Source organism: Panicum virgatum, chromosome 1K (genome assembly GCF_016808335.1).
Source record: "Panicum virgatum strain AP13 chromosome 1K, P.virgatum_v5, whole genome shotgun sequence".
Lineage (NCBI taxonomy): Eukaryota > Viridiplantae > Streptophyta > Magnoliopsida > Poales > Poaceae > Panicum > Panicum virgatum.
In genome coordinates, this window is record NC_053136.1 from 42035619 (window position 1) to 42106218 (window position 70600).

Consider the following 70600-nt stretch of genomic DNA (forward strand, 5'->3'; position numbering starts at 1 on the left):
TCGGACCTCGCCCGCGAGGGGCTACTATTGGGGATCGCCCCCTCCCGAAGGTGGCGTGACATGAAGGAATACCAAAGGTTCCCGAAGGTCCCCCAAGGGTATGCCGAAGCTTCAGCAAAGATGACGAAGCATCAACCCGAAGGTTCTTCGAAGATGATGAAGCATCGAAGAGTTCGTCGAGGTTCGGCGCTAGAAGATGGTGTCCTGAGTCGCTGGGATGCTTCGGGAAGCGCGGAAGCGAAAAATGATGAAGGTGAAGTCCCTCGAAGCTCGTCGAAGGTCGTCGCTAAGGGCCGTCGAACATCACGGAACCCGGAGGTCCACACTCTCGAAGGTTACGATAAGAACCTTCGGGTACGGCGAGAGACTCAAGAGTGGCGAACGATGAAGGCGGCGCCACACGAAGCTCGTCAAGGACCACTACCGAAGGTTCCCGAGGGGCAAAAAAACACGTGATCCGGATGGGAGTATCCAAGTCGGACTGTCCAACCTAGGGAAATTACCAAATACCCCTGTTGTAACCTATTAACCTTCGTGGGAACCGGAAGGGCATTTCTGGAAAGATGTAATAAGGTTGGGGGTATAAATACCCCCTCCCACCCAATGTTGTACGGGTTGGAACATTTCGTGCTGGCTATAGTGCAATTTCTATTGTGCAATTCGAGTTCTAGTGTTTTAATTTTCGTTTAAAGAGTATTTTCTCTGTCTGGCGATCGGTCCAAAGATCCCAACAAGGTTGGACGAGCTATAGAAAAGCTTTAGTTCAAAATTTTAGCTGCTCCGGTTTGGATCCGTCCAGTGAAAAAATAGCTGATGAATCAAACTAACAGACTGCCGGCAATTAACGCAAGCTCATGGTCGAGCAACTGGCTCTGGATCGCATCGGATCATTGGGCCGACGCGGCATGGGTAACTTGCCGGGTGGGTGAGCGGGTCATTGACTCATTGCCCATGGGAATGGGATGGATGTGTCGAGGGTCGTCATTGATACTAGCATCTAGCCAGGTCAAGGAGCAGTGGTGGCATACTGCACTCCCGGTCTCTCGCTCCCTCGTCTTCGGCGGCACGGGCATGGCAGCGGGATGTTGGTTGTTGGAATCTTTCCACCTGGCTACTACTCCGTTAGCTAGCTAGCCAGATCGGTTCGTTTCACTTTTATAGTTGCCTGGGCACGCGCACAGGGTGTTTGAATCCAAGTGCTAATAATGTCTACTTAAAAGTGTTAAAGTTTTAGTATTAGTCCATCCAATAAGGGGTGCTAATGGCATGGGATAAAATTTAGGTAAAACTCAAAAAACTTAAGCAAAGGTATGAATACTAATATATACTAAAGTTTAGCACTCGACTTTAGACCATTGAAACCCAACCTAAGTTTCCGGTTCCATCGGCTGACCGTATAAATAGTGTAGGGCTGGTAGAATGAATAGTATTCTGTAAGAGGAAATAAATCGAAACAAGCCGAGACAAGCTAAGACAAGACAAGCCGAACAGCCTCACGCAGGTACGGGTCACCATGCGCCCACGCCTGACGTGTCAACGGATGCAGAGATGCGTGGCTCTGGTCAGTTCAGCTTCCAGCGGCCGGCCGCCCGGCCGGGCCTCTCCTCTCCATCTCTATATAAAGCGGAGGCCCCTGGCAACGAACTCCAGCCATAGCTAAGTAGCTAGAACCTCCAGAGAATCGAATTGATAGAGATTCAAGAGGATACACAGCCTATACTGTTGTATTGAAAAAGGTGGGTCAATCTCGATCCATCATCATTCCGTATAGCTGCTGCCTAGGATTCTCTTCCAGTCCAGCAGCAGCTAGCGCGCAGTTTAATTAGTTGGGGCCGGCCGGCCGGCGATGGCGTTGAGGGAGATCGAGTCGACGCTTCCCCCCGGGTTCAGGTTCTACCCGAGCGACGAGGAGCTGGTGTGCCACTACCTCCTCAAGAAGGTGGCCAACGAGCGCATCGCCCAGGGGACGCTCGTCGAGGTCGACCTCCACGCGCGCGAGCCATGGGAGCTCCCAGGTCGGTCGTCTCGGTAGATCTAGCTAGCTAGTAGTATCTCGATTGAATTGCATGCGTGCGCTAGGTAGCTCGCTCCTTTGTACATCGATCGATCGATCATTATGGCTGCGCGCGGCCTTGTGCTGCTGCCTGCTGCTGCATCTGGATGATGAATTTGTTCTGAAGATATATATAATAAATAATGCAGAGGTGGCGAAGCTGACGGGCAGCGAGTGGTACTTCTTCAGCTTCCGCGACCGCAAGTACGCGACGGGGTCGCGCACCAACCGCGCCACCAAGACGGGCTACTGGAAGGCCACCGGCAAGGACCGCGAGGTGCGCAGCGGCGGCGCCGTCGTCGGCATGCGCAAGACGCTCGTCTTCTACCGCGGGAGGGCCCCCAACGGCGTCAAGTCCGGCTGGGTCATGCACGAGTTCCGCCTCGACACCCCGCACTCGACGCCCAGGGTACGTAGTTTCATTCATTCTCATCAGCATACCGGCCGATCGCCCAATACAGTATAATCGACTGGTTTTTTCTGAAAATTTCTCGAGCATGCCTGTCTGGCGGGTTGAGTTCCAGAGTATGTTGGAATTAGTCCCACATTAGTTGTGGGGAGGGTTGGACCAATTTAAAAAGAGGAGTCATTTACCTCTTAAACTAGTTTTTGGGTGTAGCAAAACTTCCTCCGAATATGCGCCCCGTTGTATATCTAGCTAGTACCCATTGCTGTGAATAGACGATCGCCCCCGGCCGTGAACCACGGGCGGCGAACCTACTACTGCAGCTAGGTAGCCAATACAGCCGGCCTCTCACTAGCAAGGTGCTCGAACAAGTGCACAAGACCAAGGGAAGGGAGACAGTGACACCGGCCAGCTTCTTTTTAATTAACTCGCAATTTAATCATTCATGAATTGCGTCATCGACTCAATTAGCATGCAAAACACCAACACGTGAAGAAACGTCTGCTCCATGTCTCCATCCTTAATTAGCTTGCCGGCCTCTAGCTTGCTAGGCTACCCAAACCCAACCCAAATTCTATCCTCCAACTTTTTTTTTTGGAGGGGTATTCTATCCTCCTACTATGCGCTATATATTCTCCACCCGCTCGTCCTTGATGGGCCGGGAATTCGGCCTATCTGTCCAACATGGAGTACATGGTGACCCAGGAGGAGCATCCATCCAAACGAACACGAAGGCACCGGTGGTCCGGTCACGCTGTACTGCGCGCCAGTATATAATTGCAGCCTTACTCCTTGTGCGCTAAGGATGGACGTCCTAGCACGGGCGAACGTGCAGAGAAGGTGGCCGTGCACTGGTGTGCCGACACGTACGAGGAGTGTAAGCACACGCACTAAATGACAGAGTGTGTACTTCTTTATGTAGTATGTGTAGACAGAGTGGACCAGCTACTATTATTTGACATTTTGACGGGCCGCTCCACTTGTGTTGCACAATAATTAGTGTGTACTCTTACTACTGCCAGTACTATGAGTACATTTCTTTTCTCCTCGTGGCCTATGCCCTGTTTGGATACTAGTAGCACATTTAGCGTAAAATGGAATCTTCTATGCATGGAGTACTAAACGAAGTTTATTTACAAAAAATTTTCACGGATGGATGTAACTTTGCGCGATGAATCTAATGACGGTAATTAATCGATGATTGGCTACAGTGATGCTACAGTAATCATCCTCTAATCGTGCGGTCAAAGGCTTTATTAGATTCGTCTCGCGAAGTAGCGCAGGGATTGTGAAGTTAGTTTTGCAAACTATCTTTATTTAGTACCTCTAATTATTAGTCAAAGTTTGTGCTACTCATACTACAGACTAAACCAATAAACAGGACCCTAGAGGCAGCTCCTAGAGTCCTCCTAGACTAGTAGTCCTAGCTACAGCCAGCATGCCGACACGTACGTGCTCCGTTTTGGAGGCCGTTCCGGGGTGGAACGGAGCAGGATGTTTCGAAACCGGAGTGTTCGGGTTATGATTGAAATCTGCTTTGGCCGCTGTCGAACGAACCTTAAATAAGTTGGCTAATTAAACGTGCAATGGGACTACACACCTTTTTCTTTTGAAAAATACTACAAGTCTCGAACTACTCTGAAGTCTGAACAATGGTGCGATTGCTCCGGTACATTGCAGGAAGACTGGGTGCTGTGCAGGGTGTTCGAGAAGACAAAAGGTGACGGCGGCGACGGCCAAGACGGCGACTCCGCCTTCTCGCCCCCCGTCTTCGCCGGATCGTCACGCGTCGAGCCGCCGCCGGAGCCGGACCACTCCGCATCATCAGGCGGCGGCTGCTACGGCTACCTCCCGTCGCATCAGCAGGAGGTGGCCGTGCTGCCGCAGTATAATTACTACGGCGGCGGCGCGGACCACCACTATGGCTTCCCGCGGGATGACGCGGCCGGCGCGCTGCCGGGGTTTGGGCTTGGCGGCGACGGGTACGGGTTCGGCTACTTTGACATGGGCGGCGGCGGCTTCGGGGACGTGGCGAGCCTTGGTGGCGGCATGGACTTTCCGGAGGTGTGGGACTGAATGTGCAACGACCTCGTCGTGTCTCTCTTCAGACATGATACATTGTTTACTAGGTTAATTAAATTTATTAATTGTTTACATGCACATGGGGGTTGATAATAGGTTAATTTGGGTTTGGAAATGCTGTGAGATTATTGGAAGGTTCGGTGTGCACATGAAAACCAAATGTACATTAATTGGAAAAATTGGATTTCGTTTTTTATGTAAATTAGTGCATTGCTAATTGAACCTTTGTGGATGTAATCATGTGAAATTATCAACAATCATACATCGTTGTCGACCAATAGAATACGGAGTAGTCCACAAACTCTCACTTCTTGTTTGTCACGGGACAAACAAAAATTGTCTATGGATGAGTGTTTCAATAAGTGGTATAAATAGTTACAGTGGATTTCTATCTTTGTTATCAGTTAGACGGTTACAATCATAAATCAAACAATAAACTAGTAGTTTTATTTATCTACTATATATGGAAGGAATATAAATCCCGGTTTCCAATTAACACGAATCAAACTCATAATAGTTCCACCCATATTTTCGGCATCGCATTTAGAATGACGGCAGTGGCGGAGCTCGGATAAAAATTTAGGTGGAGCACATCGCAAACATAATTTTTTAATGATATCGTGAGGACGCACATCAATAGCTAATCTATGTCAAATTTAAGCAATGATTGATGATCATACCTCTTATTTGAAGATAATTGTCCATTAATTCAACAGAGACCCATCAAACAAGAAAAAATATCTAATTTAAAGACCAAAATCCAATATTCCAAAAGCTAAGAAACCTATAAATTTGAAGAAGAATTCAGTTAACCCCGCCTCCCCGGCTACGCCCATGACCATGGCCAGCGCCTGTCATCGGCTCGCTGGCGTCGCTGGGACCATCCTCGTCCACCATCAGAGCCAGTCAGCTGAGCAGGCAGCAGCTGAGAGCAGCGCCTGGCGGTCTGGACTGGGCGTCTGGTCGCCTGGCCGCAGCCGTCGGCCGAGGAGGCGGGGCGCAGTTCTGGCACGGCGGCTGCAGCCTGCACCTGCAGGCAGCACCGCAGCTGCGCAACAGGCGAGCGCCTAGCGGAGTAGCGGGGGCCGGGTAGGAGGGCCGCTGGGTGCCTGGGCCGGACTGCTGGAGCATGGAGGCGGCGGGTGGCGGCCAGTTTGGCAGCGGCGACGGCGCAAATTGGGGATGGGGCCGGCGGCCAGTGAGCAGGGATCCCGTGAGCGTGAGGCCTGAGCAGGGTTTGGGATAGGGCACTTGGGCCGGCTCAACGCCTAATGGGCTTATTGGGCCTTTTCCTCACCTCACTCTGTCTCTCTGTGGCTACAGGCAACGGCTGCCGCCTCCGGCTGCCGCGGCACTGCTCCAGCGCTCCTTTGTGGCTCGCCGGCTCGACGGAAGAAGGGGTCTTGTTAATCTTCTCCGGCAGTAGATGGGGCAGCTCCCCCACCCTACCGCATGGGGAGCTCCACCTCTGAATGACGGTGATGGAAGGGAGCCCAATGGAACAATTGTGAGTTGTTTGTTCCATCGGAGCAGTAGCTGTCATAGCTTTGCAATGAAAAATGTTGGTGGAGGGTCACGATGCACGATCGAGCATTGTAAAACAGTAGCTAGCTTGTCCTAAACATAGGCAGAAAATAGAAAAATGAAAATCACGCACGGATAGAGAGCTTGGTCACTATTATTTCTTACAATCATCCTTGTAGAATGGTGTCCGTAACATTAATTGCATTGCCACATAAATTTTTTAACTTATGTTATAGTATTATAATAATGAGAGATAAGATAGCGGGGAAGAAACCGTGATACCAGATCTCAAGCAAGACTCAGTTTCAACGCGAAGTCCAATACACGCCAAACACTATTAAATTTGCATAGGAGAGGGTAGTGTCCTTACGATAGATGGACAACAAATATTTCATCCATCCTAAAATAAATGTTGTTTTAGCATTTAAATTTTGTCCTACAAAAAATATTATTTTAGCTTAGTCCCTCTCCAACAGCCAACTCTAAGGCTTTCTCCAACCATTCCCCACATCCAACTCCCCCCAAACGTACTATTTACTATATTTTACTACCTCCCTCCAAAAGATTCATCCCCCTATAACTCCTTCTCTCCAACCATTCCCCCCATATCTATTCCCCCTATATACTATCACTAATTAACTAACTATTTACTTAATGTTTTTGAATTTAAAAAAATCATATAATATTTGTACTGTCATAATACGAATTATCATCGTGTTACGGGGCTCAAACGAGATTAATATCGCGAACAAACAGTGTGATTAGAAATATAAGGAGAGTTGAAACTCACCCTATCCGTGGGGGGGTTTCAACTCCCCCCGTATATAGGGGGACCTGTGGGGGGAGCCGTTGGAGCGCTCGCTCCCCCAAAGCCCCCTACGTAGGGTGGGGGGCGTTATACGGTGTGCCCTTGGAGCAAGCCTAAGGGGCTGTTTGATTCCCAGCCGCATGTTGCTACTGTCACATTGCATGCGCCGCAGTTTTGTGGCAAGCGTTTTGGCCGCCACCCTCGCCACCGCACAGTGCATTCAAAAAGTTGTGGCGGCCGGCATGATGAGGCGAGCAACCAAACGCCTGCCTTTTTTCTGTGGCTGCCTAAATTTAAGTTGTGGCAAGTCTGGCGACACGTGGCTGCGAACCAAACGGCCCCTAAACCGGTTCATAGAATTTTTAAATCGATAAATAGTACCAAATTAAAGCATCCAAAGCACTAGTTACGCACGCTCTCCAACACCCCCTTCCTCTCACCCGCACGCTTTTTGAGTCATTGTGTGCTGCTGTGCGTGCGAGTCCTCGGGGCTATAATTAGCTCTATCTAATTAAAACAGTACCAAGTGCTGAGAAAAAATCATATAGAAAAATACATAGAGCCAATCAAATATTTAGTAAATATTATTTTTTGATCTTAGTGCATATTCATTGAGAATCTCGAAAACCAAATAAGTTTCATAATTTCCATCACAATAGCTAGAAGTAATTAATAAGATTATTTCTCACGCTGAGTTGGACACTATGAGTTGAAAATTCTTTTTTTAGAGTGGCTGCAAGTAGAGGTGGTAAAGGACTGTCAAATTTGATCTAGATAGTCTAAGGACTAGGATCTAAAAAAATCAGATTCTAATCCGCTAAAAAAATTCACTCTGTTCGCTATACTGGTGCTGGTGACTGGTGCTGGAGTGGTGTGAGAGAAAAATATTGTTGGCTGGCTGGTGGCTGATGCTGGAGCTATATGAGAGGAAAATACTGTTGGCTGCCTGGAGGAACCAATCAGCGAACAAAGTGATTAAAAGATCAAATTGAGCTGTGAAGTGATTGTCTATTACAACCGCGGCTCGGATTGCGAGAACGGCACTGTCTAGAAAGCCCAAAATTTATTGGCCTTTTTTCGTTAGGGGTGAAAAAGTTTTCATGAAATTTTTTTGCCTCTTTGACTACTAATTAGAGGTATTAAATGAAGTCTAATTACAAAACAACATCCACAATTATGGTAATGTGGCATATATTGTAGCTAATAAGACCTTTGACCGCATGATTAGAAGATGATTAGATGCGCTAACTGTAGCATTAGTGTAGCCAATCATGGTGGCACTTGGTTTATTAGATTTGTCTCGAAAAATTGCACTCATTCGTAAAAATATTTTACAAATAAATTTCATTTAACTCTATGCATATATTCGTCTTTTTATGAAAAAAAAATCAGAATGAAAACCAAACAGCCATTGGGCCGCACACCCTGCGTACGGGTGCCTCGTAGCTGCAGGCCCGCAGCCTTGCAGCTTGCAGTTGAGACGACTCCAGAGTTTCAGACAATCAGACCTTCGCCCATCAGTCATCAGTCATCACTCATCACATCTCCCCAAATCACAACTCGCAAGAGCCATCCATGATTGATGATGATTCCGTCCATCGCAAAAGCCGAAAAGGGCGGCGGACCAGCTTGGCCCTCGGGCAGGTGCACGCCACACGTGCCGGTGCCGGCGACGCGCGGCCCCTCGCCGCCGGACGGCGGACGCACACCCGCGGGGTCCGTACCGTACGAGGAGCCGGAGCCCACACCCGCGCCCGGCTGCTGGCTGCACGTGGGGCCTCGGGAACGCGGCCGCTGCTCAGGCTCCAAGGGCCGACACCAAGGACGGCGACCCACGCGTCCCTGCTGCCGGCGCAGGCCCGCCCTGGGTCAAGCACGCAGGCTGTCAAACGCGCTGGTCAGGCGAGCGGCAAGCGCCAGCGCCGCCGAGGAGCTAGCGGCCGGGAGCGCGAGACAGCGGCCGCGGGCGGCACAGTACTAAATAAAGTTTAATCACGCGGTTAAAAACATCATCAGATTCTTCAGATTCCTAGCACAGGAGTTCTGGAGTTAGTTTTACAAACTAATTTTGTTCGACATCGTAATTAACAGTCAGAGTTTCTCGACTTGCATAACATCTTCTTTCAAAGCAAGAACCAAACACGGCCAATCTCTAGACTTCTTGTTGTCTCGGTGGAAAGTTGGCAACCGCAATGCAGATGCACTTCGCCGATGCTCCGATGATCTAAACTCTGGATGTTTGAGCTTGTTTACACGTAAAATTTAAAATTCTAAAATTATCTTGCGGCACACATAAATGAAGTATTAAATTTAGATAAACTAAAAAACTAATTTCATAGTTTACTTGTAAATTACGAGAGGAATCTAATGAGTCTAATTAGACTATAATTAGACAATAAATTACTACAGTAAACATCTAATAATGATGGATTAATAAGAATTAATAAATTCAACTCGTAGTTTAGAGACGAGTTTTTGCAACTAGTTTTGTGACTAGTCTATGTTTAATACTTCAAATGTGCAAAAAAATTTACACGGCGCATCTAAATAAAGCCTTGGTCCTTGAACCTACTATATATGTTCCTACTTCTGCTCCTTTTTAAGTGGTTCTTCCCCATCACTCTGTTGTCCCTCCGTGTATCCTGAATCTCTTATACCGGTTTCCTATTTTCTAATGTACCGTTCAGAGTTCAGACCTACAAAAAGCCCGTCCTAGTTCGTCCAAAAAAACTTGGCATATGAAAAATGGAGTGCATTTGTAGGTGTGTGATGTAGTAATATAGTACGAGGGAATTCCCAAACCTCCATGTATCCAATAATTTCTATAGCATTAATTAGACCACCACATTGAATTAATAGTTTCTATAGCATCAATTATACTGCCACATAAGACTTTTAGCTTAGAGGAAGTTTTATAATACTTTGTCGGCCGAAGAAATGGTACTCCACGTCAACAAAATTTAAGGTGGAGGCAAGAGAATATAGGAGAGAGCAGAGCAGATTGAAACTTTCAACAAAAAAAGCAGAGCAGATTGGCTGTGAAACGCTAGCCGAGACACGGGATACGACAAAAAAGGGTTGTCCTTTTTAATTACCTCTCCCCGACCATACGAACATTAATTATTTACATCTCCATTCCAAGTACTCTAGAAGCCAACCAGACAGCCAAACTATTATATAAGTTGGCTATATTTTTAGCTTTCTATGACATGGCAACAGTATCCATTATATTAGCCATGCTCTTATATGGCACTATATATAATAATGTGTGTGAGAGAGAGAGACTGAAGACCCAGTGTCAGACATGAATTAGAAGTGAGGTGATATCTTCATAATAAATGGAGAACAAATATGATAGGTGAAGAAAAGAGAGTGAATTTAATACGAAACCGCACCAAGACATCATGTGTTGAATAATGTAGTCCCTCTACTAAAGCACGAAAAAAACTTTGCTATGTCCACCCAAGATTTTGCCCCCAACAGATATGCCACAACCTTGTCCACCCATGCAAATGCACCTAGGAAAAGCCACAACATCAAAAATCTAGGGCTACCATTGCCTCTCAGAGGCTTCAACGCGAATCAACGGTCTAGAGTCGCCGGATCATCCCGACCTCCCCCGCACGCATCGCCCTTAGCGCCCGTGGTTCGACGCAAGTACCCTTTCTTTTCCCTTCTTTTTTCTCCCTCTGTTGTTTTTCCCTCTCACTAGTGCCGGTGCCTACCAGCGCCAGCCGTCTGCGGTTCTGCGCCCCCCTCCCCCCCCCACACACACACATAGAGAGAGAGAGAGTAGGGGTGTGGCTGTGCAAGGGAGGAAGAGCCGGCCGCGAGGAGGAAGGCGAGGGGGGAGCGACCGGACATGCGGGGCTAGGGCAGTGGCGGATGCAGAGGCCCATGGCGGTGGCCATGGCCCGAGCTGTAGGCCGCCGTGGAAGGAGGCGCCGAGGGGGGAGTGACGCCAGGGCGCTCGAGGAGGGAGGAGGGAGGGAGGCGGCCGGCGCACTTGAGGAGGAAGGGAGTGGGCGCGGCCGCCGGTGCAGGGAGCGCCTCCGCCGTGGATGGCCCGGGCAGAGGAGCAGCGGATGGTGGAAGGAGCAGGGGCGATGCAGGTGGGAGCCGGGGAGGGGGCGGCACGGGTGGGGGATTGGAGAAAGTGATCGGGGTGAGAGAAAAGAAAAGAAAAAAATTGACGTGTGGGCCCCACATCCTGGTAATTGGTATCAAGGATTGGATTTCGATATGATGAGTGCGGAAGAAACTGGTATAGAGGATAGAATGACACTTGCAATTGTGTTAAAATTTAAGTTTGTTTTTTCTTTATGGATGTGGTTCTGTAATCAACATAATAATTATACATAATATCATATATTGTTTTTTGTATTTCTAAAATTCATCCGTAGTGTTAGCGCACGGGCGCACTTACTAGTTTCTAAAGGTGGTGCCTTTATGATATGACAACATAGACACTACTTATAAACACTATGGATTCCTTGTCCATGTAATCGAAAACTATAGTCTTATTTTGACCATGTAATCGATATAGTCTTATTTCGACCATGTAATCGAAAACAACATAAACTCTCTCTCTCGCCAGAGAGATTGACTTCATTTTACAGGTATAATGTCATAGAAATCTGGTTCGTCTCTTTGAGTACTCGTGTGTAAGTACCCACAGGACACACAGCTAAAGCTGGCAATAGCATAAGAGCACTACGACAAAAGAGGAAACAACCATACAAGACATTCTACACGGTCAATTGGCAATACATGGTTCCCCTAGCTAGCTACCCTCGCAACTACTAATCATTCAACAAGGTGGGGGCTCCTCTGAGATTTTCAGCTTTTCATCTATGCTTTTCTAAGTATAGTTGTAGACACTCATGCAGAACACATATATTCACTTCTAAGGACAAGCACATTCATACTATATCCCTATACCACTTTTATTTGATAGATAAGTCCGACTTATTTTGAGACTGACAAAATCAGCACAACTACCTCACCATGAATGGGCACATCACCGACCGGAAAGAATAACTAGTCGTAAATTCTTTATTTAGTCAGAGACTTTGGGTGGGCGATTTCCATCTCTTTGTTAGGCTAGAGATATGTGCCTAGGCCCATCATTAACTCCACCGGGCCAAATTATGCCAGCGATCACATTATTTTCAATATAAAATAAGATGATTTTTATCATTTTAGGCTAGGTTTGGTCTAGCTCAATTTTTAGGAGTACCAAATCCAATGTCATGGCCTAATAATATGATAAATCAAAGTCCGACCAAGAGTTTGTAATTTTCTATTTGTCGTGGATCCTTTATTGCGTTATTAGCTAGCTTAGCTTGCTCATACCTCTATGAGCTGTAGAACACTTGTAAAGTTGGTACCCAAATAATTTACCTTTCTTAACTTGTGTAAGAAACACTTACGATTCCTACAAAATCTATACACATTTCATCTAAGAGAATTCACAAGTAAATTTGATGATGCAGGAGTATAAAAAACTGCATGAAAGGAGTGCTGATTTTGCATAAGATATCTCAGGCATACATATCCATGCATATAGGAATTGGGATATCTCCCAGTGGCAATTGTGCTTGCTAATACATAGACTGTCCGACTCTACACTTGGCATATAAAGTTTCTAATACTGGTGTGCATATCTATCCAAGTGAATTTTCTACTATACATTCAGAACTAGCATACAATTTCATTTTATAAACAGGACAATCAATTTCTCCTATATACAGTCAGTCCTAGAGCGAGATGATGCAATCAGATAGTTTCACAAGTCTCATGTGGTTAATAATACCTGATACAGATCCCAATTTCTATATACTTTTTCATTTTTTAAAATAAAAGCAAAACTTATTATGGCTACACATAAGAGTCTATCCATAAGTACTTTTAGATATGTTGTCTAACCGCAAGTACAAATTTCATTTATACAATACAAAAAGTAATTGCCTATCCCCTCATAAATACAACCAACTTTTTGGCGGTTAAATACATTACACACTAGGACCACTTACTTTGATAGATATGCTTGGTATGGCTGAATTTAATGATTCAAAATATATACCACTATTTTCGTACGCTCTATACTAAGCACCAAGTACAACTATCTCCCAATTGATCATATATGCCATGCCCAGTTGATTGTATAAATATAATTATTATTAAATAGTATTTATTTTTTCTATTACTGGTCAAGTATCACACTTTTAAACCTATATTTATTTTTTTGAATAAAAATTTGGGTATTTAATTATTTTACAACTGCAAATATGTTTGCATGAACTTATGCTTTTCACCATATGGAAATAAATCATGTTTCGAATGAATTTGAACAATGGTTTTTCTATTACTGGTCAGTTCAATAAAGTACTCATTAAATGTTAGTTTTTTCAAATATCTTACTATATACTACGAAAAAATTAGAGGTACAGTCAATGCTTATTTTTATTTGGCCAATTAAATATATAAAACCAAAAGTTGTAGGTCAAAGTCAATATATAGCATCAGTAGAGAAGAAAAAATGAAGACCAAATATATACAACAACAACAACATAGCCTTTTGTCCCAAGCGAGTTGGGGTAGGCTAGAGATGAAACACAAAAGACACAAAGGTCACGATTCAGGCACGCTAATAGCTAGTCTCCAAGCGCTCTTATCCAAAGCTACCTCTTCAGAGATATTCCAATCCTTAAGGCCTCTCTTAACCGACTCGTCCCAAGTCAGTTTAGGTCTACCTCTACCCCTCTTTACCTTATCGACACGCTTTAGAACCCCACTACGCACCGGCGCCTCAGGAGGCCTCCGTTGGATATGTCCAAACCATCTCAACCGATGTTGGGTAAGTTTCTCCTCAATTGGTGCCACCCCTACCCTTTCCTGAATAATTTCGTTCCGGACTCTATCCCTTCTTGTGTGCCCGCAAAACCACCGCAACATCCGCATCTCTGCTACACTCAGTTGCTGGACATGTCGCCTTTTTGTGGGCCAACATTCAGCACCATATAACATCGCCGGACGAATCGCTGTCCTATAGAACTTGCCTTTTAGCTTTTGTGGCACCCTCCTGTCACAGAGGATGCCAGAAGCTTGACACCATTTCAACCAGCCAGCTGAGATTCTATGCCTAACATCTTCATCAATGTCGCCATCCTTTTGTAGCATCGATCCTAAATATCGAAAAGTATCCTTCTGAGCCACCACTTGCCCATCGAGACTAACATCTCCACCCTCATGCATAGTCGCGCTGAAATCGGACATCATGTACTCGGTCTTGGTCCTACTAAGCCTGAACCCTTTCGACTCTAACGTACGTCTCCGCAGCTCTAACTTCCTATTAACCCCTGCCCTATTCTCGTCAATTAGCACCACATCATCAGCAAAGAGCATACACCAAGGGATATCACCTTGTATGTCCCTTGTGACCTCATCCATCACCAAAGCAAATAAATAAGGGCTCAAAATGTGAACTTTACACATTTTTGCATAGGAGAAAGATGTTACAACAAACAAAATGTGGATTTGAATAACTAGACACCAAGTGGATTTGTGTGAACTTAACTTCCCTCTTAGACAAGAAAATGTTATCATGATTGTATATTAAAATTTTAATACTATCAGATCCTACTAGATGCTAGTAGCCACATAATTGAATTTTATATTACATAGAGCATATAGAATCAAAGTTTTCTTATCAATTTTGAGTTAACTATTGATACATTTACAGATTGGGTACCGTATGGCCTTGTTAACAAATTTTTGTAATTTTATTTAAAAAAACATGTAAAATAAAAGTACAAAATAGGTTTCTGAACCTTCCCTTCAACTTCTAATAATCGATACTGATAATTCAAAAAGGTTTCTCTTAATCTTATCTCTCATCTTATAATAAAAATACTAATAATTACAAAAGTGTTAGAATACCCTATGATGTTCTCTAATGCGGTTGAAATGTACTCAAATATTTAAATAATAAGAGAGATGGCCAAACTTTCCTAGAATGCACTTCATTTTTTACTAAATCTTGTAAGACTAAAATATCTTCATTAAGTGGTTCTAATGGATGGCTTTGGATGAATGACTATGATGATGTCTAGCAATAGAATAACTTTAGTCGTATGGGCATGCATAAGGAGGTTGTGTGTTATTTTAATTAATAAAAATGCCATAGTGCACACCATCCTATAAAACAAACATGTAGAGAGGGGGCTTGCTACAATATATATGTTCTAAACATTCAATTTCTACAAAATTACTACTAGTATGGCTTAGTATTGATTCATAACAACACTGTGAGAAAACTAGAGAGACATGGAATCACATCAAACAACATAGGCATATGCAATTAAATAACGAAATAATATTATTAGGTTAGTAACAAATTGAATGAGCACATAAAATTAAGAGTCCAGGGTTAAAAACAAACAATGTTAAATCTATATATGGAAACTTAAAGTGGTGATTCGGATCAAGCAAATAAAGACACATCAGCTCTATATAGGGTGACTTAATAACCTCATGGCGAGTTATTATTAGTTAGTTCATTAGTTTAACCAAGCAGTATACTAAATATAACAAGGAATGTATAACAATAATGATTAATGTCACTAATGTATTTAATTAGACTCATAAAATTCATCAGATCATATTACCAATTGCTGTGTTGCCTAAATATATATAGCTCTCTCTCTCTCTACCATTTTAGCATATAGACACAGATGTACCAGCAGTCAAGCACTAGTTTTTGCATGAAATCAGGAATCATCCGGTGTTAAAATGGCAGTGTTAACAGCATACCAATAATCAGTGCAGCTTGACAAGAGAGACCCTGTAGATACGCAGCTGCATGCTAACTACAGTAAACCAATGAACATCTCCTTATTTGGCCGCGTCCTTCTACACGAATTTAAGTAGGACAAGCCGGTGGGGGAAGGGGGCACAGCACACATGCCACCACTGTTCGTCCATTTGACCTCCTGGTGGTGGCGCCACTGCAGCTCAAGCAGCCGGCCGGCCGCGGCGAGCCCCCGCCGGCAGGCCGACCAGTGCCACGCGCGCTAGAGAAGAACAGCAGTGGCATCCTGTTCAACCGCGTCACGCAAGATCTAGCAAGATTTGCGCCGAGCCAATGTGGGACGGCGGATCGACGACGACGGGACACGGGAGACCGCCGGCCCGTGTCCTTGCCTCCGTTTGGTGGTGTCGGCAACAGTGCGCCGCGCCCGTGGACGAAGGGACCCGGCTCGATCCGGCCAATGCCCGCGCGCACTGCTCACAGCTGACTACATACTGGTGCCGTGTCGTGAAGCTAGCGGGCCGGGGCGGCCGGGCCGGGAGGCGGCGCGCGCACCATAAAAAGGAAGAGGATGAGGAATCTCAGAACAAGAAGAAAGAAAGGCAGGCCCGAGATGAGAAGGTGTCAAATTTGTACGTCCTCGATGGGACTTGGCATGCTCGCACACACATGGAAATGGCACGCGAGATCCTTGAAGAACACTGCAGCAGAAGAGAAGGGGAGATGGTCGATCGGACCAGTAGTCGTCGCGCTCTCTCGTCCTCTCTCTGTACTTCTGAATTGAAGGGCACGTACGCACGTGCAACAACGAATGGGTAAACTAAGCACTAGTATGCATCCATCTATAATCAGGAATCAACAGTACTGAAAAGTAAGGTAACTCAAGTCTCATTGATGATCCATTGATGATTTCCTTCCAGCGTAGCAACAGATTGAACTGAACTAGCTGCTTGACACGAAAATTAAGCGGTAGTGGTAGCTAGAAATTGAAGCTAGCAGCAGAGACTAGAGAGAGCAGGAGTGAAATAACAATGTAGCCCGGCACATGATCGGCAGAGTCTGATCGAGGAAGAAGAAGCTGAAGCATCGCAAGCAAAATAATGGCAGCAAACCATGCATGCATGCACACGGAAATCGATCGAAACCTACATAAAATATGCTCAGTCCGGCATACCAAATGGGCGCTGGTGGCGGGTGCATGTCGTTCCTCAGCACGCCGCGCCGGCGGGCGGCGGCGCCGGAGGCGGCGGGTGTCCGCTGCCGCCGGCGTGATCGGCCGGCGGCTGCGGCTTCTTGCGCTTCTTCTTCTCGTAGCTGACGCCGCGCGCGCGGGCCTGGTGCTCGCGGACCTCGCGGAGGTAGAGGCGGACGGCGCGCGCCGCGAAGGGGTTGGACTCCGGCCGGCCGCCGTTCTCCTCGAAGGCGGCTCGGAGGCGGCCCACCAGCGCGTCCAGGCTGCCCCACGCTTGGCGCAGCGGGCAGGGGCACGGCGCCGGCGGGTTCGGGTGCCCGAAGAAGGGGCACGCCGCCGTGTGCACCTTGGTCTTGCCGAACTGGTCCAGGTACCGCAGGAACTCGAGGACGTGGGCGCCGCTGCACTGCGCCAGGCTCAGCGGAGGCCGGTGGTTCCGCAGGTACTGCCCGAACGTGTTCCAGTCCCGCCGCTTCTGCGCCTCGTACCGGCTCGGCGTCTGCGGCGCGCCGCCGCCGCCCGCCGACGAGGACGCCCCCCCGCCGCTGCTCGATCCACCGGCTCCGCCGCCGCCATCACCGCCGCCGCCGCCCGGGCTCTCGGGGTTCGGCGACAGGTCCATCAATCTGGAATCCAAGAATCAGGCATGAACACAGAATGAGTGGGGTGGAGCCGCCGGTGATTACATGCACCTTTTGGGGGATCTATCTGGGGTGCTCTGCTCTCGGCTTAATTTTCTTTGTCCATGTGCGTGTGAAAGCGATGCATCATATCTTCGATGTATATTTACAAGAAACATTCTTCTTTTTTTTCTCAGAGCGAGGTGTGCAAGAGAAGAAACAAACAGGTGGTATTTGCATACGCTGTTACTCAAATTATACATGTGGGGAATGGATTCGATTTAATTTTCTTGGAGAGAGCCAGCAGTCACATGCTACCTTTCGTGGCGATGCCGGCTGATCTCGGTGGAGGGCCCGTCGGAGCGGTTGGAGGAGACTCCAGCAGGTCTCTAGCTGGAGCTGAAGCTGACTAGAGAATCCGCGGAGAGCAGTAGCAAAGAGAGGAGATAAGGAAAAAGATTTAAAAAGAGAGAGCTAGCACAACACAAGTTACAGACGCTTGCTCTTGTTTTGCCGCTTACCCTTCTCAAGCTAGCTACCTGGAGTGGCAGTGGTGGTCTTCGGTTGTTGCTGACTGCCGTTGCTCGTCGTCTCATAGGCGGCCCATTGATCCGAGGAGCTTCATCAGGAGTGGGGAGAGAAGGTGTGGGCTACTATTTTTAGGAGGGCCGGGGGGTGGTGGTGGATAGATTGTTTGGCCTAAAAAGGGGAGATCTGCGGAGCAACCGGGAGAGATGGAACAGAGGGGAGGAACAGCAACAGCTGGCGCGGCACTGTTAGGGCTTTTAAGTGTAAAGGGAGGACAGGGACACTGTGAGGTGAGAGGTGACATGACTAAAGGTAAAATATTAAGTATAAAAAAAGGTAAAAATATTTTCATTTTTTCTCCTATCTCTCTCTCCCGGAGCGGTAGCCTAGCGGTGGTAGGGGTGGGTGAAAGCGAGCGGCAGCTCTCCGGCCATGCTCGCCCTCGCCGCCTCCGTTTGTATAGGCCCAGCGGCGCCGGCCGGGGTCCTTGCCCCCGCCGCCGGCCGTCGGATGCGCGCCGGATGGCCGGTGTCCCGCCGGAGAAGAGTCCAAGCAAGGCGGGGGCGCGCTCCATGATGCCCCCGTAAAGAGGGTGGGGCCCGGTGGTGTCCGTACGAACGGCGACGGCCCGGGCCCACACGCCGGGGCAGGCCCCGGAGCCCTCTTTAATGAATGCCGCTGCTAACTTGTCCTTGTGAAACGACAAACGGAAAACTCTGCCCGAGGGGCGTACCCGAAATGTGCTCCGGAATAAAAACCCATGGCATCATTCGGTAAAGGAAAATTTCTTGCTCTCAGGTGTTGATTCCTCTGGTGCCTTTTTTTTGTTTTTCGTACTGCTGCAAGAGAGTATATCAGAGAAATTTGCGCCCATTAAATTACTGAAGAGTAACTCTGATCTGCAAAAGCAAGAATGATTTGAGCCCAAGCAAGGATCAGGCGGGATCATCATGCATGCCTAGTGGTTTGTTTTTAACTATAATTTTCAAGTGCAACTAGGTGAAAATAACAGCAAACCTTGAACTTAAAAGAAGAGCATGTGACTTGCAATTTGACGCAACTACACGTATACTAGATGCTTGCATGTATTAAAATATAATGATTGTGAAAATCCACATATATATATATATATATATGTATTTTATCTTTTGAAAAAAGACAATGCTTGATGGACGGGGTGCATTAATATACACACTAGCTGCACTTCTTAGTTAAGTCGCTAGCATATATAGTAACTGTTCCTATTAAAATAGTTGTACACTTTAATGCATATGGAACAGAATATTCGACAAGCACAAAATAGTATGGGAAGAAAACATCATTGGCCCATGTGTTTAGTGTTTAGGGTGGCAAGATTATTGCAACAAATTCTTCTCAATAAGTGTTCAATGCTTAATCTTGCAATCTTGGTGACAGCTCGGTTTTGGATGATATATCTAAATATTGCTAGAATACGTTCTTCCATTATCTAGGGGAGAACTAAAACTTAAGAGTGTGCTAATAATTTCATTAGAAGAGTGTTTCTTGTACTCTTGCAATCAATGACAGGACATAAATAAGTAATAAGGGTTTTAACATGTTCACAATAAATTTGATTATGGTGGTTTAACTTATATGGGACAAAATGAAAAATAGTGCCCGCAAAATAAATATATGGCAAAAGGGAGCTTTTAGAACCTAGTTTGGTAAATATCTATGGGAATTTTAGTAATATTTTTGCCCATAAATATTATTAATACATCGATCACTTTCGAACTAGACAATTTTTTTCTTTTATGAAGTTTGTAGCATTATCATATATACAACCGCAAAAGATACCACTATTTTGAACTATTTTGTTCCTTCTATCTTGTCGAGTTGATTTGACCATAGATCCAAAGACATCCATTCCATATGGACCCTAGTCATCATGTCCTACCAAGTATCTTAGCAAAAAGGGAAAGGTTTCCTCCGATTTTCCATTCTTGGTACCATTATGATATATATGTGTGGTTGCAAATAAACCCTGCCTACCATTGGCTGACGCACAGGACACTTCGTGAGAGTTTAGGGTACAGCAGTTGGGTGGATCAGTGGATTTGGTTGCTAATTCTTGTTTGAAAAGTCCTCTTGTCTGTATTATTTTTGACCTTTTAGTTGCTTCAAGAGCTATGCGTTTTTCTATCAGCATGTGGGCGCTGGGCCCCGGCGGGGAGTGGTGTCACTGTTATTGCTTGTTGGGAAGTTGCAGCAACCAGTACAAGCTAGCAACATGCATGCATCTGCTAAATTGCTGGTTGCATCGATGCGTGATGATGCTTCAAAATAATAGGATCCAATGTTTAATATGGAGCATCACTGCATCAGTGTGTACTATATTTGGCATTTCATGTCAAAATGGTAGGAAAAAAATGATGAAACAAAAAAAAACAAAAGGCTCCACCATCAACATGTACTATCTGTGACCTAAAAGCAGGACCATACAAAACTCGAACTTCTCACTCTAAAAGTTTTGTCGTAATTCAATGAATTACTGGGAGTTTTTCAATGGTAAAAGTTAGTTTGGACAAGCTGTGGAGGATCAGTGCAGATCCGTATTCCCAGAGCTCTGGGACTCTGGAGTCTGGATGGCGCGCGGATGCTTTGTTAAAAAGAGCACGGACCAGCCGGGTCTACATCTTGATCAGTCTATGTTCTGTACTTTGGTACTGGGCTGCGCAATACTGTATCTCTGAAATGTACTGGAAATAACGCCAACCTGCTAAATATGTTTGGTCATAAAGTTGCGTCTTACCTTTTATTTGCTCTTTTTTTAGATCATGGATCGCCCCTGGTTTGATCCTGCGTCGTGTTATCTTTTTCTCGTAAGCATATGTGCAGTGGTAGCATTAGGTGTGCACTCATGTACTCTTTCACTGTGAGCACTTGTACCAAAAGATTATATATATGAAATTAAAGATACTTCGTCCTTTTTTTGTTGACTACAAGGATTTTGCGAGATATATTCAGAAATAGGACAGTAAACCTGTATGTAGTCCTCGTACAGCTAGCTAATTAAGGCCTAAGAAAGCTCTTCACAAAAATTCAGACTGAAACAGCAATCAATAATCAGCGATTACTGCCATGAATTGCATTGTTCTAATCTGTTGCTCCTTCCATCGTTATGCTGTTTCAACGCCATCGACCGTCGTTATTTCTATAACATGCTCGATCCTGTTTTTTTCTTGTTAATTTTCGGCTTGAGCATGGGCCACAGATCCGTACATGTACACCAAACTGATGACTTGCGAAGCAACTGAAGATGTGGACCACCACAAGTTGACATGTTAATCTGACAATTGTTTCCCTCTCTTCGTACTCATGCATATATATACACGAGTACATTCTGACAGTGAAATTTTGTTCGAAGCGCAGCTAATCTGAGTATAGTGTAAATTAGGTTTAATGGATTGGACCAATGAAAAAGAAATAAATTTTGATTACCGTGAAGGATTTCTTTGGAGCAATTTGGCTTGATCATAATGGTCCATTATGTATTCCCTATATTTTTATTTACATGTCATATTAGGTTCGTCACAAGTCAAACTTGATCAGCTTTGACCAAATTTATAGAAAAAATAATAACTTCTACAACACCAAATTTATTTCATTAAATCCACCGTGGAATGTTGATAGTATATATATTGGGTTGTATAGTTGTTGCTATATTTCTTTATAATCTTGGTTAAAATTAGCCAAATTTGACTTAGGACAAAGACAAACCTAATATGACATGTAAAAAACGAAAGATCTAGTTATGATAAAACGGAGTGAATATAATAAGGCATATTTCATTTTGCTATGATAAAACTTTGACCAAGGATTACTCTCTGCTCGCATTTCGTTATGTGATAGTAACGAAAGTAGATATATTCATAAGACAAAAAAATGAATACAAATCTATTGACTTCAATATTTCAATAAAGTATTGTTGTTGGTCAAAAACTTATTCTAACAAAACGAAGTAAGCTTTGTAGTTTCAAATGGAGGGGCATAAGTACCACATCTAGCTAGGAATCTTCCTAGGACAAGTGTTGCATATTTTGAACAGAAGAAAGAATACAATCAGTGAGTAGTCATCACCTTTGGAGTTTGCTACTTGAACACGCAAGACAAACTTCATTATTGGTGCCTATAGCATGAGCACTATTGTCGGGCCACCCCATGTGCCACTTGACCAAAATTTCACGAGGCACTGAAAAAAAATTATATCTACCCATCCATGTTCATGACATCACTAGCTAGTAAAAGATTCCTCACCAAAGTTGCAGAAAGGACAGAGGACGCGATTAGTTTAGCTGTTCAAATACTTGTAAAACAAATTAAATAACAGTTCTCCCACACGCACAGTGCCTCTATGTACGCTATATCATGTGTTTCTATTAAAAAGAAAAACGGTAGGAAATATGTAGGAGTATATATATGTGGTTAATTATGCAACAAAAGGAAACCTGATTCTTCATAAGTTTTGTTTATAGTTGAGACTTCATGTTTCTCGAATAAATCCATGCTTATTTTAAGTTTAGATATCTTTAAAAAATTGAATTGAAAATGAGTTCATGTCAACTTAGCTTGAATTATACTTTTTACCTTGAGTTTTTGGATACACGTTTCTTGGATATGGGTGGAAAGGGAATAGAGCTGATTGAATTGGATTTTCTTTTAGATAATGAAAACGAGTTCCGGCCTCTACAAAGTGTATAAGCTAAAAGATTATTACAAAACGGAGTTGTCCATTGGCTAATTGGGGGAAAATAAAAAAAAGAATCTAAATCAATGCTGAGGTTATGCTTTCACCCCGATTGGCTAATTTCAAGACCTGGTACATTAACCTTTTTTATGATGGTGGACCACGGGGTATGTGTCTATGGAATTTCCCAAAATAAAATGAGAATCACAACAATAATCCAATGCTATTAGCTGTGTACAGGAAACAGTACAGGTTTGAAGGGTACATCTGATGGTGGGTACTGCTAGCTATATAAAAAATCCACATGAATACTTAAAAGTCGTTGGGCAGATGTTCCAGAGAATAACTGTTACAATGTTTATTAGATCAGTCTCAATGGAAGTTTTTTAGAGGATTTCATGACAGTAAATATCATCAATTTTGCTGACATGACAAGAAGAGAGAATGATGTGGTTTCATGAGATGTGAGGAGAGTTTTTATCACCATAAAACTCATCTTGCACAATTATCTAATTCCCAGTTTAATAACTATACGTATAAAACTCTCACAGACTGATCTTATTAAAAAAAAAGAACTGTCACAATGAAGTGATGAACTCCTTGGAACGCAACGGATCGAGCACCCAATGCCTGCATGCATGTGCGGCTTGGAATTTGGAATTATATTCTTGTCTGCCTGCATTTACAAAGACCGAGCCAATCACAGATTATGTAAGTGCTTACCATTTGTCGGCGGGCTTCTTGGAACTGATCGAGAACAACTGCTAGCGGCAAAGCCTTAATTAAACTATGGCGGCGTACGGACCTTGACCCGGGCCTTTATCGAGGGCAGCATGCATGCAGCTGCTCCCTGGACCCTGGCTCCCTGCTGAATGCTGATGCGATACCACTGAAGCCCTGAGAGGTCTGAGCTCATCACAAGATGTGATCGTGATGAGCTCTCCGACTCCAAGATAACACCGTCGGCCACTAGCCCAGTAGGAGTTCGTCACGAGAGGCTCGATCTGTGTGGCACACATGACATGGACGAACCGCGCAGAGCTGCTAACGACACATCATCTACAGTACATGCTGCCTTGCTGCAAGAGTTGAAGCTGCTGCTGCCTGCTGCTGGGACGATGATGTATACCTAGCCCACGCCACAGGGATCCGTACAGATTTTTTCTTTTAAGAAAAAGGATCGAGCTTTGTTTGTTTATTGAGCTGGCTTATGGTGGCATGTCCGTCTCCGTGGCAGATGCTGCTCCGGTTCTGTTGCAGGCTTGCAAGCTGATTTTTTATGTGGTACAAAACCGGAACTCTGTGCTGGTGTGTAGTGTACTAGTGGTAGTGGGTACATACCAAGCACTCAAGCGACAAGCACGGCTCACTATCACTGCACTCAAGCAGCTCTCTCACTGTCAGCGTCTCTCTACTCCGATCCTAACCGACTGCCTGTGCTACCCTTAACTTCGTGGGGTTCAGCCGTTCAGAGGTTTGCTTCTGTTATGGCTGGATGATTAATCATGACGCGATTAATTGGAATGCCTGGAGATAGATCGACCTGCCAGTCGTCGAAGTGGCCCCGAGAGAGAAATGAAAGCGACGGAAGACAGGGACTCGTGATTAATGAACAATGCGAACTCTCAAAGAAATATGAGTAAATTTCTTGTATGCCATTGGGAAATATAACTTATCCTCTATGTGTCATTGAAAATTAGCACATTCCCTCTATGCCATCGTTTTTAATTTTCAATCCCCTCTATATCATTGTCGTTAAAAAACACTAACGGACCAGTTAAACTAAATGGTAAAAGATAATAATACCCCTCCCTGCCTGGCTCCTATTCTTTGCCCTCTCTCTACCGCTGACGCGTGGGACCCACACAGCAGATTCATCTTCAACTTCACCCAGAGGCCCGAGCTGCTCCTCCGCCGCCCCGCGCCCCATACAGCCCGCACGACGGCGGCCCCGGCAGTAGCGCGGTGGAGGGCGCGGCCCGCTCGGCGCGCGGCGGTTGGCACGAGGGCGGCATGGGTGTGGCGGGGGCATGGGTGCGGCGGAGGACGCGGCGCGCACGGCGGCCCGCTAGATGGCGGCCGCAGGAGGGGCGCGGCGCGTGCGGCGGCCCGCTAGATGGCGGCCGCAGGAGGGGCGCGGCGCGTGCGGCGGCCGGGGCAGGGGCACGGCGGAGGGCGAGGCCGGCGGTGAAGGACACGGCGCACACGGCGGCCGTGGCAGGGGCACGGCGGAGGGCGCGGCCGGCGGCGGAGGACGCGGCGCACGCGGTGGCCGGGGTAGGGTGCAGCCGGCGGCGGATGATGCGACACGCAGGGCGGCCCGTGCTACGGTGGTCGTGCCAGGGGCAGCACGGGCCTCCGGGGTGGAGGTTGAAGATAAATCTACCATGTGGGTCCTACACATCAGTGGTAGAGAGGGCAAGGAATTGGAGCTAGGGGCATTATTGTCTTTTTACCTTTCAATTTAACAGCTCCGTTAGTATTTTTTTACGGCAATGGCATAGAGGGGATTGAAAAATAAAAACGGTGGCATTGAGATGATGTGTTAATTTTCAATGGCACATAGGAGTTTGGTTACATTTTTCGATGGCATATAGGGATTTTACTCAAGAAATATAGTAATCTGGGCCTATTTCCTGCCGGCAAACGGCTACCGGGGGATCGTTGATGAGCCAAGTTGCTAACCAAATCCTTTTTAGACCACCCTTAAACGAGGGGTTTAACTACCCTAATGCAAGCTCCCTAATAAAGAAGTCCGAAGCAACTTCAGATCAGAATAGTGTTGCAGCTAGAGCATTCCATTTTCCAATAATCTACATAGCTAGCTCCCCTGCACCTCAAACCAGTTTTCCATAGCTGCTCCAATAATCTCTTGAAGTTCCTTTCAACGGAGTTAAGTGCGTGCATCTATCGCACGCAGCTGGCCTCGTGACATTTCCACATCGATCTGGCGGTGTGCGATCCTGATCTCAGCAAGACAGCAACAGCTCTCTTGTCAGCGAACTGTTGTTGGTCTCGGAAGAAACTGACACTTTCCGGAGCAGGAGATTGACGGGATAGATGGACTACCTTGTAGGAGTAGCACATGGACTCCCTCGACATCTCACGATCGATGCCCAGGCGAGACGTTGCTAGCTCCCTGATCTGAGCGGTGCGGCCAGACTGATCGGAGCCTCGAACGCCCGGCGCGATGGATCGCGAGGAGAGTCAGGTCAGGCGACCCAAATAATTCCGGCCTCCCCAGGACCAGGAGACAGTGCCAGAGGGCTTATCCCCAACCTCGAAGATGACACGAGGAGACGCGCATGATGGGGACGGGACGGGATAGATGCAACGCCGCCGGTAACAAGGCCCACGCAGCGAGTGGGCCGAGCAGGCGAGCAGTGTGGCTACTGCCGCCGATGGAGGCTGGGCGCGGCGGCACCACCAGCAGAGATCGATCCGCATGGACGTCGGCGTCAAGACGACGGGGCGGCGGCGAGACGCACTGACGCACCCACATCTGGGAGTTCTGGACCAGGTGCGGTTGCCCATGCGGTGGCGCGCGTCTTTCAGGTCAGGTCAGCTCGCTCGCCGTCGCAGGAGCAGCTTGAAGAAGCCCCCCCCCCCCCCCCCCCCCCCCAAGCCCGGAGGCCCGCCCCCATGGCGACTGTCCCCGCGGCGGCGGTCGCGGACGGGGACGGGGCCGGGCCGGCGCTGGGTGAGGGTACTGTCGGCAAGGCCTGTCACGGTCCGATTGGTTTAGGTAAGTCGTTTCGCTGCGACTGCGAGAAGACCAGGACCAGGACCAGCACCAGCACCAGCTCGCGGGCCAGCCAACGGAATTCGCATGTAAAACTACTTGGCGCTTTTGGACCAACCCACAACGTGCAAGTCCGAGCTTGTCTGGATCAGTATAGTTCCAATACATACATTTGTGCTGTCAAAGGAGGGTAGCCTTCAATTTGAAGCTAAGCGCCATGCCATCAGATATTCAGGTCAAAGCTAGACTGTAGACTCGGTGCTCAGTTTGTTGCCTCCAACCAACCAAGCTGTTCTTCACGCTTATTCCCTATCATTACATCAATGTGCTGGTCATTCAGGCAAAAAAAAATGCTGCTCAGGCCAGGATGGGCTGTACGATGATTCTTTCTTCCATGGCTCTGTGACACTGTCCAAGACTTGTTGCAAACTGTTATGATGCTGCGCACCACGGCCCATGCCATGTGGGTCGCCACATTGGAGGATCAGTTCCTTGACCAAAACGAGAGTTGTAGGGCCTGGTTGGCAGACCTTTGGCTCTTTCAAAAACAGCTCCGACTTTGGCTCTTCTGGTAAAGCGGTTTTTTGATGAAAATGGAGCCGTCTTGAAAAAACGTTTGGCAAAACGACTTCATCTTGCTGTTTAAATACATAGAAAATATGAAATGACTACAATGCCCTTCTTTTTTATTTTTCATTCTTCTTATTTATTTATTTATTTATTTTCTTCCCTTCTCTCCCCTTATCCTTTCTTCCTTCTCCCGTTGCTCCACATCCTCCGCCTGCATCCCTCCTCACTCGGGGCCCGCCGCTGCCTCCGCCTTGGGCCGCCGCTGCTCGGCCTCCCGCCGCGCCGTCCGCCCTCACCGGGCCTCGCCCCTGTGGCGGCCAGCGGCCGCTGTGCCCGCCTGCAGTCTGCGCCCGGGGGCAGGGCTGGGGAAAGGGCGTTGAGAGCCGCGCGGAGCTGGACGGAGCCACCATTTCCTGGCTCCGTCTCCCCCAATCCGCTCCAGTGAGCGTGATTTCAGGGGCTCCAACCTTGAAGCCGCCCCCAAAACTCCCGTTTGGGAGGGCTCTAGCAGGAGCCGGTTTTGGAGCCGGAGCCGAGCCCTCCCAAAGAGGGCCGTAATCTCTTACTTGAAGCTGAGTTCTGCACTTTTCACAAAAGGTGATCCTTGGATTATAGATTTTATCTGGCATATCCATGACTATGGCCAGTTCACTAAGTTCTGTGATCCTATTGGTGAACAAACCTTTGTGCTCTCAGTACATTGTGGTCTCAATAGTTGGCCAAATGGGGCAAGCTCAGCACGGAAAATCACAGCCCAACCATGGCTGGCATGGCATGATCAAACGGGCCATGCCTGGGCAGCCACCCTAGCACGTAGTGCCGGCCCGAGCATGACTCATTTAAATTTATGGTCTGATTGGTCCTTTTAAATAGAAAACTCTTACTTTAAGTTTTCCATTTCTCTTGGCATAGTCGGCTGTCGTTACAGCCTCTACGCGAGCTCTTCCCTCCACTGGCGGCTGCTCCGTTCCCCGTGCGCCCTCTCTCTGTTGGCGACTGTTTTGGCCTCCGACACACGCTCCCCCACCGCCTCTTGCCGCTCTGAACTCCCACACATCCTTTCCCCTCCTTCGTACGCCGCTCTGACCTTCCGCGCGCCCTCTCCCCATCGTTGGCCGTCGAGCAAGCCTCACGCACGCCTCCACCAGCCACCGTGCCAGCCTCTCCGCTTCACCGTCTGCCGCCCTGGCCTCCCGCACGCCATTGGGACTTCCGTCGGTTGTCCGCCCGATCTCCGTTCTTGCCCACCGCTCAATCTTTCTTAAACCCTCAACTGTAAATCCTAAGCTAACATGGGTCGTCGTGCTCATCGGCTCGGCCCGGCCCGGCAAGATGATCTTATCCTCGTGGCGTGCCTGGGCCGATGGTGTGGCACATCACGGCCCGGCACGGCCCGTTACCGTGGTCGTACCGTAACGGACTTGTGCCATGCTGGGCTATGCGGCCCGTTTGGCCATCTATAAATATGAACACGTCTTCATAGCGTGTTGAGTTGGTATTGTAGGTATTGGTCAAAATTGAAGTTTGACTTGGACCAAAACTAAAACATCCTACACTTGTGGAATGAAAGGAATTGTACTACTAACGTCTAACGTGGAGATCTAATTCCAACATACGCCGTATCAGTAAAACTGATATTCCGAGGGCTACTAAGCTCGATTTCAGATGCCGTGCTCGGCGATCCACCGAGCAGCGCCAGAATCTCCTCGGAGTTCTGGCGCCCCCATGGGTGCTGGGCCATCCTGCTCAGCCTGGCGAGCTCCTCCGCGACCTGCCTCATCGACGGCCTCCTGTCGCCGGCCATCTCCAGGCACTGCCTGGCGAGCTCCGCGACCTGCTCGAGCAGCTCGAGCCCGTGCTCGCCCTTCACCTGCTCGTCCAGTATCTCCTCGAGCCGGCCCTCGCCCAGCACCAGGAGGAATTGCGACGAGAGGTACTTCTCCTCCTCCAGCTCCTCCAGGTTGAGCGCCTTCCGGCACGTCAGGAGCTCCAGCAGGACGACGCCGAAGCTGTAGACGTCGCTCCTGTCCGTGAGCCTGCACGTCCTCATGTACTCGGGGTCCAGGTACCCACAGGTCCCCTGCACGAGCGTCACGAGCTGCGCCGCGTCCGTGGGCGCCACCGTCGAGGCCCCGAAGTCGGAGACCTTGGCGGTGAAGTCCTCGTCGAGGAGGATGTTGGAGGTCTTGACGTCGCCGTGGATGATGGGCGGCGACGCCCACGAGTGCAGGTACGCGAGCGCCTCGGCGGTCTGGTGCGCGATCTGGAGGCGGAGCGTGAACGGGATGCGCGGCCCGCCGGCGCCGCCGACGCCGCCGCGGCGGCCGTGGATGAGGCGGTACAGGGTGCCGTTGGGGATGTACTTGTACACCAGCATGGGGACCTCCACCTCGAGGCAGCAGCCGTAGAGCTTGACGACGTTGCGGTGGTTGATCTGGGAGAGGATGAGCATCTCCTTGCCGAACTCCTTCTTCTGGCGCTCGCTGGCGAGGCGGCACCGCTTGATCGCCACGGCCTCGCCGTCCCTGGTGGTGCCCCGGTACACGGTGCCGTTGGCGCCCTTGCCGATGACGCTGCGCTCGTCGAACCGGTTGGTCGCCGCCTCGAGCTCCTCCTGGGTGAAGAGCGTGAAGGACAGGCCCTGCCGCGACTTCATCTCCTCGAACAGCAGCAGGCCGCCGTGCTGCCTGAAGTAGTCGCTCTTGATCTTGGCCAGCCGCCTCTTCTCGTGGACCATGTACAGGCAGGTCGCCGTCACGATCAGCACCACGACGCCGCTGGTGACACCTTCAGGCGGAAATAAACACGAAATGGTTATTTCCTTCATCATCTGCGGTGGTTGGATTGGGTCATCCTCTGCTTACCAATGGCGATCTGCCATCCAATTTGGGACTTCTTGTCCTCGCACGTCCCATTGTAGGCGTTGCCCCTCGTCTTGTCAGGGCAAGCGCAGTAGAACGATCCAACAGTGTTGACGCAAGTGCCAGGAACAGAGCACGGGTACCTGAATCTCGCGTCTTCACACTCGTTGATGTCTGCAACGGCAGATAGGGGGAAGAAAAAAAAAACAGGAACGTTAGGTACACTTGGCAGTGACGAAGACATGGTGCGAGGAGAAGAGAGAGAGAGCTCATCAGTCATCACCTTGGCAGCCGTTGAGCAGGTAGGGGTTGCCGTCGTATCCGGCGGAGCAGTTGCAGAGGTAACCCCTGCCCTTGCCGTACTTGGAGTCGACGCACTCGCTGCTGGCGCTGACGCAGGCGTTCGCCGACGCGTTCCGCCTGGCCTCCTCGCACGTCTTGTTCCCGATGGCCCAGTCGAGCACGAGCGGCACCTGGCCGCCGCTGTCGGCGACGAACGCGTCGGTGGTGACGTACCCGGCGCGGAACTCGAAGGCGGCGGCCTCGACGAGCACGGCGTAGCTGCAGGGGCTGAAGCCGGCGATCCCCGAGGTGTTGAACTTCTCCTCGAAGGAGACCTGGTAGCCGTTGAGGCCGCCGGGGATGGCGGTCTGGCAGCACCCGACGCCGGCGCAGGCGCCGTCGGCGAGCCGCCCGGCGCCGGGGCACATGGCCATGCACCCCGTCATGTACCGGGACGTGTCGCTGGTGTCGTTGAGCGAGCGGATGTAGGCGAGCGAGTTGCAGCCGACGACGGTGAACCGGTTCTGCGCGTCGTTGATGCGGAAGTTGGTGATGGACATGTTGTACCACCAGTTGCTCTGGCCGTTCATGGCTCCCGTCGTGGCGTTGTAGCACCAGGGGTTGATGACGCTGGCGATCCGGAGCTGGCCGAGGCGCACCGACAAGTCCAGCACCTCGATCTGGTAGTTGAACAGCCGGGGGCGCCCGCCGCCGGCGGCGGTGCGGTTGCAGGTGAGCACGAACGTCCAGTCCCCCGTCTCGAGGTGGCACCCTGGGCCGACGCCGAACGGGTACGGGATCTCGATGTTGCCGCACCGCCGCAGGCACGACGCGCGCGGCTGCATCGCCGCCGCCGACGTCGCCGGGCGCGCCGTGAGGACTAGAACGGTGGCGAGCAATGCAAGGATCATGTCTCTCGCGGCGGCGTGATTAGGATTAGGTGGCATGGCCCTCTGGCCGGGAGGCTGTCAGTGAGCCCGTGGCTAATCGAGGCTTTAATCAGGCCGCGCTAGGGTTGATTTGAAGAGGTCAAACCGCAAGTGCTTTCGGCCTCACGCAGCAGGGATTGACTTCACTGCTCGACGCCGCCAGGTCCGTGGGAACTTGGGAGATTGCAAAGGACGGAGCCGCCTCCTTTCCTGATGTGGCGTTGCGGTAGTTGATGCACGTTGATCTTCAGGCTCAAGAGACACATAGTTCGACAGCGATTGATCGGTCACCCGATCTAGTAGCTGTTCATCGTTCAATCTCCGTTTTGACGTATGAACAGAATAATAATGGGGGTATATATCACGTATTTCTGAAACATTCTTATTCTAAAAAAAAATCTGAAACATTCTAAGACGAAAGCAACAGTAGTACCATCCTATTCAGCTCGACAGTGTCAAGCTGCTCCCTAAGCTTTCACGGCCAGGAGTCAAATACATCACGATGGAGAAACTTAAGAAAATTACAAATTTGGAGGCAATTAGTCAAAACTATAATATGCAACTTAACGGAGAAAATGGTGTTCATGATCATTTGTCTTTAAGTTTCATGATCACGAGGCCATTAGTCAAAACACAAGTCGGAGGAAGGACAATAATTCACCATCAGCAGCGTAGTAACTAGCAAGTCTCTCAGCCACCGTCTGAACATGATGGCCCGATTTCACCTCTCAACATTTCCCCACGTCTCCGATCTACCGTACCGTACCGCACCCCGACCCCCGGCTGCTTCTTCGATTGCGTTTTGACCACGACCACTGCAGAATTAAAATCTGGAATTCACCGCGCTCGAAAGGGACGCCCAAGCAACCGGTGAATTCGGCGTGTAAAAAAAAGGCTGCCCGGGAAGACTCCTCTTGGTCTCTTGCTAGCCTGTCAAAATAGGGTTGTTCTTCGGGCGGAGAAGCTGAAGGGAGCTGCACCGGCACGCCACCGTGCGTGTATCTTTGTCGCCGTCGTCTGGTCTGGAGCCAAGCAGAACATCACTTATCCTGAAATCCAAGGCCATCATTTCATAAACTAGTACTACCATCGATCAACGGAGCAACCGTTTGAAAAGGATCAGAAGTGGATCGTGTGCCAGGCGACGACGGTTTCTCGAGGCACGCGCGGGCGGCGCGCCGTCAGCCGCCGTGACGTCGCCGGCGTCTGACTGACTTGTCTTATCAGTGCGTATCTTGGGCTAGCTGCTCAGCAACTCTGACATGGGAACCTCCAGGTCCAGGTCGCTGTAAAAAAAAATGAAATGAAATGAAATGAAAACAGCCATGGATCAGCTGTTCCCGATTCGACCTTGCGACGGGGTAAAGGCTCCGAGGGAAGAAGAAGAAGATGGGGAAAGCGGCAGGCGCGGAAATAAAACTGGGCCGGAAAGCCGTGCCAGCCCGGAGAGGCGGAGGGCCCGGCGGGCTGTTTGGTTTGGTGGTGAAGGTCCGAGGGCGGGCCGGCCCGTAGCTGCGAAGATTGTGAGATGAAAGGGCCTAGGCCCTGTCCTAGTGGGGGTCGAATTGCTGCGATAACTTGTAGTGGGCCAAAACTGAAATCTGCGCATGATCTTATTGTCTTTTGGGAACGTAGAAACTTGAGCTCAGCGATTTTATGGGCGGCATGATCTCACTTCATTAGCCTTTTAGGCAAAAAGTCTAAAAGCACGAAGCACCTACTTCTATGTTATGCACGTGTGACAACAATGGCAATTTCCTATTTATGTGTGACTTACAGCGAAGCACTATAGTTGCGAGTGCTGCTTGCGTGAAGAGTTGTCAAAGCTGGCAACTAAATTGTGATTTTTTTTTCTACGTAATTACAATGAGAAGGATGGAAAGTATACCAGTTAGTTATGTGACCAAATGCTAATTTTAAGTTCATGTCTGAAATTTCGACACTTGAGTTAGTAGAAACTTCTTAAACCTACTAGAGGAAAAAATATTGGTTGCTACGGCACTAAACTGAACACCGAATGGATACCAGAATTTCTTGCCAATAATTTATGCCATAATTTTGGCAAGCCAAGCTGTAATTTTGGCTTGTAAAAATTAGCATCCAACCAAGCAGACTCAATGTCATCACAATAATTTCTTTAATGAGTTTATGAGCCGGTTGGGCCCAGTTGTCACTGACCAAAATGGGAGGATGGAGGAATTAAGCGGGCTTCACGTCCTTTGCTCCGCATGTCAGAGCCTCAGACGATGGAGAGGAGAAATGTCCTCCTCAACCTCAAGTTGGCGACGGCTCTCAGGGCCGGGGATGGATGTGCAGTGCTGGGCAGGGGCCGGCCTGTCGGCCAGGCTCCCCGGCGACCGCTGCTGGGGGTGACTCGTCGGCGGCGGTTACACTCTGGTCGACAGCGAAAATCGAGAGGTACGGTGTGTAACCGTGTAAGAGCAAGTTTATAAAGCTTGGCTTATTAAATTGAGCCAAGCCATGTCCGTTCAGATAAGATGGATTTGGGCAGTTTTTGTGGTGACCGAAAAAATCAACAAAATAATAATGCGCACAAGTGAACACCGCCATGATCGGTAATCTTAGCGCTATCTTCGCCACTGATCAAAGCAATTGCTTTTCGTTTCCCAAGCTTTCAGTCGGATGTACATACCCACCGAAACGGAGCAGAACAAAGATTCAAAGAATTGTGAGGCAAAGAATATATACGATCAGCAGATCGATGGAGCATGCATCTAGCTAGCACGCCGCCTAAATCTGGAGCAGGTTATTCTGCATGTCGCTGGCCTGCATGAACAGCTTGAGCCAGAAGTCCATGTCGTCGTTGGCCGCCGGCGCGGCGGGGGCGTCCTCCCTCTCCATCCCGGAAGAATAGTCACCGGAGCTGTCCACCGCCATCGCCAGCGTCTCGGACCAGAAGCTGTCCTCGATCCGGTAGTCCTCCTCCGAGGTGAAGCTGTCCGCGTTGTTGTCCAGCGACGACGCCGCCGAGCAGTCGGCGGAGGAGGTGGTGGTCGACGTGTAGAGCGACGACTGCTCCGGCGACACGGGCGCGGTGATGCTGGTCGGGCCGTCGAGCACCACGACCTCCGCATCAGGCTGCTGCTGCTGCTTCTTCTTGGTGGGCTTGCGCTTGGGCGCCGCCGCCTGCTGCTGGCTCGCTGGCTTGGGCTCGAGGCGCTTCTTGAGGTGCGTGTGCCAGACGTTCTTGATCTCGTTGTCCGTCCTCCCCGGCAGCCTGGCAGCGATCGCCGACCACCTGAAACCATGCAAAATGAGCTGCTCATCAGTGCGCGTGTTCTTTAATAATTCGGCCATAATTTACGAGACAAGTGGCCGATTGGGCCATGCATGTTGTGTATCATATCGTTTGGTTCTTTCCAGTGACCGGATCAACTCGACCCCATCATCAAGAAGAGAGAATCAGTATACGTAGTCGATCTTAATACTACTAGCAGACTGACAATGATGATGGTGGATGCATGGTGATCAAGTGGATTAGAGCAAAGCCGCACCTGTTGCCGAGCATGTGGTGGAGGTGGATGATGGCGTCCTCCTCCTCGCGGGTGAAGTTGCCGCGCTTGATGTCCGGGCGCAGGTAGTTGATCCAGCGGAGGCGGCAGCTCTTGCCGCAGCGCAGCAGGCCCGCCTGCTTGGGCAGCGCGCGCCAGTTGCTGTGGCCGTGCCGCTCGATGTGCGCCACCAGGATCCTGTCCTCCTCCGGCGTCCACGGCCCCCTCTTCAGCCCCATCCTCTCGCAGCACGGGGCGCGCCCCATCTCTCTCTCCCCCCGCCGGCCGGCCGCCGTTAACGTCCGAGTGCGCGTTCGAGTGCTTGCGAGGCGGAGGCGGAGGCGGAGGCGGAGGCGGAGGCGACCTAGCAGCCGAGGGAGCTCGTCGCTGTGTGGCTCTCGTCGTCGGAGTAAGGGTGGTTGCTGCGTGGTGGACTGGGGGAAGGGCCGGACGGGACGGGGTTATTTATACTCTCCCGGAGAGACTAGGTGAGGCTTGAGGCGGACAGCGAGCCGGGGTCGCGCTTAGCGCGACAGGGCGAGCAGTGTAGGAGTTAGTAGTTTAAGATAAAGTTTAAATTCGTTCATTTTGTTAGTATTGATCTCCACCGTCAACGACTGGGCTAACCTTGACTCGCGTCCTGATCGAGGACCGGCCGGCCGCCGTTAACGTCCGAGTGCGCGTTCGAGTGCTTGCGAGGCGGAGGCGGAGGCGGAGGCGGAGGCGGAGGCGACCTAGCAGCCGAGGGAGCTCGTCGCTGTGTGGCTCTCGTCGTCGGAGTAAGGGTGGTTGCTGCGTGGTGGACTGGGGGGAGGGCCGGACGGGACGGGGTTATTTATACTCTCCCGGAGATGACTAGGTGAGGCTTGAGGCGACAGCGAGCGGGGTCGCGCTCTGATAGGAAAAAAAGAAAGGGCGAGAACCCTGAACCCAAACGTGGTCAAAGCAGGAAGCTTCCCCGAAGAGGGGGCGCGAGCGCGACAGGGCGAGCAGTGTAGGAGTATAGTAGTTTAAGATAAAGTTTAAATTCGTTCATTTTGTTAGTATTGATCTCCACCGTCCAACGACTGGGCCAACCTTGACTCGCGTCCTGATCGAGGACGCCCAGCCCAAGATGAGGCTAGTGGGCCCCCGTCGCGCAGCCCTATAAAGTGGAGGTGGGGATTAGAGGCTCAGGTATCGAGGTTTGCCACCGCTATAGTTCCCCACCGTCCAAACCCTAACCCGATCTAGAGAGGGGGGCGTCAGCGACGGGAAGCACCACTGTGCCGCGCCGTCACCGCCACCGGCGCCCCTGCGCCACGCCGCCAACGTCCGCGACTTCGAACCTCTCCGGCTCGTCCACGACTCCGCCGCCGGCGTTCTGGACATCGCCGTCGGGTTCGTCTTCGACCATCGATGGTATGTTCTTCAAGAACCAGAGAATACTCCCACTGATCTACTCCTAGGCGATCTAAAGATTTTAACAATGGTATCAAGAGCCGATCTAGTGTGTAGATCGAATTGGGAAACGGGATTATGTTACGAATCGAAAGAACAGAGAGATTTCGATGCAAATCGAACAAAGTAAGATCCAAACCCTAACCCTATGGGAATAAGGTGGCGGGGCTTACCCGCACGCACTACTGCCGTCCATCGACGCCGCAAGGAAAGGATAGCTCGGGCCGCCCCTCGTCGGTCGTCGCACGCGCGCGCTCAAGGCGCCGTCGCAAGGGCCGCTCGACGGCAGCGCGCTCCCGCACGGGCGAGCACGCGACCGGCGAGTGGGCCTGCGGCGGCGTCAGCATCTTCTCCGGGTGCCAGTGGCCACCGCCGCTCCGTGGGGAAAAGAAAGAGGAGGAGGAGGAAGACAGAAGAGCTCAGGGTTGCCGCGCATGGCCAGGCGGCGGCACCGGCCGTCTCCTCCGGCGAGCCACCGTGCGGGCCGCCGCTCGGGCCGCCGCCTCCGTTTCGGGAGAGAGAAAGGGGAGGTGAAAAATGAGCTAGGGTTTCAAGGGGAGGCCGGCCGCCGGCGGTTTTGTTTCACCGGGATTGCCGGAGGGCCGTCGGATTTGATCCGACGGTAGATAGCACTCGGCGGCTGGCGGGCTGCTTTCAGCCCTAGAGCAGCGGCGCGCTGGGCCGATTCGGCGGCCCAGTCTTCGGTTTTCGGGCTGTAGGCCCAGGCCGCCGCGCATAGAAGGGCCGCGGGCCGTCTTTCCCGCTGGGCCAAAGCACAGTATGGAGAAGTTTTTTAAGTTTTTTCTATTTTCAGAAGCATTTCTCAGTGACATTTTGATGTCTTGATTAGTGTTAATCTCTATTCAAATTTACATCAATGTATATTTTGTTTAGAGATCAGAATAAGTGAAGTAATGATTCTGAATATAGATTTTAAAAGCTTCCGCTGCGAAGTAAAAGGTTTATCCTCTATTTAAATTGGAACTAACGGGAAAATTTAAATAGAGGAGTCGAAAGATATTTGTTTGAAGTTGAATTGTAGTATTGTTATTGTAACACCCTAATTTAATTTTCAGTATTTCATAATAAATTTAATTGGCTTTATTTAATTTTCTAAGGATTTAATTTGCTTAGTCTTGCATTTAATCTAATTTTTGTTCTATAAGTAATTAAAATTTATCATAGGGTTAAAAATGTTTGTTGCATTCATGCTGGAGCATCTCTTTTATTGGTTTGAGTGCTCGGGTTTGAATTCAAATTTGATTTTGAATTCAAAGAGTTTGAGTGGTTAGAAATAGAAATAGAAAGGAGAAAGAAATAGAAGAGAGCCCAGCCCAAAACCCAACCAAACCCCGCGGCCCACCTTTCCCTCCCCAAAAAACCTCAGCCCAGCCCAAACTCAAGCCGGCCCAGCCCTCCTCCTTTCCCTTTTCTGCGCTCGGGCCGACCCAGCCCTTCCCGCAGCCCATCTCTCTCTTCTTTCCCGCGCGCAGCCCGTTCCCTCTCTCCGCGCGCTGAGCTCAGCAGACCCCGCACCGCGGCCCAGCTTTCCGCTCAGCCCAAGCGGAGCAGCCCGCGCGCTCGCTGCGCCTCGCTGACAGCCCCACCCCACACGTCAGCCGCGTTTCCCGTTGCCACGCGCACACCTCGCAGAGGCTGACCGAGCCGCCCCACCTGTCATCGCCCTCCTCCCCTTTCCTTCTCCAGCGCGCCAATAGAACCCGAGCTCCCCAGCGAGATTCTCGCCCGCGCACTCCACGGCACACCTGCCCAAGATCCCCGCCCGGCCTTTAATTGGCCCCTGTGGAACCCCTGCGCCATCATCCTCTCATCCCGCAGCCCCCAAACCCTAGCCGCCACGCCCACACAGCTCCGCCGCGCAGAGCGCCCCTGCGCCACCGTGAACCCGCCGCCTTGCCACCCCCTAGCCCCTGAAATCCACCGCACGAACTTCGCCCGCGCACCAGGAAGCTTCTCGCGGCCACCGTCATCGACCACGACCTCTGCAGCGCCGGAATTGCGCCAGGAACCAACGCCGGTGAGTAGCCCCGCCGCTCAATTTCTCGCCGCCGGTGATCCCTGACCCGTCCTGACCCCTGTAGAACCTCCACAGGGACTCCACACGACGAATCACGGGATCCAGGAACCCGGAGCACCCCGCGGCGATCCCCTCCACAAGCTCCGCCCTGACCACGCCGCCGTTCAATGTCGCCGCCGACACTGCATGCCGCATCCGCCCATTCCAAGCCCTGGGTAAGCACCCCGAGTCCTCCCGTCTCTCTTTGCGCTAGATTCTGTAGACCCTGGGCACTCTAGGTGCCCAGGCACCACGCTCCGGCGAGCTCCATGGCCGCCGAGCCGCCCTCGCCATCGAGGAGCCCTTTCCCAGCCCCGCATCGCCTCTCTGAGGCCACTGTGGATCACCCGCGCCGAGAAGATGCTTCCCGACCCAGATCTTGTTCTTTTTGACCCCAGGAAGGCCGAGATTGGCCACCTCCGGTCGAGCGCCGCCGCGGAGCTCGACTCCGGCGACCAGCGCCGCCGTCCCGTGCGCCCAAACGCCCTGAGCTGCACGATCTCCAACGGACGACCTAGATTAGATCGTGCCTTGATTAGATCCGACCCGTCAGATCCAAATCCTACGGCCGAGATCCAAACGTACCGGTTCGGCCTGGCTCTTTTTCTAAAGAGACCCTCACTTTTTCCCTATTCAACCCGCGGTCCACCTTTATTCAAAAATAATTCCAGTTTGGCCCAGAATCTTGCACAAACCCCCCACGCTTTCTAGAAATGGAACCCGCAGTCCAGAGCCGGCGGTTTTGCATGTTAGACCCCAGAGATAATATTTAATTATGTTTTAGTCCTCGGTTTTGCCCAGAAACCCCCTGGAACTCCAGTTTTCTTACAAATAGGTCCCTGGAACTTGTTTTAGGCCTAGAATTTGCGTTTTAACTCCGTTTTAGGCGTTCTTTATGTCCACGCGATCGTTGTAACGCGTAGAATAGTTTTAGACTAGTTTAGTGTGCTGTTTTTATGTATTGATGTACTATTTCTGAGCTTTTATTAGTGTTTGCTTGTATGCTTATTGTGTGCCTTGCTTTTGGCCATGTGTTCGTGAGTAGACGTTGATCCATCTGAGGAGCCCCAGTACCAGTACCCGGAGCAGCATTCATTTTCAGATCAGTTTGAGCAGCAGCAGGAACAGTTTGAGGAAGACAAGTATAACATGAACAACCTATCACTTTAAATACAATTTCATACTGCATTTTAATACTGTATGCCTATAAGGACTTTCCTAGCCATTTTATATCCTTTATATATTTTCCTTGGGTTGCATTTTGGTTAGTTGTGCTAGGTGCTGCGCTATAACACATAATGGTCTTTTTTAAATTAATTTGATTAATGGTATATGCAACTTAATTCTGAGAGTGGCCCTCTGTGTGGCTTGAGTGGCTCACGTCTCGTTTAAAATTGGTTTTGTTAGAAACATGGTTTAGGGGGTCAGCACGGTGCTTACTGCCTGGTTGGCCACTCTCCATAAGGACCGGTTCATAAAGCGACAACCTGGGACAACAGCGCTACCACAAGTCTGGAATGGGACGGTCTTGGCTTACTAATTAGGTCATTTTGGTTCGGGAGTAACTTACCGACGGGGCATGGGGGGTGGTGAGCTTCTATGGTGGCCAGGCTACGAGGCTTGGTCTGCGTACCCCTCGAGGTGGTTACCATCGTTGCGGAGCCTGATTCCTTAGCGGTTACACCTTACCAACGTGTCCTTTGTAATGGCCTCGTAGTGAGTTTGCTAGTCATCTCACCTAAGGAAGTGTGATGAACAACTAGCGTAACTCACGACTTGTGGGTAAAGATGTGCAACCTCTGCAAAGTGTAAAACTGGTATACTAGCCGTGCTCACGGTCATGAGCAGCCCAGATCCTCCTTTTGATTAGTGGGGTTATCTCCTTCCGACGAGGGGGTGCCTCTCGGGGTTTTGGTATGGTTGTTGTTTGGTTCTCAGTGGTATCATGATTAATTTTGATTAATTACTATGTAACTGGGTTTATGGTAATTCATCAACTTGTAGTAAATAGCTTTAATAAAATTTTGCCAAGACTTAAAAGCTAATGCAGTCAGTCAGCCAACCTAGAGCCTCATAGTTTGTGTTATACTTGTTGAGTACAAGTTGTGTACTCACTCTTGCCTACTCTACTCTTTTTCCTCTTGGGGATACTCTACTGCTGCTCAGTTCCTGCCGACGCGAGGGAGTTCGCTCAGCGCTACCAGGACTACGAGGACTTCTAGGAGTTTCGTCTCCCAGTCGACGTCTCTGTGGCGCCCTGCTCAGCTTCCAACGAGAGTTATCGTTTATGTATTACGCTTCCGCATACTCTGTACCAGACTTTTGTCATTAATATAATAAATAACATTCGTATTCGCTTTATTATATCTTTTTACGTGATATGTGCTATGATATACTGTTCATTCTGTTGTATATACGTGTGACTTGATCCTGGCACGTATATGATGGCTCGGTTTATGTCCTTTTGTAAACCGGGTGTTACAGTTATTTTCTGACCAACGTTGATAATAGCACTATTATGATTCTATTTTGAGTTTAAAGTTCAAGGTTAAATCTCTGACATATTTTGCATCAATGTGATCAATTTTTCAGAGAAAAGAAAAAGACAATGAATTGCTTCTGAAAAGAAAGAAAAGTAAAGAAAAGCTCAGATGAGTTTTTCCCTGTGGGAAAAAGGCGTTTTTTAAGTTTAAGGTTAGGAAAAGCTTCCGCTGTTGTAAGTAAAAAAAAGTTGTTTTGGCACCATTTTGTCATTGTAAGTGTCAAGTTGAGCATTAGTTTGTTCTTAAAAGAAAAGAAATTTAAAGTTTATTATGATGTTGTCATTTTCTGACCAAAGTTGATGATGTCAATATTATAATTTTTTATTCGTGTTCTATTTCTGCCCAACGGTGATATAGAATTGAGAGTAAAGGAAAGTTGTACGTTTTAATTTTGATCAACGTTAAATTAAGACATACAATTCTTCCCAAGTAGAGAGAAATTAATAGACAAAAGTTGATTCTGATCAACGCTACAGATAAAGTTTAGAGGTTACTCAGCTGTATAGTTGAGGTTAAGAAAGAAAAGTGCTTGTTCCATTCTGAATTTTAGTTGATATGGAAAAGAGATGTAACTGTTTTCGAAAAGTTTTTGTTTTCTCTCACTAAAGTTTTGCGAATATTTTAATTCGTAAAATTTTCTGATTAAATTGGAAACAACGGGAAGATTTAATCAGAAAAGAAAGTATATGTGCATGTTTTAGTCATTGCGACCAAAGTTTTATCACTATATTATGTTTTTTCCTTGTCCTTCAACAGTAAAGATAATGGTTGAAATGAGTTTGACGCACGTTAAATTTGACCAACGTTGAATTAAACATGCGTTGCAAATGCTTTTTAAGTTTTATACCGCATGTCGGAAAAGTTTTTGGCACTTGTGTCACTTATATCCTGCATGACAGGAGTATCACATAAAAGTGAAGAAGTCTGGGGGAACTTTTAAGCTATCCTAGCAATTCTCATGCACTACTATAGTGGCATGTTTGGATAGTGATTTGAAAGAGTCGAAGGACAAAAAGAAAGTTGTATGCGAACCAAGATTGCAAGCATGACTTGCAAAAGTATAGCAAAATGAAGAACTTGATGAGTTCTTGAAAGTGCAACAAATCAAGAACTCTGAGGAGCTCTTGAAATGGAATGAGGAAATGGTACTCCCATTGTTTTGCATGACTTGATCATGTGAATAAATTAAGTAATAAAGGCTCCTCGTTCACAAGTGTTACAAATAGTTTCGAAATTATGGCAGCAAAGGTTGTGCCATATTTCGAGGGGGAGAAAGATTAAAAGATAAGAAAGATTAAGATTTAGAGAGAGAGAATTTCTCCGCAAAGTTAAATGTGATGCATTTTTAAAGCAAGAATGATCTATTAAAGAAGAATATGACCGAAAAGGGAGTACAACGGTCATAACATTGATACCCCAATTACAGAAATAAGTGAAATTCTTGGAGTTTTTCAGCTCCAAATAGGAAGAAAAGATAGTCGAGTCTCAAAGCAACTGAAAGAAAAGATGATGCTGATAGCACCTTATGAGGCTAGTCCCCAAACATTGATACCCCAATTACAGAAATAAGTGAAATTCTTGGAGTTTTTCAGCTCCAAATAGGAAGAAAAGATAGTCGAGTCTCAAAGCAACTGAAAGAAAAGATGATGCTGATAGCACCTTATGAGGCTAGTAAAGATTAAACCCAAATAAAAGCTTGGAGATATTTCATCTTTACAATAGATGAGATAATCTGGGGAGTAAAGTATGTTGTCAACTAAAGCTAGAAGAGAAGTGAGACTGTACGTTCACTCCCATAATTCAAGCACTCAATTGTCTCAACATATGTGTTGGCATTGTATGAATGGCAGAAATTGAGGTGTCTCATTCATCAAAGTGGCAAGAAGCCATGGAAGATATCATGAGACCTAAAAGTTCCAAATTTATTTTGGAACATAGAATAAGTTCTTAATGGAGTCAAGACAGTAGGTTATAGTGGGTCTATAAGATTAAAACGTGACTCTAGAGGGAACATGGAAAGTTGCTAAGCACGACTTATGGCAAAGTTTTGTGCAAAGAAATTGTGATACCACCTGATGAAATCAGATCACAGAACAGTGTATCAAAAGTTTTGTGAGAACAAAGGAAAGTTTTGGGTTTTAAGTAAAGATGACAAATCGCGAATGTGCAAAGTTCAAAGATGGGAAATTCTTTTCCCGCAAAGTTCAAAGAAGGTTATTATGATCTCTAGTTCTGATTAGATAATCTCGGTGAAGAACCATTCATTCTAGGAATGGAAATTTACCGAGATAAAAGAAAAAGGGGGTATCAGGACTATCACAGAGAGCATACAAAGAAAAGAGTTCTAAAGATATATAGTATGCATGCGAGTAACCTACGCCTGTCCAATTGTCAAGGGTAATAGTTTTGAAATTTTTAGGTTTCCAAGAACCATTATATGATCGATAAAAAGAAAAAGGTTCCATGTGCTTCAGCTATTGGAAGCAAAATTAGTGCTCAAAAGAATTTACCCTGACATAGCGCAAGTATCCGGGACATTTTGGCAGAAGTCGAGTCCAGCAATAGATCACTGGAATGGAGTTATAGAATGTTTTGCAATTTTGCAAAATATTGTCAGCCTCATGCTAAGTAAGAAAGGAACATGCACTCTCTCAAAAGGTTGTGAGTAAAAAGAATTAAGTTTTGGCGAGATGTTTAGTGAAGCCCACAGTAGTAGCTAACACTCGCGCTTGGAGTTTTATTGTGGAAAAGCTCCAATGCAAAATAGTTGTGATTCATGGGTTGTGTACCTGTTGGTGCTCCTTAATTATCCATTTTATCCCCTGTTTAACTTTGATAATGGCATGAATTTAATATCAAAATCACTAACCATCCTAACCTCGGCCCAATTATTGGTCGTTTTCGCGTTTGCACATATATTTTGGAGGTACTTCATTTTTGCAGGTTTTTGACCAATTTTGGAGCATGAAATGGAGAGGCCCACGATCACGTGATGACACGAAGAAAGACGAAGGCCAAAGCCTGAACAAAGGATCGAAGGCCATGATGTTTAGAGGCCCGTTCATGCACATCCACCCTCCAATGAAGCCCAAAGGACAAAGCCCACAAGATAAGATCAAGATACTTCGGGGCTAAGCAAAACAAAGAGATATTTAAGGAAGGATTTTCCATCCTATCCTTCTCCTCGAAGAAATCTCGAAGATAACGACGTCTAATGGGGTGCAATCGTGAAAGACATAAACTCTAGAAGATTCCAGGAGACTTGGAGAGAAAGATGAACATGAGTCGGCGAAGGAAAGAGCCAGGCCGGCCGGCCTAGGCTCATTGGGCCGGCCGGCCTAGTCTCATTGGGCCGGCCGGCCCAACCCTTTTTTAGGTCAGTTCGACCTCCCCTTTGACCGAGGGTTCCCTGAGGCTACTTAAAGACCCCTCCCCAAGGTTCACGGAGAGATCAATTCGGGAGACGACGCCAAGGAGCAGAGAAGATAGAGGGACACCTCTCGGAGAGCCGAGGGTCGTGCTAGTTGTCTAGGGTTTGCCCTAGCCGACATGGGAACCTTGCAAGGAAGACCACGTCGGAGTTCTGGAGCTAGGATCATTAAGATCAAGGTAGGGCCCCGGTTGTGATCTTGTGATGTACTATCATTCATGGTGAAGTTATTTGTGATTCCGAATGTTTAGCGACCATGTTCTCTCTTTCGATTTCGTTCTTTTCTTTGGGTTCGCTTCATCCTAGATCTATTATCGAGATAGATTGCTTAGCATGATCTTGTAGTCATGGTGGCTAGAGGTTCATGACGGAACTACCAAAGGGGGTTCGACTTGCTTCAGGGTATTTCGTTCAAAAGAGGGGCGTCGTGACAGGCCGTCTCCACAGAGTAGGCGGAGTATCGAGGGATCGGATTGGAGATTTTGGGTTTAAAGAGGCTTTTCATTGAGATTCACATCTACCTTACTTCACTTCATCTAGCTGGAACTACAACATATGCATGATCTAGGTGATCTAGATTGGTTATCTCTAACTTTCTCTCGCTACCTTCGGTGTTTGTCGTTTTTAGTAGATTAGATTCGTTTTACACTACATCAACACAAAGGAACCTCTATGCTAGTAGATTTTTTCTTGTCTCTTTGGTTCCGTGGATTGATAAACCTTGGGAGAATACTCTGAGGGAAAAGCTACACGAAACCGTGCGCTTGCGGTATATAAATCGGGGGCGCTAAGGAGCGTCAACAAGCTTTTCTGGCGCTGTTGCCGGGGAACCATTGATTTAAGATCCAATCTTACTTGCATTCGTAAATATTTCTTTTTCTCGATTTTTCTTTTTGACCTTTTTAGATCTCTTATTTTTTGAGCTAACTAAAAAAAACTGATCTCTTCCACGAAAATCAATCTAATCTAGAGCTTGCTTTATTTTTCTTTTATGTTTTAGATCTTGTATATTCATCTTTTAGATCTCGTATATATTTTTTTTCTTTTTCACTAACCCCTAACAGGAGATGGACGGGAGCCTCTCCAACAAACCCGAAAATTTTGTGGATGATCCAGAAAAAATTTACAGGCAAAAGAGACGAGAAGCACGATCAAGGAAGCCGGAACTAGTAGATCCAAAAGTTGAAGCTGACGATTCATCGTCTTCACCTCAAGCAACTCCACCAACAACTCCAAAGGAGGCGCCACTTCACCAAGGGATGGCGCTACCGGAGCCGGAGCGTACGATCGGAGAGCTATGCACTCCAGACGTTCGGGACTTGCCGATCCAAAATCTCGACAACATCGGAGTTCCGTTCGAGATCAAGACTTCAATCATAAGGATGGTGCAAAGCTCGCCCTACACTGGAAAAGAAGACGCTAATCTACATCTTCAAGCGTTCCTCCAACTATGCCGCACCTTCGACATGCAAGGGATGACTCAAGATCAAATAAGAGCGAGGCTCTTTCCATTCTCTCTACTTGGGAGAGCGCTGCAATGGTTTCATTCTCTACCACCGCGCACGGTGCAAAATTGGGAGTCCTTGATGAAAGAATTCATGACGGAGTTCTACTCGCCGGGCAAGACCCAGATTCTGCGCAACAAGATTACACCATTCGTGCAAGCCCCGACGGAGACTATTGCGGAAGCCTATGAGTGCTTCAACGACTACATTCGCGCCATACCTCATCACAAGTTTTCAAGGGAGGATGTGGTCCAGAAGTTCTATCAAGACCTCACTACTGCATCAAGGGGGATCATTGACGCATCGGCCGAAGGTTCTATCATTGAGCTCACGCCTACTCAAGTTTTCAAGCTATTCAAGAAAGTGGCGGACAATGACGCATGGGCATCATCGGGGCGCCTACAACTACTCCAAGTCGTGGGTGCCGCGAAGAGTGTATTACAAGTGGAACGCGAAGAAGTGCTAGAAGGGAAGATCGACTCGCTCATGAGAAGGTTGGAGAAGATGGAAGTGGAAAAGAGAGAAGCCCAAGCTATCGATTTGAAGGCGGCCGAAGCGAGGTCTACATGTGAAGAATGTGGAGAGTATGGCCATGTCCAAAAGAATTGCCCGGAGGAAGCCAAGATGCTCGACTACATGAAGAAGGGAGAATGGATTCCGCCAACCAACTTCCGCTACAGGCAAGGTAGACCCCAATTTAATGCAAGCTCTTCCATTCAAAACTCGGTGCCTCTTCGTATACAATTGAAGGAGTTCATGGAGGAGCAAGGCAAGATCAACAAGGACACTGTCACCAAGTTCAAGGCTATGGACAAGATCTTGGAGAACATTGATGGCAAGATGACGGAAGTCGGGAGCTCTAACCTTCAAGTACTCAACATGATGAAGATGCTAGAAACACAAGTAGCCCAGCTCGCCGGACGCCTATCTAGCAACGAAGGAAAATTGCCCGGGCAACCTCAAAGTCCGGAGACGGCAAAGGCAATTCAAACTCGCTCGGGAAAGGAGACCGAAGAACCCGAACATGCGGAAGGAGCAAGGAAGCCTAAGCCAAGAGTTGAAGTGGAGACCATCATCAAGGAGAAGGCACCTACTCCTATGCCAGAGATAGTCACCGAAGAGCCGGAGTTTGAGCTACATGACATAGACACAAAGATTCTACCACCAAGGCCACGATACCACAAAGGTAAACATGAAGATGAGAAATTCAACAAGTTTGTTGACATGGTATGCAGGTTGAGCATCAATATGCCGCTCTTGGACGCTCTACAAGTTCCGACGTATTCTCGCTACTTCAAAGACATCATGGGAAACAAGCGCGAGATACCGCCAAGCACTGTCAAGTTAACCGAGGAATGTAGCGCGGCAATCGCTAATGAAGCTCCTGAAAAGAAGAGGGACCCCGGATGTCCTACCATCCCGTGTTCCATTGGATCTTTTATGTTCGAAAGAGCACTTTGTAATCTCGGTGCAAGTGTGAGCGTCATGCCCAAGAATGTGTTCGAGAAGCTATGCTTACCGGAGCCGGAGCCCACCGCCATGTGCCTAGAGTTAGTGGACAATTCTGTTCGTTATCCTTTGGGAATCGCCGAAGACGTGCCCGTGAAGATTGGAGAACACTTAGTCCCCGTTGACCTTGTGATTCTCGATATGGGAGAAGGGAGCAAGGCGCCTCTCATACTTGGGAGGCCTTTCCTCAAGACCTTAAGGGCGAACATCGACGTTGGCAAGGGGGAGATAAAGTTCGACATCAATGGCACCACAAGCGAATTCAAGTTTCGTCCACGCCTCGAGGTATGCAACATGATCAATGTCAAATATGTTCCGCCTCACCGCCGTGTCACAAAGGAGAAGCCAAAGAAAGAAGAGGAGACGAACAAGAAGGAAGCGAAGAAGGAGATAGAAGTCGTCGCATCCATCGCGACAAAGAAGATCGCTGCACCCGTCAAGAAGAAAGCTAAAAGCCCGCCTGTGAAGACCAAAAAGACGACTAACGTAGAAGACAAACCCGCACCAAGGATTGTGCAGAAGTGGGTACCCAAGACTGCAGCGCCATCACCGAGCGTTGGTCCGAAGTGAAGAAGAAGAAAGTCTAGCTATAGACTATAAACGAAGCGTTTTGCGGGAGGCAACCCGTTCGTCAAGTCAAGAATAAAGCTGCCGGGAGTGCAACCCGTTCGTCAAGTCAAGAATAAAGCTGCCGGGAGTTCAACCCGTTCGTCGAGTCAAGAATAAGCTGCCGGGAGGACAACCCGCGAAAAGTTTAGGTAAATGAGTCGAGAATTTTGCTACGCAAGAACATGATATACTTTTGAACAATTGGTCGTTCGGTCGAACAATTCGATTTGGATTTTATTCGCTCGGTCATTTCGATGATGTTTCTTATCTTAAACCAATGACATGAGCCATCCTATGATTTATTTGTCTCTTCTTGAGAAAGCCACATCCAAAATTCCATACCCATTTTTGGCGACCGTCCTGTTCATGACGGCCGGACCAAGTTGAGATAAAACACACGAGTAGAGCCGCGCTATGTTTATATTACTTAAATTCTTGATGCGTAGGTTCGCACAAACATAGAGAGAATTTTTAGTTTCATTACCATAGGACTAGAATTTTCCTAAACTTAATTATTCTCTTTTTCAAAATTCTCTCTCTCATTTTGGCAAAAATTAGAACCTAAACCCAAGACCCACGGTTGAATTCGAGATTGTTCGCTATCAATTCATGAAAGTGAATGGTTCCGATGCAATCAAAATTAATGTAGTCGGGAAATATTTTTCGACCTACAAATGTAAAGATGTTTCAATTCCCCTCTAATTATTCATTTAAACTCATTGCATGTTTTGAGTCAATTTTGAAATTTTGAAGTTAGAGGAGGATTAAACATCTAAGCATGATTTGGAGAGGGTTTATGTGCTTGATTAACACCCATTGATCAAAGTGAGTTCATGGGAAAGATTTGTACTCTCTACCTACCACCACATGCAAATAATTCAAAGGAGGGAGCAGCCATGCATGGAAGGACATATGATTTTCAGCAAAGATGGCACCATGTGATGCATGATGAAGCATGGGACAAGGTGAATGACACAAAGTGGAGAAATAATGTTGCAAGTGGACATCAAAGGCAAAGAAGGAGTGGTTCACGGGATTTGGACGGTGCAAAGCATGCAAGATGTACTGGACAGAAGCGAATAATTGCACCAGGAAGCCACCAGAGAAAATTGAAGTGGAGAGGAGCCAGGAATCCCCTAGGCCGGCCGGCCCCAAGGCCCTAGGACGGCCGCCCTGGCCCCTATTTAACCCCTCTGGTGCTCCCTTTGGTAGGTATACTCCTCACTCAGTTTCTTGCTTATGTTCTTCAAGTTCTTCGCCCAGAAACATCAGTTAGAGCCCTGAAAAATTCGTCCACCAAAATCTACTCCAAAAATCTCAGAAAATTCACCACAATTCCTAGTTTGTTCCACTCTTCGATATATTGTTCTCCCGCCGGCAAGAAACCCCCGGTGTGTTTGTTTTTGAGTGTGTGCATCAAGGAGTCACCATGAGTTGCCTCATGAAGTTCATCGCCGGGAGGAGAAGGACGCGTTCATCAACATCCGACGCATCGGCAAGTTCTTCGCGGAGGCACTCGGTCTCCGAGTCTCCGCGGAGCATGGAGGAAGACAACCCCGCACCGAGGAGCGACATGCTGCTCCTTGGTGGGATGAGAGACCCGAGAAGCTCCTCCATGAGATTCACCGACGGGATGCCACCTCCTCCACGGCGTTCGACAGGGTCATCCGCACCACCACCATACAAGCCCAAGAATTCAGAATATGGGTTTATTATCTTATCGAAGGAAGAAGAAGAAAGGCTCAAGTTCATGAAGGGAAGACTGCGAGCAAATTATGATTTTGATGATGAAGCATTGGTGAAGCTGAGATTTCATCATGACATCTATGAGCTCTTGGAGAACATCGGTTGGAAGTTATTTTCCGACGGTGTCACAGTTGATATGCAAGAAGAAGTGGCTCTTGAGATGTTCATGACATTAGAAAAATCAACAGAAGTGGTGGATGAAGAAGAAGTTCCATGTCTGAAATTTCGGCTCAAGAATGAAGAGAAAGTAATCACCTATGGAGAAATAGGAAGCTTGCTCGGATTCAAAAGTAATGCATATGAAATGGTGCAAGTTAAAGATGGAGAGCTTGATGAATTTTGGAGAAAGATAGCAAAAGATGTCAACCGCCAAAGGAAAAATATAAGTAATGTGATCCTCCAAATATTCCACTCTTGGTTTAGCACAAGAATTCTCGGGAGGATGAGAGAATCGAAGGTCACCGACCAAGAATTAAATTGGATGTATGCTGCATTGGTGAAGAAGCAAGTAATTGATCCCACCTACATCATGGTTGAAAGGTGGATTTGTGAAGCATCATCCGGCATGGGAGAAGTTGGTTCGGGGTGTTATCTCACAATGATAGCCCGAGCCATGAATCCGAGGTTACGAGTGATCCAAAAATTTTATGTCCCGGGAAGAGATATTGGGATTGAACATTTGAGGCAAGGCCATTATATCGGAGGGGATGAAAAGAAAGGATTCACTATTTCTGAGATGGATATTTCCCTCCCCGATCAAAAGCTGAAATTATTTGCAAGAGGGAGGACTGATTGGCGAGTTGAAAATATTGGAAAAAAGTGAAGAAATCAAAAAGAGGAAGGTTAATTGAAGGGACATCGGCATCGGCACAACAAGAAGACTTGGAAGTAAACCTTCCACTGCCAAGTTCCGCTTATTGGAGGAATGAATTTCAAGGTGCATCAAGTGGACAGGGATACCCGTAAGGATGGACGAGTCAATGGGAAGGAAGCCAAGAACAAGCATTGGGGCATGCTGCGGCGGCGCCCCCACCATTTAGCAACTACGGCTACCCACCCTCGTCATATCAAGGAGAGATGCTCGACCCGTCATTTGGAGCACAATATTTTGACCTCCCTCAACCAGAACAAGGAATGAGAATCATGGGTGCTTATGCAAGAAGAAACATGGAAGATATAGACGCCATCCGGAGGCACACAACCCAACTAGAAGATGGAACTGCGGGAATCGCATATCAAATGGGACTTCTAGGCCTGGCGCCACCGGAATAATTTAATGGAGGAGCATTTCAGCAGTATTATGACCAAGGATACAACGCAAGAGCCAATCAAGAAGAGTGATCGACGGCAAGACCATGAATAAAATGCTCGCACGTATGGTTTGGATTTTTCTATTTCTTTTCATTTATTTTCATCATGTGTGCAAGCTTGTGTGTGCATAGCAATTTTCTATTTTATTTATGTGCATTTTGCTTTCTTTTGCTTTCATCACCATGATAAATAAATGCATCACCCATGCTTTAATGTTATAGTTAGTAATGATGATAGAAAGTTTGTGCCATATTAAAATATGATGATCGTTGCCACTTTGTCTACTTTCTTGTGCTTGGTTTATGCATGATTAAACTAATGCTCTCTCTAACATGATCTGAAAATTAACTAAATGCCGGCTAATTCAATTGTGGAGGTTATGATAAATTAAGACCCATATCTTTTATTCTTGCTCTCTTACTTAAGCTTGTCAAGGAAATTTATTTTGGATTTAATTATGATCTAACCTTGTCAATGATACCTTTTGCAATTGCTCTACCCTTCTACAATCCTAAATGATATATCATAACAAACCATAGAGCAAGAATTATTTTTAGGTGAATCAATTCAGGATTTATCTTCTTTGGTACGAGACTAAGAAGCTGACCATTCCGTATTTTTGTGTACCTCTCTTTTGCTAGCCATTCTATCCATGCATTGTGAGTTTCTATACCGGGAACATCGCAAACCTCGCTGGATATCCACCCCTAACCAAAAACATCTTTTTGTGAAAAACCTCCTTGACCACAACCTATATATTGAGTATATATTTGTTTTGACGGCAAAACAGTGGAATCAAGAGCAAAATTCAGTAAAACATAAGCTTGGGAAGCATCAAAGAGTTCGCAGAAGAAAAATCCGAAGAAGTGGAGGCCTACAGGCAGTAGGCCGGCCGGCCCAACACCCCTAGGCCGGCCGACCTGCCCCTTTTCCTCCTCTGTTGGCTTCAATCTTTCACGAGGAGATGCTCTATTGAATTCCAAAGTTGAGTCCAGAGAATTGATAAAGGTTTTGTGCACTCACTCCTTCAAGTTATCATCACTTCATTGCTTGAGGACAAGCAAACATTCAAGCATGGGGGGGAGGTGGAGTAAGTGCATTGTGTTGTCAATGGTTCTGAGGAGCAAAAAGAAAGAAAGAAAAAAAAAGAGGAAGAGAGAAAAGAAAAAAATGAATGATGATGAAAAGCTCCTCGGTTCCTTTAGCTTCATTAAACTCTAGATACTTTGAAGATTATTCTATACTCAATTATTCCAACCATGTGCAATCCGATAACAAGGACTTCAGTCGTGCCTTAGTATCAACCGTTGCCATTTGCACATGTCCACCATCTAAAGTGTGTGTTCCATTCTCTCCCTCTCCACAAAGAAATTATTTTCCAATGGTCTTTTTGACGAGTCTCGGTAAATCCATAAGAAGTATTTCTTGTTTTGATAATATCTTGATTATAATATCTTTTGTTAGGACTGACCTTTCCAGAGCTCCAGATAAAGCCTCACACATACATATGAGAGAAAGAAAGGAGAGAGTTCTAGCAAGATTGAGAGACAAGATGAGCTGAGAGTTTCCATGAGCAAATTGCAATGAGGTTTGAATTATTGATCTTGGTTTAGCATTACTTATGGAACTTACTTTCTTAATTCTGAGACTTGTTTAATTTTGAGAGCATGTGCTTAATAATTGTGGAGAAGCATTTAACTTGTATCTACCTTCCACATTGAAAAAGCTGGTTACAACTTGAACTATTAACTGTAAAATATTTTTGGGAGCATTGTGTTTTCTCGTGTATGATCAAGTGCAGGGACTGGATACTGAAAGACAGCGCTGATTTTTATCAAAGACTTACTCGAGGACGAGCAATGTTTAAGCATGGGGGGAATGTTGGCGCTCCTTAAGTATCCATTTTATCCCCTGTTTAACTTTGATAATGGCATGAATTTAATATCAAAATCACTAACCATCCTAACCTCGGCCCAATTATTGGTCGTTTTCGTGTTTGCACATATATTTTGGAGGTACTTCGTTTTTGCAGGTTTTTGACCAATTTTGGAGCATGAAATGGCGAGGCCCACGATCACGCGATGACACGAAGAAAGACGAAGGCCAAAGCCCGAACAAAGGATCGAAGGCCATGATGATTAGAGGCCCATTCATGCACATCCACCCTCCAATGAAGCCCAAAGGATAAAGCCCACAAGATAAGATCAAGATACTTCGGGGCTAAGCAAAGCAAAGAGATATTTAAGGAAGGATTTTCCATCATATCCTTCTCCTCGAAGAAATCTCGAAGATAACGACGTCTAATGGGGTGCAATCGTGAAAGACATGAACTCTAGAAGATTCCAGGAGACTTGGGGAGAAAGATAAACACGAGCCGGCGAAGGAAAGAGCCAGGCCGGCCGGCCCAGCCCTTTTTTAGGTCGGTTTGACCTCCCCTTTGACCGAGGGTTCCCTGAGGCTATTTAAAGACCCCTCCCCAAGGTTCACGGAGAGATCAATTCGGGAGACGATGCCAAGGAGCAGAGAAGATAGAGGGACACCTCTCGGAGAGCCGAGGGTCGTGCTAGTTGTCTAGGGTTTGCCCTAGCCGACGTGGGAACCCTACAAGGAAGACCACATCGGAGTTCTGGAGCTAGGATCATTAAGATCAAGGTAGGGCCCCGGTTGTGATCTTGTGATGTACTATCATTCATGGTGAAGTTATTTGTGATTCCGAATGTTTAGCGACCATATTCTCTCTTTTGATTTCGTTCTTTTCTTTGGGTTCGCTTCATCCTAGATCTATTATCGATATAGATCGCTTAGCATGATCTTGTAGTCATGGTGGCTAGAGGTTCATGACGGAACTACCAAAGGGGGTTCGACTTGCTTCAGGGTATTTCGTTCAAAAGGGGGGCGTCGTGACAGGCCGTCTCCACAGAGTAGGCGGAGTATCGAGGGATCGGATTGGAGATTTTGGGTTTAAAGAGGCTTTTCATTGAGATTCACATCTACCTTACTTCACTTCATCTAGCTGGAACTACAACATATGCATGATCTAGGTGATCTAGATTGGTTATCTCTAACTTTCTCTCGCTACCTTCGGTGTTTGTCGTTTTTAGTAGATTAGATTCGTTTTACACCACATCAACACAAAGGAATCTCTATGCTAGTAGATTGTTTCTTGTCTCTTTGGTTCCGTGGATTGATAAACCTTGGGGGAATACTCTGAGGGAAAAGCTACACGAAACCGTGCGCTTGCGGTATATAAATCGGGGGCGCTAAGGAGCGTCAACAGTACCCAAAGTTTGGCATTATATGAGGCTACAGGACAGGCAAAATGGTTAAGAAAACCATTACCCGGAATTAATAATGGTAGACAACAACAATATACCATTCGAATATTTTCACTCCTATGGCAACATGTTAAGTGTACTGCCAAACACATTGACAATGGCTTATATGTTGCAAAGGAGAAAATCTAGAATCATATGAAATCATGGAGCATCAAAGTATCAAACAAATATTTGCGGATCTGCTTACCAAAAGGCCTACCGCCCAAGTCGATATGGGTTTTACGGGAGGCCTATGATTTCTGGATTACTAAAGGGCCCATAGAAAGGTTAAGGTCTTGTTTCAATACAGAAAGGTGCATTGTGGCTGTTAAGTCTGACGGTAACTAATAACCGTCATGATGAGGCATGCCCTACATACTGATCTGCAATGAGATGAGGCCAATAGCAAAGCGACTAAAGAGAAAGTAAAGAGTTAAGTCCAAATTGAGAAATTTTAAAGTCCAAAGGTGAGATCAAGGGGGAGAATGTTAGTATTGATCTCCACCGGGCCAGTCCAACGACTGGGCCAACCTTGACTCGCGTTCTGACACTACAAGAAATATGATGATCTATGACGAAAGTTTTATGACATTTTAATGGAGCGTCACAATTGCACACAATCTATGACGAATTTGAAGGTATGGACCCTAGGCCCAGAACTTTATGACGTTTTATTGAATTCGTCATAATTGAGCCCACAAAATATGACGTTTTATTGAATTCGTCATAACTGAGCCCACAAAACATGACGTTTTAACATTAATGTCATAAAAAGGTTTTGAGTATTATTATCATTATTTTATATATACAATAATATTCTTTGAGCACATATTCTTTTATAATGTGATCAAATATTCTATTGATGTTAGTTTATCGATTTCTACCAGATCTTGATAAAAAATAACATGTAAGTAAAATTCATATCAACTATATAGCCTATATGGATGACACCTACTAAAGTCATTAACTCTATTTCTCTTAACATGCAAGTTACCCGCATCATATAGGAACCTATTATATCAAATGCCACATCAATGTCCATTAGGACCATCGATTTATATTTTCCATCATTTTTTTGTGAATTTTGCCATGCAATCATCTTAATTTTTTTTACTTTCAAATATCACGTTAAAATTTAAGAATTCCCGCAGCAGGGGTATCACCTAGTTTTTTTAGTTAGTGTGGCTTAAAAAGTCTCATTCATTCGTGGGATGCTAGGCATTATTATTTTTAGTTAATATGGCTTAAAGGGGGGGGGTAGCGCAGGGTGGAGGGATTCGCACACTGGTCATCAGCATAAGAGGCACCCCCCATTTCATTACACTACAACAATGTTTGCATCTATGTGTCAGGTATTAAGTATTTTATACACATGTATCCCATGTTTTAATTCGAACTAAAAACGAGGCTCAATTGAAGATTCGAACCGGGGTCACCAAGACAAGAGCCAACCGCCTTACCAGTGCGCCAAACCTTGGTTTGTGGAGGCCATGGGCAATAAATATTTTTATATATTGTTATTCCTGAGCTAGGTGTTTGCTTATATTTTGGATCACAATTAGATATTATGGTGAATATATTATATGGTACTTTGGAAAAACAATTTTGAATTGTCCCTAGAAGGTAATGAAAATTTTTTGGGCCCACTCCAACATTTTTTGGGCCGAGCCCACTTTCTCCCACAACCTATAATCAACCAAAAAGCTAGAGAAAAAAAGAACAGAGGTAAGCCGGATGCAGGAATCGAACCTGGAACTTTCCTCTTCAAATGGAGGCAATTACCACTGCACCATCGTTCCTTTTATGTATTATCAATATTATTTTATAATACGATTGTAAATAGAAGTTTGAATTGTCCATCACAAACGCTTGAAATTTATACCTACTTTTCGGATATGATATATAGTATAATATAATTACTTAAATATATTTATTTGGAATTTTGTTAATATTATTTTAAATACATGCAATTCAAATTTTCATTATATTCAATAAACATCCAGAAATTAATTTAAACTACTAAAAATAGTAAATTAGCTTAAAAAATTATTGAAACTTCTAAAGCAGAACTTATACATACTCTACTATATACCAAAAATATATAAATATATATAAGATAATTATTTTTAGGTGTTACTTTACGATGGTACAATAAAATAAAAAATAAAAAAAGAAGATGTAAAACGGGCTGAAAAATTGAAAAAAAAAACTGTCAAAAACTAAGCTCGAACACACACACCCTCATCGATGGGAACATTGAAGCCTTACCACTAGGCTGGCAGCGCACAAGTGGTTGACAAGAGCATTATTTATTTTAGTATACATTAAATAGTCGTTGTATTTCTGGAAAATAAAAACAAACCTGTGCTCCGAAGGAATCGAACTTGCGACGAAGCTGAGGTAAAGATGGGGCATTACCACTGCACTACGTTCTCGTTTGTGTTTGTCAGCATTAAAAAACTATTTTAATAAGTTAAGCGACGTGGGTGATGCACAAATATAGTGGGTATTTCTCTTTTTAATTCGGAATTAAAATTTCTAACTGGTATTTCTCCCGCATATGAACTCCAAATTTGATTATTGTTATTCTGAAATTTTTCAAAAATCATGTTCTTTTGTTTAATTGCATTTGTTTGTAAGTCAATTAGGATTTCTTGAATCTTCTTCATATAACTTGTTTTCTTTCATTTAAGCATAGAATAGAAATACATATTTTTACATACCAATAACTAATTTAACTTCATAATTTCTATTATTATGGTTAACATAAGCTTGTGTCCAAATCTGAGATCCGTACGAGTTCAAAAATATAATAAGTTACTCAAATCTCAAAGTTTCAATTGAGTTATAAGAAATTATGTGAGAGATGTATCTTTTTATGAATAATGTATGGTCCAACTTTACTAAAATTATTTAATTTTTTTGTGGCAAGATTATGGACCAAAAATATGTTATCATGTCAATTTTTAGAATTATTTGACCAAATTTAGATATTATTGCAATTATTTTATAACATGGTTGCGAATAGAAGTTTGAATTATCGCTAGCAAATATTTGAATTTTTCATTTATTTTTAGAATTCGAAATATAATATAACATATATAACTAAAAAATATTTTTGCAAAAATTTTGAAGCATTTTTTGAGATACATGTAGTTCAACTATAATTAATTCAAGTAAACTCGTAGAAATTCATTTAAACTCTTAAAAATAGTAACTGAGTTATGAAATTCTTGAAATTCCTAGAATACAATTTAGATGTTGTCTATTACATATAAAAAATTATTAAAGTATATAGGATAATATTTTTATAAATTATTTAACAAATATATCTTAATTAGTTATTTGAAAAATAAGTTAGAAAATAAGTTAGGAAGGAAAGAAGGCCCATCTCGGCTAAAATGGTCCAACAAATCCAGTCTGTCTATACTCTAATCGCACTCCATTGATATAAAAACACGCTCAACACAAACCCTAGCTCCTCCATTCCCTGGACCCCCGCCTGGCCGCCTCCTTTCTCCTGTGCGGCCGCACTCCACACCCTTGTCTCTCTCTCGTCCCTCCCCACCCCCTCAGATCCACCTCCACCGCTGGAGCCGCGCGTGAGCCGGCGTCCTCCTCCACCGCCGGAGCCGTCGCTCGTCTGCGGCCTCTCTCTCCCCACCCCCTCAGATCCCCCAATGTCCCCCGCGCAGCACGCGCTGCCGCTCGTCGCCGGCTTCCTCACGCCGGCACCGGTGCCAGCGCTCGTTCGTGAGCTGGCGTCGACGCCGCCGCCCATGCCTGACGACGGCCTGTGGTGGCAGCTGTGCGTGGAGGATGGATCCGGCGACGGCCTCCTCACCCTCAAGGACTCGCTCATCGATGGATCTGCGTCAATCTACATCTCCTACCTCGGGTTCTGCATCCGACATCTCCGGCGGCTCCCCGCTTCTCTGTCCAAGATCCACGCCCTGCATCCTCGTCCCCCTCTTCCCACCGTCATCTCCACTCTTCGCAATCCTCTCCTCTGTCTGCTTCTCGTCGATTTCGTGCAGACCCTAATCCCCTTCCTCTTTCTTGTTTTTTAATTTGTTCTTAGGGTTAGGGTACTGAACCATGCTCGCGTGCGCAGCTGCAGGATCTCGATGAGATGAAGCGCTGCCTCAAGGAGATGGAGGAGCCCGCCACGCTCCGCGAGATGCAGGCCATGGTCGCCTAGGAGATGCAAGGTTCGGAATCCCTTCCCTCCCGTGCTTATTTTTGTTGATGTGGAGACATGGTGCCGTGTGATTGGGAAATCAACTTGCATATGCTTATGGGTAGATAGGCTTTCGCTGATTGAGTTAGAAACTGATAGGGGTTGGTTCGGATTCTTTAATTAAATTGCATCCGCTTGTGAGTAGTTCAGGATTGACTGATGGCTTGCATTCGCTGATTGACTGATTGTAGATCCTACTGTCAAGATATAGTGTTTGTTGTCAGAAACTGGGTATAAAGAAATGAATTGGCGAAGCACGAGCCTGGGGGCGCTAGGACACTGGGTTGACTGCAGGTTATCATGAATTCCATTAGCTTGTTTGCTAAACTGATCTACTAAATGCCTGACTGACTTCTGTGGTTAATCTGAAAACCAATCTGTTAGTCAGGTGAACTGCGGACGCTTACATACTGCTTGCTTGTTTTTAGCTGCAAAATGCTACTGGTTGTGGTTAATCTGAATACCAATGTGTTAGTCCGGCTACTGCATAAGCTTGCATGCTTTCTTGCTTGTCATTAGCTGCATAACTGTGCTTTTGTAGCTCAGTGTTTTCTCTCTTTTTTTATATTCTATATGCAGCTTGTTTATATATGAGATTTAGCTGCTAATATATGAATCATGCTTGTTTATATATAATCATTAGTGCATAACATTGCCAATATGTGGACGAGCTGCGGCCGGTACCCACGAGGGCAATGGAGCGTTTGACTTGCATAGCCAGCCCGCACCGCTTCTCCATTGGGTTCTGAGATTATTTTCTTCTTCCTTCGACTTGTACATTAATTAAGCCTATGCTCCATTCTTCTCATTCATGCAGTGCACACTTTTTGTTTGACTTTTTGCATGTGAGTTATGCTTTGAATGGATTGATGGGGAGGGGACCGTGTACGTCTTTTAGAAAAATTAAGACATGCTTGGCAACCTTACCTGCAGTATAATTTTTTTGTTCATTTTTGCCTAACTGTGTTCCACTTTACTTTATTTGAAGGAACAGTCTAGTTGCAAAAAATTTGCTATGCATTGAAGATAATTATATGATGATTTGATTTGCATTACAGTTATCAGTCCATGTTTGAACCAAATTTCAGAGCAGCTTAACTTCTTGTAGCAACAAACGTTCTGAAATTTTTGTAGGATATCTTGCTAGTAATTGACTGTTTGCTACTTTCTTGGTTCACTTCACATTGATGATGACTAAAATTTTGCTTGTGGTTGCTAGTCCACGGGCGGGTTTTATATTGAAGCATGAGAATGGTGTTCGGCAGGTATGTCTGCATCTGTACAGCATAATTATAGTTGATGTTGAGATTGTAGCTAGTTTCAGTAGTGCTTGCTGTTCACTTAGCTTCCTCCCTGCATGCATCTCTTTAACTAAAGAAACTATAAATCTGATATATGATTTTTATTCAAATATTAAATATTGACTTTTCAAAATACAAGAGATGAGCTTCTTGGTAGTACAATAATGCAATTGCATTGCATATTCATAGCTGCTTTCTATTCTACTAATATTAGTCACGGATTGTTCCTTTCATCTTGTTTGTGATGTAGTGAGGGATCCTCTACTCATGCTGTTGCCAATTTGATAAAACAATTTGATCCTCTATTTTCATTTTAAACAGGTATTAGGAGGTTGTACCGCAGCTTTGTTATGGAGTAGAACATTCTAAATTTACCTTTGTACTGCAGCTATTTGGTAACAGGCTTTCCAATACATTGTATATGCATTTGCATTGTCAAATATTGAGTCCATTTTTCTGCAACCTTGCTATATGTAAACTGCACTCTAATTTTCAGAAAGATTAAGTTCTTTGCATGCTTGCAATTTTCAGGGAGAGAAGTACAAAGATCAAGAACAAGTGCATCGAATTTGTTTGAGTGCCTCTACAGAAAAAAGAGAAATGATGCACGTTATGTACATATTGCCATTGCATATTAGCTTTCAAATATAGCTTATAGCAATTCTGGATGAAATTTTTTTATGTGATTTAATGTTGTATGTGATTAAATGCTCGATCAAAATTTATTTATGTGATGAGATGTTAATTTCTTGTTGATATATCTCGGGTTGGGCTGAAATGATCATGCAGTTTATATGGGCTGTGTAAATGAGGCTCAAATGGGCTGTGTAAATGAGGCCCAAATTGGCTCACGTGCCTGCTGCCACATCACTGTCTATGTCAGCATCCATGTGGTGCCATGTCATCACTACTTTCCACGTCACTGCTATGTCATTGATCATGTTAAATTACACGTCATCATTGCTATCCACGTCATCGCCATGTCAGCAGCCACGTCATCTTCCATGTCATTATTGTGTGACATGGCAATTGAATCTGTGACGAAAATTATACTATTCGTGACGTTAATTTTCGTCATAGAAAACGGGCTTGGGTTGGGCTTCGGGGGCCCGGGGACATTCCATGACGGTTTTAAAACGTCATGGATCAAGCAATCTATGACGAAAATTTAAGAAACGTCATGAGGTGTGATCTATGACGCTCAATACATGACGTTATTTGAGATCGTCATAGATACTGTTTTATGACGGGTTTTTAGTGATCTATGACGAAATTTAATCGTTATGGATCAACAGATTTTTTGTAGTGTGATCGGGGACGCCCAGCCCAAGATGAGGCTAGTGGGCCCCCGTCGCGTAGACCTATAAAATGGAGGTGGGGATTAGAGGCTCAGGTAACGAGGTTTGCCACCGCTATAGTTTCCCACCGTCCAAACCCTAACCCGATCTAGAGAGGGGGGCGTCAGCGACGGGAAGCACCACTGTGCCGCGCCATCACCGCCACCGGCGCCCCTACGCCACGCCGCCAACGTCCGCGACTTCGAACCTCTCCGGCTCGTCCATGACTCCGCCGCCGGCGTTCTGGACATCGCCGTCAGGTTCGTCTTCGACCATCGATGGTATGTTCTTCAAGAACCAGAGAATACTCCCACTGATCTACTCCTAGGCGATCTAAAGATTTTAACACATTTTTCACTGGTTTGCTTCTGGATGGAGTACGCTATTCGGCGTTGCTTTTGTCGTTTTTTTCATGCCTCCGTTGTTTGTACGTTGTGCTGCTTTTTCGTACCCCTCCTGAGTGCCGGCTTAAAGTATGGGGGGGGGGGGTGGATTAGCATGTGTTTCCTGTGTTATGATGGTATATGATAATAACACACTTCTGTGACTTTATATCACATGCGATGACACAATAAGGTGAACCTGACCTATTCACATGCGATTTCTTTTTGTTTCTCTCTGTGACTTTATATCACGCCTAGCTAGTACTTTGTTTACCTCACTTCTGTGTCCTATGCTAACTGGCTGACGGGCATATGTAGTGTACTGTGTAGTATTACATATAAGGGGAGGTTTTACTGAGGAGCTATCATCCAATGCAAATGTGATTTTTATTTTAAAAACAAACTGCTATATTGGACTTAACATTGTTCTGGTCGTTAAACTTTGTTCTATAATAACAACATTGCTCTGGTTGAAGACATGTGAACTCTCGGATTTTTCACCGCACACATTCACACCTTTATTTGTTTATTTCCAGAGGAAACTATAGCTTGTAAGTGGCATAATTGTTTATAGTGTTGCAGTTACAAAGAAAAATATTTATCTCGATGGGGCAGACTTGTGGTTTGTGTTAGCGCACTATCTACACCGGTCCAATTCTACTTGTTGGATTTGTTTGGACCCACCAGTTAATTGGCAGGTAGCTAACTTTAGCTGAAGTGGATCCAAACAGGATTAGCTAATATGCAAGTAAGGTCATTCTAACTAGCTAAATAACAACTTCTCCTGAAATGTAAAACATTTTACTTTGTATCTAACATATTAAGTAAATTATAAAATATATTTTGTAATGGATCTAATTATTCTTATTTGACATTCAAAATATTATTATTATTTTCTGTAGACTTGGTCAAACTTAGAGCAGTTTGACTTAGGACAAACCAAAATTCAATTTGAGGACAGAGGGAGTATCAATTTGCTGGTTCAACCTACCTAATTCCAAGCTAATGGATTAGCTGTGTGGATCCAAATGGAGCCTCAGTTCACAAATCAATATAGCTCACGTTTACCCTGAAAACTAAATCACTTCTTCTTTATTATAAGCAAGCTGCTACGGATATTGGGCGAAAATCCAGTATATGTCCCGATGACAACCAAAATTCTATCAACAATAATCACTTTGAAAAACGGGTACGGTACGGTGCCTCTAACACTAGAGACATAGAGACCGATGTCGACCAAAATCACTTTGAAGAACGGATCTATTTTTTGACTATTGGGTACTAAAGGCACCGCTATTCTGTGTGATTATGCTCACACTGTCAGATGGCAAGAACTTTATACCATTTCCTCACGTTGCCCTTTATCCGGAGGACTAAATAAAGACAAAACATGTATACCATCAGCAATAATCAACGAGATATCAGTGGAGACGCATGTTTGAACGGCCGTAACTTTTACACATTCTTTGTGCTCTGTATGTAGTGCTCGCTCCAACATTCTGGATAACACAGGCTAACCCCAAAACGGGACCCGAGTCAGATTTCGCTCCCTTTCTCCATGGTGGAAACCATTTCGCAAGACGACGACGGTGTCATAGCCGCAGCTGCAACCTGCTTTAGTTTCTTTTCAATTCCCTGCTTCAGGTTCAGAGAAGACGAAGATGTCGTAGCGGAACTCGATCAGCGCACCGCATCGTTGTCTTGCTTTGATAATCGAGACACATGCATGCGCTTTATTATCCCTAATCCCTCTCCGTGACAGCGAACGGCTGGGTCGTCGACGTCGCCGGGCGCGATTTGATCGCGACGCGTGTAGATCGACGACTTTTCCCATCGGCTTTGCTCCCGGGAGAGACCTGCATGACCATCAGCTGGAAATTTTGGACGGGGTCGGGCGGTCAGTCCGGTTGATCTGGTCACCGGCAAGTCGCGGCGGGGACGAATCGGCGCGCTTCGCTTGCGGCGCGTCGCCGTCGACGAGCGGAAGCGCCGGCCGGGGACAACTTGGCCTGGGGACGACGGGGTGAGGCTAGGGACACCCAAGCATACACTTTCTGCAAGCTCGTTTGATTGGTTAAGAGGACTAAGCTCTAGCATCAGGCTACAAGCAGAGACTTGGTGTGTGATGTACACTGTAGAATATATATTTATACACGATTATGATACATTTTCAGCCGTGACACGGGTCGACTTGTTCATAATCTCCGTAGAAGATTTCAATGTGTTGCAGCGCAGCTAGGTACTACCGTCACGCAATGCGACACGCGCTATGATGATGATGATTGATGAGCAGAGAACAGGTATGGAAATACAAGTTGCAGTTGATGATGTCTTTTCGTGTCCTGCCTTTGCCGGTGATGAAGTGGCGCTTAAGGCTCAAAGTGCGACCAGAGCCAAGCGCTCTTGGTTTTTTTTCTTTTAACCGGAGTGGTAACAGCTGCACTAAGACAGACAGCTAGCCCAGTTGCTGCTGGGTAACAATTAAGAAATTAACCGACGTTTTGGCTAGTTCAGAGGGCGTGTAAAAGTTGCAAACTTTCTCAGGCAGGGGAGGGGATGAATTACTGTGATAGGTTACGGACGATCAATGTAGCTAGACGAGAGAAGCATCAGTCAGATCAATGTAGACGAGAAGCCATCAAAGTTTATGGTCAAATTTTGTCACAAAAGGGTTTGTGGTCAAATATACTGTGTACTGGCTACAAGTTCAGAAAAGAAGATGGAGACTTTCAGGCACAGCAGGCATAATGCGTAGCCTAGATAAAAGAAGAAACAAATAGACACGAAGCCATCAAAGCTTTTATGGTCAGAAACACAAGTAAAAAAAAACGTGTGTTTGTGGTCAAAGAAACTGTCATTAAAAAAAAACGTGTGTCAGTGCTGCCACAAACGGAAGGTGCCGACACTCGTGCTCAAGCTTGATTTCGCCAAAGCCTTCGACACGGTCATCTGGGACAGCCTGCAAACAATTATGCGCGTGCGCGGTTTCCTTGACCGTTGGTGCGCCTGGATCAACAGCCTACTCAGCTCGTCACGGACCGCCGTGCTGGTCAATGGAACTCCGGGGCCGTGGTTTACCTGCAGAAAAGGTCTACGCCAAGGAGACCCGCTGTCCCCCTACCTATTTCTGCTTGTCGCCGATGTGCTCCAATGCTCCAACAAATGATTCAGAAAGACCCCGTGATCAAACATCCCATCTCCTCCAACCAGCCGTGCCCGGTGCTCCAATATGCAGACGACACTCTGATCCTGGTGAGCGCAGATGCAGCATCTATGCAACGCCTGAAAGACCTCCTCGACGCTTTTGCACTTGCGACTGGCCTGCACATCAATTTTCATAAGAGCACCGTGGTACCGATGCATGTCGAGAGCTCAATCCTTCAGCAATGCATCTCCATCTTGGGCTGCCGGCAAGAGCAATTCCCTCAATCATACCTTGGCCTCCCCTTGTCACATGAGAAATTGAAGCAGGCTTCATTTACTCCAATGATCAGCAAAGCCGACAAATACTTGTCAGGGTGGAAGGCCTCCCTGCTGAACACGATGGGGCGCGCAGTTCTTGTGGATTCCGTGCTTGGCAACCTGCTCCTTTATGCAATGGGGGCGCTTAGACTGCCAAAAGGGACACTTGCAGCATTAGAAGGGAAACACAGAACTTTTGTTTGGACAGGCTCTGAACATGCCAGTGGTGTGCACTGCCTTGTTGCGTGGGAACAGGTGTGTGTGCCAAAGGAACTTGGAGGGCTAGGCCTGAAAAACCTGAGTGTTCAAAACCAGTGTTTGCTACTCAAGCTGATCCACAGACTACACCACCCCGGTGCTTCCTCCTGGGCGCGATGGGCGCGACAGCATGTCTGCCGTGCGTCGCTCGACGGTGAAGTTCAGGGCAATCACTGGGACACACTAAGGAAGCTCCTTCCTCTGTACGGAGTCATCACAACTGTTCGGGTGCACAATGGCCGATCCACATCCTTCTGGGACGACTCATGGCTGGGGGACGAACCGTTGTCTGAAATTCACCCTGCATTGCACAGCCACGCAACCAAGCCACATGCCACGGTCGCAGAAGTGCTGCAGCTTGGGATCGACCAATTCCTCCAGTCCAGAAGAACAAGAGCCGCTACAGCTGACTACACTGCCTTGGCCCCGCTCCTCGCCACTGTGCTACCTGGCAGCGGCGAGGATGAGAGGGTCTGCAAATTCCAGAAGCCCGATGGGAGCTTGAACACTTCGTCGCTGTACAAGGCGCTCATGGCTGCCCACACTCCATCCTGTGAGTTTGCTAGCTTCGTTTGGAAGAACCGGGCACCGCCCAGAGTCCAGTTCTTCGTGTGGCTACTCATGCAACGATGCATCCAGAGCCGGAGCAACCTCCTCAAGAAGTCTATCACCACGGATGACACTTGCGAGCTGTGCAAAGATCACCCTGAGACAGTGGACCACATCGTCTTCCACTGCCCAGTGGCGGCGGCCTTCTGGCGACAAGTTGGTTTCGAGCTAAATGCACATGCAACCGTCGAAGCACTACAATCTCTCACAGCATCAAGCCCCGCCCCGAATCCCCACGGGTCGGTTTTCCTCTTCCTATGCTGCTGGAACATCTGGAAGCACCGCAACCGGGTTGTGTTCGACGGCGCCGAGCCTTGCCTACAACGACTCTTGCGCAACTGCAATGAAGATGCGCGCCTCTGGGCATGGCGCCTGCCTAGGGCGGACGCTGGAGTAATCGAGTCCTGGAGTTTTCCTCTATGTAACAAACTGTAACAGTTTTCAACCCCCCCCCCCCGATACCCCCATTTCTGCTGTACAATCTGACTCATGAGTCAAATGAATGAAATATGAAAATCAGGTGGGGAAACTTTCCCCCGTTTGGCTGTCAAAAAAAAAGAAACTGTCTAGCACACCTTATTAGGTCCTTGCTCAACTATCAACATCGTCGTTTCTCAAAGGCACGAGGTCATCTCTTACCCCCAAGAAACCTCCTAGACAGAGCCACAGATGCAGCGAGAGAACGCATCACCAGCGAATCTCACTGTCTGAAAACGACGACACTCCATGCTACGAGCTCGACCCGGCCGGGCTCTGCAGCACGACAGCGATAACAATGGAGAGAGCGCGAAGCCGTCGGCGACGCAACTGCATCCAATCTGGAGCGGTGGTTTAATCTCAGTGCCTGCATACAAGTAGGCGGATGCATCGCGCGTCTCGATCGGCTGTGCATGCACCTACATGATAAGCTTGAGACCCAGCTATGGGCCGGGGAGACATGAGAGATGAATGATGAGCGTCCCTGTCAGCCGGGGAGACGGAGTCGATCGGCGATGGGCGCCGGAGCGAGATGAGAAGTTTCTTGCGGCGATTGGTCGCAGAACAGTGGAGTGGCAGCGGCGGCGGCGGTCGGCGTTGATGATTTCTGGGTCAATAATTTTGGCCAAGATGAGATGGATGGCCGGGGTGCCGCTGCAACAGCAAAGGGGCTGGCAGGCAATCTGTTCACTGATGGATAGGAGTACTAAAAATTGAGCCAGTTCAGCTGCCCATGTACTAGCTTGTATCCGTTTCAGCACATCTGAAAATCGACACAGAATAAAAACCGAGCCAGGTAAATTGAACTTTAACCAGGAAAACCAAAACAAGGCCCAAATCCGAAAGCACGGAGCTTTTCAACAGATGCTTTGAATTCTGAAGAACTTTCCTCGGATGCAGCACATGCGCGGCCATCTCTACAGCCTGACCAGATTCAGGACGGTACGGCGGCTACAGTGCCACCACGGTTGTACTCGTATATATGTACTCGACTGCGTGCATGCCGGCACACAGTCAGACCGTCAACTTCTCCTCGTGCGCGGGCCCACCGAGTCAAGCCTGCTGGCTGCTGGGCTGGGTACGACGCCTCCCGGTCCCGGCCTGCTTGTGTACATTACTCTGTTTGTGTTGGTGGTTAGTGCTGTAGTTGTGTGAGAAAAAAATATTATTGGCTGGCTGGTGGCTAGAGGTTGGTGTTGGAGCTATGTGAAAGAAAAATACTGTTGGCTATCTAGAGGAACCAAATAGCGAACAGAGTGATTGTCAGCTGCTCTTTTCCTTCCTGCCACTTGCTTGCTGCGGACTTCGATTAATTGTGCGTGTGGCTGCTGTGTAGTGGCACGCAAGTTCACACTTGCGCGAGTGTTGAAAACGAAGAATAGTCCCGCGCGGCCCCATTCTTCTTCGGCGACATTGGAGTACTACTTTGGCCACATTAAAAGTGCCATGCATGCATGTGTACTAACAATCATAACATATAGGCCCATTTTGGTCCTTCTCTTGTTCTATATTCACGTAAAGATGCACATGCACACGGTTGGTTGGGGGCAAAAAAGAAAGACAAAAAAAGCTAGCTGACTATTTTAAAGGATGGACATAGCCTATGACCTTTTGTGTTTTGTCTTGTGAACAATAAAAAAAATTTATCTGCAAAAGGTAATTAAATGTTCAACCCGCATGCATGCTGGTTGTACATATACTTCGTGGTGGTACAAGTGTACGATTCATTAAAGACAAAGAAAGATTGATGTCAAAACCAATGCATTATCCGGACAAGACACGGGTCCACGCAAAATATACGTATACTTTCGAGTACTTCGGCTCCTTTTTATACTCGTCGCTGCGTCACCAAATTGATCGATCGTATGAAACTACCCGGATCTTTCCTTATACAATCTATAATTGTGAGTGATTAGTGGGGGGGGGGGGGGGGGGGGCAGTGCTTCCATAAACTCCCCGTCGCTAATAATCATGCCTGGAGGAGCTCAATTTATAATCATGATGCGCCATGCAAAAAGTCACAGACTGAAGAGCCTCGTGCGAGGACTGAGCTTGCAGTAAACTAGCTATATGCCGGCATCATCGCTTTTTTTTTTTTTGCGAGGAAGCATCATTGCATTGCATTTTGACTGGTAATCGGAGTAAATCGCGTGGAGCATAATCCAAAGCGATGTAGGAAAAAGACGTAGCATGAGTACACATGTGTGAGTTACATGTGCTGAGTGCAGACCAGTCCTCGAAACCAAAGGATAGCAAGTAAACGAATGCACAATAATGTGCTGCAAAGGGGCACGTGGATTCACACTAGGGATTCATTGGTTAGGGATCACTCTGTTTTCTTGCTCTTTTTTTTTCTTTTTCGAAAGAATGGAGAAAACTTTTGTTTCGGTGTAATATTATCATAAAGAAGAGAATTGTTCTAGATCATTAAGGGAAACCAGGCTAAAAAATCATATAGCTAGGGAGGTAAACAGTTGGTTAATTTAGACTAACGGAGTAATTTAGATATATGTTATTATTGGTGTTACTCATACTATTTTCATAAAACCAGATGTGTATAATGTACAAATGGGCTATAAATTTTCATTCAATGTATGTAGTCAGGTTTTGAAACTTATCCAATTGTAGTATTATTATTATTACTAGTCTATCAACCCGTGCTCCCGCACGGGCTAATTAGATATATTTAATAATTATCTATCTCACGGTCTCTTTAACCAATTACATATTCTAATTCAGAACTGTAAAAAATTTATTTATCATTATGTAATTAAACATTAACAATTTTTTCTCACTTTACATCACACATCCATAAATGTTTGATATGTATTTAATTAAACACTTTGTTTGAGCTATTTAAACAACATGAAAATTGGTGTTCTCATCTCTTCTCTTATACATGAATATACGGTGATACACACATTATGGTTAATATTTTTATATAAATAATAACATAAATAATATATTAGTAATGATAGAAATAGTAATTTAGAATTTTATTTTGATGTGCTTTAAGATTTTATTATAATAATATAATTTAGATTTAGATTTTTAGTTTATTTTAACTTTTTATTATGTTATCATTGGATTATATATATATAATATAAATTTAGGATGTTATTTGATATTATTTTATCATGGCATAAGTGGGTAATTTACATGAAGATTAGGGGGTTAATTTAGATTATTTTTATAATGGCAGAGATGGGTAATTTAGATACATATTTAGGGGGTTGTTTTAGTCTATTTTTATTATGATAAAAGTGGGTAATTTATTAGAAAAAAATAACAGATCCAATGGCTATTATGATTAGAGTTGTCGAATTGATGGGCGGATGATTCTTATTTTTGTAAGAATTTGTAGAATTTCTCTATTTTTTAGACTATCCACCTAGAATCCTAGGTGCCTTCATCTGGAGGCTTCAAAAGGAGCCTCCAATTAATAATAGTAAGATATTATTATTATTATTATTATTATTATTATTATTATTATTATTATTATTATTATTATTATTATTATTAAGAATAAAAGGAGTTTTACAACGGAACCCGACCTCAAACAAGAGAAATGACAAAAAATACATAGAAATGCTATTATCATTAGAGCCTACCCAAATGATGATGCACTTGTTTCCATGAAGATTTCTAAACTTTATCTTTTTTTTAAAGCATCTTGTGAGGATCAATGTGGCAGCTCCGATCCAAGAGAAGCCTCCAACTAGTAAGAGTTTCCTGGTATTTATCATTTTTTAGCGTGTCTCGTGAGGATTAACTTGGAACCTCAAATTTGTAATGGTAAGTATAATGTAGCCCTTGCCCTTGTTTTTATTTTTATTCTTTTTCCCTTTTTGCAAATCATCCATATGTAAGAACCGGCGGTGCTGCATGCTGTTGTCAATAGCTCGTCATCTCGCCATCATCGGTCGCCGTGGAGTCAAGTGTATCATGCTGCACTGCGTTCCTGGTTTTCTGCGTTTCCAAGTGAAAAGCAGGCGAGTGCCAAAATCTACCTACCTTTCCGACAATTAGGATCTCGGGATGACCTTGGTGTCAAAAAGAGAGGTGTTTGATCGATGCAACGAGATGGGAGGCAGGATCTAGCTTTACCTCCCGTTCCAAAGGTATCAGGAGATGGACAGCGCCACCACTAGCAAATTGATGGTAGAAAATTGGAGCTGCCAAGGCTCTCGTAGTGCACGGCTTCTTTTCCAACGTAGTAATGCTCTTTGAGCCAGGCGAATCCAGTGCCTGCTTACAGGAGCTTAGGTACGCAGCATGATGATTAAAAGAAGTTGCAATAATAAAGCTCTATTTGGATCCAAGCACTAGAGGGTGAAAGGGCTAAACTTTAGCACTAGCTCATTCAAACGGGAGTGCTAATAGGGTGGATTGAACTTTAGCAAAGATGGGGTCTTGTGAC

The 70600-nt window shown here is 46.3% G+C and overlaps 5 protein-coding genes across 17 annotated transcripts; 2 read left to right on the top strand and 3 right to left on the bottom strand.

Annotated features, from left to right (window-relative positions):
* Positions 1-1656: 1656 nt before the first annotated feature.
* LOC120709155 (NAC domain-containing protein 21/22-like) lies at positions 1657-4743 on the top strand. Its single transcript, XM_039994703.1, has 3 exons — positions 1657-2015; positions 2203-2462; positions 4140-4743. Exons 1-3 carry the CDS (start codon positions 1847-1849, stop codon positions 4533-4535), a joined length of 825 nt encoding a protein of 274 aa, XP_039850637.1. The 5' UTR covers positions 1657-1846; the 3' UTR covers positions 4536-4743.
* An 11807-nt stretch (positions 4744-16550) lies between these two features.
* Positions 16551-18439, bottom strand: LOC120709166 (protein G1-like3). Its single transcript, XM_039994710.1, has 3 exons — positions 18019-18439; positions 17816-17906; positions 16551-17503 (listed from the first exon to the last, which is right to left on the bottom strand). Exon 3 carries the CDS (start codon positions 17497-17499, stop codon positions 16894-16896), a length of 606 nt encoding a protein of 201 aa, XP_039850644.1. The 5' UTR covers positions 17500-17503; positions 17816-17906; positions 18019-18439; the 3' UTR covers positions 16551-16893.
* A 10086-nt stretch (positions 18440-28525) lies between these two features.
* Positions 28526-31279, bottom strand: LOC120709175 (wall-associated receptor kinase 5-like). Its single transcript, XM_039994722.1, has 3 exons — positions 30190-31279; positions 29910-30080; positions 28526-29832 (listed from the first exon to the last, which is right to left on the bottom strand). Exons 1-3 carry the CDS (start codon positions 31133-31135, stop codon positions 28634-28636), a joined length of 2316 nt encoding a protein of 771 aa, XP_039850656.1. The 5' UTR covers positions 31136-31279; the 3' UTR covers positions 28526-28633.
* A 2447-nt stretch (positions 31280-33726) lies between these two features.
* Positions 33727-35050, bottom strand: LOC120657140 (transcription factor MYB30-like). Its single transcript, XM_039935405.1, has 2 exons — positions 34633-35050; positions 33727-34376 (listed from the first exon to the last, which is right to left on the bottom strand). Exons 1-2 carry the CDS (start codon positions 34893-34895, stop codon positions 33869-33871), a joined length of 771 nt encoding a protein of 256 aa, XP_039791339.1. The 5' UTR covers positions 34896-35050; the 3' UTR covers positions 33727-33868.
* Positions 35051-57604: 22554 nt separating this feature from the next.
* LOC120709185 lies at positions 57605-60412 on the top strand. 13 transcript variants are annotated; one of them, XR_005689596.1, is made up of 3 exons: positions 57605-59618; positions 59905-59975; positions 60186-60412. XR_005689596.1 is itself a non-coding variant. In XM_039994740.1 (3 exons), exons 1-2 carry the CDS (start codon positions 57794-57796, stop codon positions 58312-58314), a joined length of 438 nt encoding a protein of 145 aa, XP_039850674.1. In that variant the 5' UTR covers positions 57605-57793; the 3' UTR covers positions 58315-58324; positions 59573-60412. The 13 variants fall into 13 exon arrangements, 3 of the variants coding, with proteins under 3 accessions (XP_039850674.1, XP_039850666.1, XP_039850695.1); XR_005689598.1 differs by lacking the exon at positions 59905-59975 and adding an exon at positions 59976-60049; XR_005689597.1 differs by having other exon boundaries at positions 57605-58324; positions 59573-59618; positions 59905-60412.
* The last annotated feature ends 10188 nt before the right edge of the window (positions 60413-70600 follow it).

Bases quoted from the DNA above. Each gene is read 5' to 3' on its own strand.
- LOC120709155 (XM_039994703.1), top strand. From the start codon at position 1,847: ATGGCGTTGAGGGAGATCGAGTCGACGCTTCCCCCCGGGTTCAGGTTC. The intron at 2,016-2,202 runs GTCGGTCGTCTC...TAAATAATGCAG, and splicing joins CGAGCCATGGGAGCTCCCAG to AGGTGGCGAAGCTGACGGGC. The intron at 2,463-4,139 runs GTACGTAGTTTC...GGTACATTGCAG, and splicing joins CCCCGCACTCGACGCCCAGG to GAAGACTGGGTGCTGTGCAG.
- LOC120709166 (XM_039994710.1), bottom strand. From the start codon at position 17,499: ATGGACCTGTCGCCGAACCCCGAGAGCCCGGGCGGCGGCGGCGGTGAT.
- LOC120709175 (XM_039994722.1), bottom strand. From the start codon at position 31,135: ATGCCACCTAATCCTAATCACGCCGCCGCGAGAGACATGATCCTTGCA. The intron at 30,081-30,189 runs GTGATGACTGAT...CTGCCGTTGCAG, and splicing joins CCTGCTCAACGGCTGCCAAG to ACATCAACGAGTGTGAAGAC. The intron at 29,833-29,909 runs GTAAGCAGAGGA...TTCCGCCTGAAG, and splicing joins TGGATGGCAGATCGCCATTG to GTGTCACCAGCGGCGTCGTG.
- LOC120657140 (XM_039935405.1), bottom strand. From the start codon at position 34,895: ATGGGGCGCGCCCCGTGCTGCGAGAGGATGGGGCTGAAGAGGGGGCCG. The intron at 34,377-34,632 runs GTGCGGCTTTGC...GCATGGTTTCAG, and splicing joins CACCACATGCTCGGCAACAG to GTGGTCGGCGATCGCTGCCA.
- LOC120709185 (XM_039994732.1), top strand. From the start codon at position 57,794: ATGTCCCCCGCGCAGCACGCGCTGCCGCTCGTCGCCGGCTTCCTCACG. The intron at 58,145-58,227 runs GTGCAGACCCTA...TCGCGTGCGCAG, and splicing joins GTCTGCTTCTCGTCGATTTC to CTGCAGGATCTCGATGAGAT.